Raw genomic sequence first — 72,089 nt, forward strand, 5'->3', positions numbered from 1 at the left:
ATAGTGGCATTACACATCGGTGGGGTCAAGGGTTATCACTCTATGATACGAGGGTGATTAAATTATCTACTGCTACATGAAAAATTACCTCAAAATACAGTGGCTGAAAACAATGACCACTTTCTTTCCTCACAGTTCTGTGGGTCAGGAAGTTAAGCTCATCTGGGTAGATTTTAATCCACATGGTGTTGTTTGGTGTCATTCATGCAATCAGGTGGGGGAAGGTGGGCCTGGAAATTCTAAGAAGGCTTCATTCACAAGTCTGGTGCTTCAGTGCTCTCCGCATGGCCTCTCTGTCCACATGGCTAGTAGAGCTTACTCACAGAATGGTGTCATGTTCTTGCCAGGACAGCTGACTTTCAAGAGAAAGTATATGAATTAGTCAACATTGAAGCTACAGATCTCTTAAGTTCCAGCTTTGGAAATCACACCATATCACTCTATCACATTCTCTTGGGCCAAACAAATTACAGCTCAGACTGAAGGGGCGGAAAAACAGACTCCAACTCTCAATGGGAGAAGTGGCAAAGAATCTGTGGCCATCTTACCTGCACTATAGGGCGTGATTAATTAACTCTGAAAAAATACTTTCCTTTGTGGGTAGTATTTTCTTTTGAAATTCCATAATCAATTTTTTAAAGTAGCTATTGAGCTATTCAGGTTTTCTTTTTTTATCTTGTCAGTTTGGGCAGGTTGTGTGCTCTAAATAGTTTGTCTATTTTATCTAAGTTGTCAAATGTATTTGCATAAAGCTGTTTATAATACTGCCAAATCATCATTCTAATGTTGTTAGGCTCTGTAATGATATCCTCTTTTCCAAACATGTTATTGTTCATTTGTGCTTTCTTTTTTAAATCTCTTTTCTTTTCTCTTCTTCTTCTTCTTCTTTTTTTTTAATCAGTTAGCTGGGAGTTTGTCAATTTTATTACTCTCAAAGAATCAACTTTTGGCTCATATTTTATGGATTTGCTTTTTCTACACATCAATATGCTCTGGAGGGCTTTCCATATTAGTACATGTAGATTTACCTCATTTTTTTAAATTGCTGCCACAGTATTTCATGTTATGGGCATGCCAGAATTTATTTGTTCATGGGCATTCTTATTGATTTCCTTTCTTCTTTTTTCTTTTTGCTATTAGAATACTGAAGGAGACATTCTTTTATGTGTCTCTTTGTGCACACGAGAAAGACCAGACTCCCAGAAGTTAAATTGCTGGACCAGAGAGTACATTAATTTTACATTTTTAAATAGGTAACTCCCCAGCTGTTTCCAAATGGCTGTATCACTTGGCATTCCTATCCACTGGGGAGAAACAGTCCTCATTGATTCAGGTTCTTGCCAATTTTTACTGCCATGAATTTTCTCATTTATGTCATCATAATTTGAATTTGCATTCCCTTGATCACAGATAAGTGTGAGCATCTGTGGCTGTTTATGGCGTGAGACTTTTCTCCTCCGAGAAGGATTTTTTTATATCTATTTTCTATTTTTTTATTCAAGTTTTCTTTATATGTTGAAGATATTAAACCTTGGTTTGTTTCATATTTTTGTATTGTGTTTTTTTTTGTCTTGTTTCCACAGGGATGTTGTCAATTTGGACCTGGTTAAATTAATTTCTTTTCCTTTATGGCCTGGAATTTGTATCTTGCTGAAGAAGGCCTTTTATCTGATTTTGAGAGTTTAATTGACACTCATCGGCTACTCGGAGTCTCCTGTCTCCAGAGGGCAGCTCTACCACTGAGTTCTAAAATCCAGCCCCTTAGTGGACCATGCTCTTCTTCCCCATCTGTGGGGACAAAACCCCAAAAAAACAGTTTCCAGGCTCTCGGCCTCACACAGAAAGGTGCTGGCTCGGGTAGTAAATGGCCATCAACTGTGATCAGATGCCAGCAGCTGTGGCTAGTTGGCCGTCAGCTGTAACCCGTAGGCCATTGGCCACTAATATAACGGCTGTGGCTACGCTAGCAGAAAAAAGGAATGGGGGCTAGCAAGAAGATGGTGGCTGGCAAGCGCGGACTGCTGTTAGGCAGATTATGTAGATCCTGCTTCCTGTGTCTCCAGCCAAGCCTCCAGCGAGAATATATTGGTTTGACTCCCCTACTTATGGCTCCGTGGGTATTCCTGTTTGGCCTTACCGTGTCCTGCGTTCTTGGGCGGGGAGTGGGAGCTGAGACCCTGCACGACAAATGGCGCAGCGAGCAGGGTCCTCCGCCCGACACATGGCGTAGTCGGCAGGATATGGTGCTGGCCAAAGCTTTCCGAAGGGCAGTGGAGCAGTTTGTGCGTATGAAAGCTCAGTCTGAGGAAGACCAGGAGGAGCAGCTGCCGGAGAGCTCGATTCCCGTGGAGGGGTGGAAAGATGTGGATGGTTCCCCAACCAGCAGAGGCCGGAGAAAGCGGAGAAAGCAAAGGTTGTTGCCGCCCTGTGGGCTGGGAACTGCTTGCTGAGGCAGCCCGGATGCAGGACTTTTAGTCCCAGGAGGAAACGCTTGCTGAGTCCTCCATGGGAGATGAGGGTGAGGTCAAGGTCTTCCCTCACCCCCAGGACAGCCCTGGCGAATGACTATGGACTATGGGGAATTGCCTTCCATCCCTAATTTAATGGACGCTTGACTGTTTGGGAACATACCACCATGTAGTGGGACTGGTTTGATGTTTGCTTTTGTGTCTTGACTGGCCGCCATTGATAATATGTAAGCACCTTGATGTGAGCCACTGTTGTTCCAGCACAGTACCCCGAGAGGCCCAGAGAGAGAGTGGCAGTGCCCTGAGAGCCCTGGCTGTGTCCAGGAAGTCTGGCTGTGCCCAGAGAGAGTGGCAGTGCCCTGAGAGCCCTGGCTGTGTCCAGGAAGTCTGGCTGTGTCCAGAGAGAGTGGCTGTGTCCAGAGAGAGTGGCAGTGCCCTGAGGCCCTGGCTGTGTCCAGGAAGTCTGGCTGTGTCCAGAGAGAGTGGCAATGCCCTGAGAGGCCCTGGCTGAGTCCAGGAAGTCTGGCTGTGTCCAGAGAGAGTGGCAGTGCCCTGAGAAACTCTGGCTGTGCCCGGGGAGACAGGTGGTACCCTAAGAAGCCCAGGAAGTCTGGCTGTGACCAGAAGTACTGTGGTGGTGCCCTGAGAAAAGCTGGCTGTGCCCGGGGAAACAGGTGGTACCCTAAGAAGCCCAGGATGTCTGGCTGTGCCCAGAAGTACTGGTGGTGCCCTGAGAAACCCTGGCTGTGCCCAGAGAGCCTGGCTGTGTTCAGGATAGTGCATTCACCTCCAGGCTCCTTGCACAGGGCCCCTCGCAGAAGATGCTTGTCGCGTAGATTGTGAGGCGAGACCCTGTAGGGGTGGAGTGTGGGGACAAAACCCCAAAAAAACAGTTTCCAGGCTCTCGGCCTCACACAGAAAGGTGCTGGCTCGGGTAGTAAATGGCCATCAACTGTGATCAGATGCCAGCAGCTGTGGCTAGTTGGCCGTCAGCTGTAACCCGTAGGCCATTGGCCACTAATATAACGGCTGTGGCTACGCTAGCAGAAAAAAGGAATGGGGGCTAGCAAGAAGATGGTGGCTGGCAAGCGCGGACTGCTGTTAGGCAGATTATGTAGATCCTGCTTCCTGTGTCTCCAGCCAAGCCTCCAGCGAGAATATATTGGTTTGACTCCCCTACTTATGGCTCCGTGGGTGTTCCTGTTTGGCCTTACCGTGTCCTGCGTTCTTGGGCGGGGAGTGGGAGCTGAGACCCTGCACGACACCATCCCCACCATGGTGAAGTGTTCAACCCCTCATGCTTTTTACTCCAGACTTTAACAATCTATTTCCATGTTAATCCCCTACCCTCACCCCGCCTTCACACCTTGAAAACAACTTGGAACCACAGAATGCCAGAAAGAATGTTGGGAATCATCTAGTTTCACACTCTCATTTTCATAGATAAGGAGGATAAGCCCTAGACCTTCCTGTCCAACATGGGTAGCCATTAGCCACATGTGGGTTTGTGGGGACAGAGCCCCAGAAAGCAGTTTCCAGGCTCTCGGCCTCACATAGAAAGGTGCTGGCTCAGGTAGTAAATGGCCATCAACTGTAATCAGATGGCCATCAGCTGTGGCTAGTTGGCCGTCAGCTGTAACCCGTAAGCCAATGGCCACTAATATAACTGCTGTGGTTACGCTAGCAAAGAAAAAGAATGGGGACTAGCAAGAAGATGGTGGCTGAGCTAGCAAGAGCGGATTGCAGCTAGCATGGTGGAGTGCGGGTCACAGATTGCAGAGAAGTGGACAGCAGGTTGCAGATAGTGTGGCTCCTGCTTCCTGTTCCTCCAACCCAGCCGCCAGTGAGAATAGTGTAATATGACTCCCCTACTTATGGCTCCCTGGGTGTTCCTGCGTGGGTGTTCCTGCGTTCTTATGTGGGGAGCGGGAGCTGAGACCCCGCTGGACACCCCACATGACAAATGGCACAGCGAGCAGGGTCCCCCGCATGACAGGGTTTTTAAATTTAAGTTAATTAAAATTAAAAATTCAGTCACATTAGCCAAATTTCCAATGCTCCTTAGCTACATGGTTCATGGCTACTATATTTAGAATATTTCCATCACTTCAGGAAGTTCTAGTGGACAAGGCTGCTCTAGAGCTTTCTTACTTAAAGGGTGGTCTGCTGACTGGGAACTGGTTAGAAAGAGAGAATCTCTATTAATGAACAGAGCACCAGGTCCAACCTCAGAACTACAGAGTTGGAATCTGCACTTTAACAAGCTCCCCAGAAGTTTGCATGCACATTAGAGTCTGAGAAGCCCTAATCGTGTGATTTCCTCCCTCCACACCCCCCGACCCGAGGTTGTATAGGTCATTGATGTCTGTTATGCAGGGTCTCACCTCCCGCTCCCCGCACCAGAATGCACGAAATAGTGAGGCCAAAAAGGAACTCCAATGGAGCCATGGATGGGGGGTTAATACCACTGTAGTCTCGCTGACGGCTGGTGGAGACACAAAAGCAAACGTCCGCCATTACCTCAACAGGGGGTCTTCCTGCACCCAAGTCTCACTGGCACAGCCAGGCAAGACGCAGGAAGTAGGATCTACACAATTCACAATCTGCCATCCGCTTCTCTGCCAACCACCCACCAACGAACCCCCTAGCATAGCCATGACAGTTATATTAGTAGCTAATGGCTAACTGGTAACAGCTGATGGTCACCCAGCCACACCGGATGGCCATGTGACTACAGCTGATGGCCATCTAATAACTGAGCCAGCACCTTTCCACGTGAGGCCGAGAGCCTGGAAACTGCTCTCTGGGACTCTTTCCCCACGGTGTCCATCCAGGCCCTTCCCTTGACCTAGCTACTACCATGTCCTTCGTATTACCTCCCTGCCACACTTGCTTTTTCACTTTAATTACAGCACTTTATAATCATTTAGAGGGCAGCCAAGCCACCGAAACCCTCAGAAAACCCTCCGTGCCCTTCCCCTCAATCTGGTTTGCAAATTCTTCCTTGGCAGATTGGTGATAAAGGCCCAGACCTCTGTGACGTCTGTGGTGTTGTTCAGCAGTTTCCCTGGGAAATCACCATTGCGGGACTAGAAATTAAAGCCAACCTTGAAACCAATGGAGCACCAGTCATCAACCTATGGTACACTTGATCTTGATGAGATAATGGCAGAACATTCAGTTCTCTGGACTGCACAACCGTGGGGTAGAGCAGGCAGAGCACGTAATATATTTGCTTTGTTGAGTATCACACTTGACTATCTTATTGGAGAGTTCAGAGTAGGCTCTGGTGACCTGCCAACCTAAGCACTGTTCCTTCAAGGTAATTGGTTACTAGGTCACCAAAAGGAAGTGGATTTGGAAATGGGGCACCGATCTCTCTCTCTCTCTCTCCCCTTACCTCCCTCACACTCACTCTTCCTTCTCTCTCTCTCTCTCTCTCTCTCTCTCTCTCTCACCGTGCAGTTGCCATGGGCATCTCTAAGAGCAAGCTCCAGTTCCACAAAGATCTCTGAGGGTGCACGCATGCCAGCCCAACTTTCTGAAGGGGCTGAAGGAGTTGCCACCACATCCTTGGGTTTCGTTTCAGTATCACTGAGTTTGGACTGTACCCCAAACAGTAGAGTCCCCAACAACGGCCTGAAGGAGGTGCCCTCAATATAGATATGATCTGAGAGGTGGAGATTGTAGAGGGTCAGTTTCTGCAGACACACTACAAGTCTCTGGCAACACCACGAATTTCTTGAAGAGTGTTTTTATATGCCCCAGTCTTCCCTGAAATATTTATACGTTGGATCAAATACCATAAAAATATTTATTAGGTATTACTACGCTTAAGGGATTACATGAGTGGCTTTTTTCCCTAAATCACAGATCACCATCCTATCCCCAAGGAACTTCCGGTGTAGTTGGAAGAATATTCAATAATGTCCATTAAAAAAGCCGTAACATGGAAATGTAATGGCTCTGTGCGATTTCAGAGGGATGGGGGGAGGGGGGTTCACACAGTGTGAGGGATATAAATGATAAACGTCTAAGTATTACTTTGTCTTGTGCACCTGAAACTAATAAAAAAATAAACAAAACAAAAAAAGCCATAACAACAACAACAACAACAACAAGAAAGCCATAACAATTATACAAGCCTGAGAAGCTGAGGGCCAGATGGGTGATAAAGATAAGTCTGAATTACTCAGGCTCAGAGGAGACAGAGGGTGTAGTGTGGGAGGAGAGTTAGGGGAGGAGAGCCATGAACTGCGTTTAAAATAAAGAGTAATGCATAACACGAAAAATCACGAGTCCTATTTCAGTCCTTTGTTTCTCAGCGCCTGGAGCAGAGTGGGCAAATAGGAGGCATACAGTAAATAGATGGATGAATGGTAGGGAGTGGAATAATTACAAAAGCAGGCGGTACCTGATGGCTAAAAGATTTCAAAATAGGTCACGAAACGTTGACATTCACATTAGTGATGTCCCCCAAGAACTCCTAAGCGCCTACACACTGACTCTTCGCCCCTCTCCCGCGTACCCAGAGCGCGGGGTGGATGGAAGTTGCGGGTGTTGACCACTACTGTAACCCCAGCGTCTAGAGCGGTGCAGATCGATTGAACGACGGTGCCTGTGAGTCGCCCTCTCACTTGGCTACCCGGGGGGCGGACGGCCACATATCACCTCCATCACGGCATTTCCATTCGCCTTTGCAGCACCTATATTATGTTGGCTCTTCCAGGGCAAGGTGGCGCCCCAGTCCCAGGCAGGTACCTGCCCCGTGCCCAGCACCTGACAGTCCATCCCAGCGGATGATGCATTAATGCAGTCATTACTGAAACCAGTCACTACAGAACTCTGCCGGCTGAGTCTCACCAGCTCCTCCAGGGCGACAGCCCCGCCCAGCGCCCGCAGCAGAGCGGCCGGGCGGATGACGCATGCGTGGCTGGGGTTGGGGGGGGGGGTGGTGTGTGTGTCTGACTGGCCGGGCACGCGCAGGCGCGCGGCCGTGCTGCGGGGTCGTGCGAGTGGGCGGGTGACGCATGCGCGGGCGGCCGCGGCCTTAAGGGCGGCGGCGGCCCAGACGGCCCAGTCGGCCTGTCCGCCGGCTACGAGGCACAGCCCGGCGCTTGCGCAGCACGGCGGCCATGGCGGCGGAGGAGGAGGACACCGGCGAAAGGTGAGTGCGGCCGGGACTGCGTTGGGCGCGGGCACGCGCCTTCCACGCGGGCAGGGTCCAGGTGTGGGGCCGGGCGGGCCGCGCCGGGGACTCGTACTCCCCTGGCCGCGACCTCGCCCGGCCCCGCCGCAGGTTCGCGCGGCGCCCCGAGCAGCCCCGGCCCGCTCCGTCCGGGGAGGACGCGTCGGCGCCCGGGCGCGGGAGGTGTCCGCGTCTGACCCCGGCCGCCCCGGGAGGCCGCTGGAGCCCCGCGCGGAGGGGTCGCCGCACGGTGGTGCGAGCGGCTCCGCGGGGAGGCGGCGCGGGTGGCCCGGCCCGCAGAGCCGGGCTCGTCGTCCGCCGAGTGTCTCTGTCGGGGCAGCGGCGGCCCCGGACGCTGTCCCCGCGCTCGTGCGGCGGGGACGCGGTGACCGCCGCCCTTGCACCTGACTCGAGTCGCGGGCAACGGCCACTGGGTCCGCCTCCGAGCGTGGCTGCGGTCTGCAGCTCCGCGCTGCCCTCCGCCCCGCCGGGGACCGGGACCAAAGCGCCGCCGGGGCCGAGCCGCGCAGCGCCCGGAGGAAGGGGCGGCGCTGGCTTCGGGCGCCGGCGGACGGAGGCTCGCGCTGGAGGCCGGGGAAGGGGCGGCCGGTCGGGGAGGAACGGGGTCGGACGGCGGCTCTGCGGCCTGGGGTGTCAGATCGTTTCTAACCTGCAGTCTTTAGAGGCCGAGGGTCCACACGCGGTGGATGACACGTGCAGAATTAACAGCCTTTCAAATGGAGATCGCCCTTTGCCTTCAGCTGTCCTGGGTTACTGGGACACGCTGTGTACGAGTTTGAGCCTCAAGAGACACACACATGTGTAGAAAAGTTGATGGAAGTTGGAGGACAGATATCTAAGGTGAAGCTTTTTGATGTACAAATAGACTACGTTCCAATTATTCCTTTCTACCCGTAAGTTCATGCCCTTGTCAGTAGACAACTAATAGTGAATCAGTGGAAAACTTAAGTTGCCGTGAACATTGTTCCCGCATTTCTCAAGGCTAGTTGTTTATGTTGGAGAGTAAATAAACGTTTGCCTTCATCTATGGGTGTTTGGTATTTCGATAACAATTCTACTGCAAATGTCTGGATAAATTTGCATGTGAAACATGCTCGAAAGGATCTTACGGGGTACCAGGAAGACAGGGGGACTTGGAAAGATGGGGGGAGGATTGTGAAATCTTACAAAACAAGATCATCCCTAGAGTTTTGTTGATAGGATGAATGGGTCCATTGTTTTGGTTTGTTTTTAAACTTCCTTGTGGAGGTGAGATGCTGGATGTCACGTGGGCACAAGTGGGAACCTAACTGGTAGCTTGTTACTGTGAAGCTTGTCACAACGTTTTGGGCTCTTTCTGAGACTGCTTTTAGATGGACTCTGGTCTCCCTATTGTTGTGGGGCTGTAGAGTCCAGGTATAACTGAAGCATTTGTGACTTTGGTTGATGGCTGGAGGTCACGGGACAGACTATAAACAATTCTTAGCAGCTGGCTAGCCATGGCCCCATGACACAGGTGGGCCTTCTTGGTCCTCTTGGCAGTACACTTGAGCAGGGTCCTGTGTTCAAACTCGTATGTCCCCTGAACTGTATCAAGCAGGACAGCAAATACCTGCTCCTGCTGGGTGTTCTCTAAGCATTCTCATATTAAACCTACGGTTGACCGAATGTGCTGTTCGCATTTTTCAGTTGGACCTGCAACTGGAAGGCGACTAGCACCCCACTAGTTAGTAGCAGGGCTAAATTGGAGCCCCCAAGTGTCTGGATTTAGTCTAAGGCGCTTTCCCCATATCTCTGCTGTGTCTCACTAGGACTGGAACTCATTTGGGACGTTTGGTCCTTGTTTCTTTAGCTTCCTCTACTGACACTTTCTTATTTAATCCTTGCATTGACACAGAGCTCTCTTTTAAGAAAATTGTTTTCGGTTAATCAACAGTTGAACTCTCCCAACAGCCAAGTGGATTGTGGGAAAACAGAACTCTTGAATCAAGTTCCCTATCCTTAAGACATGCGGGCTTTAAATGGAGAGATGACATTAACAAAGGAAACAATTATGAAAAGTCTGAGGAAGGTTTTTTGGAGCGTATGATTCTTCTCTTTTCCTTTGTGATTCTCTCAGTGAAGACATGCATGCCTGGGAGCCATTGGCTTTCAACATCTGACCCTTTTCAGTTGCAATACAGTTGAGAAAGCTAAGTGTAACAAGAGTAGGGTAGACTTCTGTGAATTGCTGCAAGGTTGTCCCAGAGAATAATTAAGTATCAGTTGAATATAGAGGAAAGCTGTCCCAGAGCTGCTCAGTTGCAGAGTATACCATAAAATAGGTGTTTTGCTGTGGTGTGCTGGAGTTAGCTTGCACTGGCAGCCATTACTAAATTTTCAGGAATTTTGCCACCCATTGGCAGCTGGAAATCAGCCATGATGGTAGTATTTACACCATGGAAATCATCAAATGCTATAACTAAGAGATTTTTTTCTCCTCTTCCCCTCCAGTGGGTTTATCAGCCCCCTACTGGATTTACATTAGAGTTTGACTATAGTTCTCGTGTGCCAAATGTTTGCACCTGATTCCGCAAATGTAGCATGTCCAGACCAGGATCTTATTTGTACCCTTCTCCTGAACCAAACAATACGAAAAGCGCGATTCTTCCCTTTGACTTCCCTGTTTTTATTAGGGTATTTTCAGTAGGGTTGTTCTGGTCATCCAGATTCAGAACTGTGGCATGATCTATTGACCCCCCCCCCCTTCATTTCCCTGAATACAGTATCTGTTACCAAGTCCGAAAGATTCTAAGAACAATGTCACCTTTCCATTTCTACTGTCACCTGGGATCCACCCACCTGCTTCAGACCCTCCTTATTCTCTTTTCTGGATTATTTCAGGTTTTAGTAACACTGTTCTCAACATAGCTTATTTCATTAGTTATTTTTATGTCCCCAAGAGGCACAATCTTGTTTTCAGCACAACTACACACAGTGGCTTTGTGATATATTCTCAACCTGACTTCAAAGCCCTTTGCAGGCCCTGTGGCTTCCATCTATCCTTGGAGTCCTATTTCCTCTCTGGGCACCGGGCGCCAAATTGCATCTTTCATTGTTTCCTCAACATTCCTTGCTCACCTCCATTTCCTTATGGCTTGGTTCACATTCTTTTCTCTGACCCAAAACAGTGATCTCCCTTTTTTAAAGGTCCTTGGTATTTTTGTAAACTTTCTTTATGGCACTTCTACCATGTTTTGTAGTATAGTTATTTGTATATTTGTTTTGTCAGCTCATTGAGGACAAAGCTTTCGTTTTACTCAAATGTCTGGTAGAACCTAAAGAAACTTTGTAAGTAGTAAGCTACTTACTACTTACAGTGAATTTTTATTGAATTAAATACTTCAGTATTGTAAATTTATGTTGGCACAAACATTAAGATCAGAAACCTAGTAGTTGATTATGTATTTTGCAGTTGTGTGACTTACATTTTTTCATGATAAGATATTCAAAGAACATCAAAAGTTAATATTTATGAAAATTCAAAGTTTGAGTTTGACTAGGACAGCAGTTAGGGCATGAACTTAAATTATATTGGGGAGGTTGAGAATATGATTCTGTTTGTTGACCTTGGATGAGCCAACTCATGCTTCACTGTTTTATTACCTGTTCTCCAAAATGCCAATCACAGACCAGCAAATACAGATTTCAGTCCTGTGACAAAGAACTTAACAAAAAATTGTAAAGTTCCAGGGATGGTTCATGGTCCATTTAAGAAAAACAACACCAGATAATACATATCAAAATTATAAACATCTCTGAATGAGACCTTAAATATTTGACTTACATTATGTATAATAGTGGTTCAGAAACATATTGTTAGGTTTTTAGTCTAATCAAAACAAAATTGTGTGGAAAGATGATTTTATTAAAAAATATTCAGTTTGAGAACTGGGATTTTTAGTTTTTATTTTCTTTAGTAGATGAACTTGAGAACTAACAGGAAATGTCATTTGGATTGGTTAAGCAATTTAAATTACAATGTAAATCTAAAATTACACACGTAGCTTTCTTTAAGTATGTTTGATGCTTTGATTACTGTATGAGAGAAGGTAGGAAACAATTGGGGGAAAAAATATTACCAGCACATGGCTATGTCTAAAACATTGATTCTCCAACTCTGGGTCTTTAAAAGTTAGTTACAGGTTAGAAATGAAAAATAGTTAAAAGAATGTTAATTAACATGTTAAAATATAGTAGAGAGCTTGTGTTGTCATTGATCTAATGATTAGTGATAATTTGAATCATTTAAGTATCATTTATTTAAAATGGGATCTTAATCGTTTAAATTATGGTCATATGAGACTTTTTTTTTCTTTTCCAAGAGTAGGATTTAGAAAGTCAGTTCCAAAAAAAGAAGGCTTTTATCTTCCCAAGTATTATAATATCCAATTAGGAAGTTTTCAATCATTCATTGGTTGAGCAATTATTTAAAAGAAAAATACCTCTAATTAATTTGGATATTTATAATAAAAATAAAAATCTTATAGTTTCTCTGAGAGATTACTGTACTTAGAGTAGCTTATAGAGAGCAGTAATAACCGCATTTTTTCTCCCTTGACAGTACCAGTATAGGGATGGAGGTCATTTTAAACAAAATTGTAATTTAATGAAATCCTCTTTACTTATAACCTAATTAGAAACGTTAAGTGGCCAAGAGTGTGTGGAAATTGGCCAGATTTCTGTATATTTTGTTCAGAATACTTTGAAACCTCTTTCACTGTTTCACAATATTTATAGATTGTGCAATTCAGGTTTAGTAATACTATAGATAGTCAAATGTCTTAGGGAGAAAACAAGGATTACCAGGAAACTTAAATGTTGATGGCACAGGACATAGGACATAAGTATGATGTTATTGATACTTTTTTTTTTTTTTTTTAATGATTAGGTAGAAAGTTTAGGGAAATTTTTTGGTGTTTTGTCTCTCAAACTCAGGATACTAAAAAATCATATTCTTAAGTTAATAAACTATATTAATATGCATCTTATTTGACTTTCCCTAGAATTGCCATATCTAGAAAAGCTTTTAAAGCTTTTCTTGCTCAGAAGTCTGCTCATTAGAAAGGTCCTTTCTTTGTATTTATTATAGAAATTATAAAGCAAGATTCCTTTTATTTGGATGTTTGATTAGGTGCTTTAGGGCTTGGATCCTCAACTGTTCTAATAAGACGAGTGCTCAACTGATGGGATTGTGTAGAAAAGCTTTTGGTGCACATTGGTAAGCCTTTCTGTTGTAGACAGGTAGAGTCCCTGTGGAGAGTGGCTTTTCTTTCTCTTTCTTTTTTTTGAAGTACAATTGACATGCAACATAATATTAGTTTCAGGTGTACAGCATATTGATTTGACATTTGTATACATGTAAAATGGTCACCACTAAGTCTATTTACCATCTGTCACCATACATAGTTACAAAAAATTATTTTCTTGTAATGAGGACTTTTAAGATTTACTTTCTTAGCAACTTTCGTATTTGAACTACGTTATAGAAAATAATTTATATATCTGAAACAATACATTCATACCATTTGATTGGTTAATAAGACACAAGGAGAAGATATGATTATCGTAACATAATTTATGACAATGAAAACAGTCTGATTTTCAGCACCAAAGGGCTGTTTGAAACTACACTAAGGTACTTGCAAATGATGGAAAACCATGCAGCCATTAAAAGTTATGTTTTATAAATTTATAATGCAATGACATGTAAAAAATAAATTAAAGATTTTGTATAAATAATATATTTTAACTATGATGGTGAAATACATTCCTAGATAGCAAATTGTTAAGAAATTACCCAAATTCTAACAGTTGTTATGTCCAGATGTTACGTTTTAGATTTTTCATTACAGTAAATTTTTTTCATGTTGTAAAAAAAAAAATTGCAATACAATATTATTTACTGTAGTCACTGTATTGTACATTACATTCTCATGACTTACTTTTTTTATAACTGGAAGTTTGTACCTCTTGATCCCGTCACCCATTTCTCCCAACTCTCCTCCCCTTTGGCAACCACCAATCTATTCTCTGTGACTACCGTGTTTCCCCGAAAATAAGACCTAGCAGGACCATCAGCTCTAATGTGTCTTTTGGAGCAAACATTAATACACGAATCGGTCTTATTTTAATATAAGACAGGGTCTCATATAACATAATATAATATAATTATATAATATAATGTAATATAATACCGGGTGTTGTATTAATTTTTGCTCCAAAAGACACATTACAGCTGATGGTCTGGCTAGGTCTTATTTTCAGGGAAACATGGTATAAGATTGGTTTTGTTTGTTTTGTTTTTTATACTTCACATATAAGTGAAATCATACAGTATTTTTCTTTCTATTTCTAACTTATTTCACTTAGAGTAATACCCTCAAGGTTCTACCACATTGTTGTGAATGGCAAGATTTCATCCTTTGTTTATTATGGCTGAGTGTAGTTATTTCATTGGATATATCTGCCACATCTTTTTTATCTATCTGTCGTTGGACACGTAGATTGTTTCCGTGCCTTGGCTATTGTAAATAATTCTGCAGTTAACATCTTTCACATGCTTGTTGGCCATCTTTATGTCTTCTTTGGAAAAATGGCTGTGCAGATCCTCTCCCCATTTTGTAATTGGAAATTTTGTTACCAAGGTGTATGAGTTCTTTATGTATTTTACATATTAACCCCTTATTGGGTATATGATTTGCAGATATCTTCTCCTAGTGAATGGCTTTTCTTTACACTGTGACCGACACTGAGATCACTTCTGAAGTTAGGGCCTCAGCACTGGATGATGGTGTTTATTGATTATCTGCTTAAATAAAATAGGGAAATTAAGTTTTGCTTTTTACTTTCTAAAGCTAGGAGGAGGCATCCTTGTATCTTGTTTGCTGTTTTCTAGATGAGCCACATGAATTTAATTTTCACTTTGGATTTTGTGACCTCAGAAGAATGGCTGAAGAAAGCTTCAGTCTTGTGTCCTTAGTTCTAGTCTTCCACATACTGAGCCTAGAAATGCAGAACAACACTGAATGACATGGCAGATCATGTGGGAAGGGCAGAGCACCTTTTTGAAGATGAGGTTAATTTACCCGAAAGACAGGAGGTGAGTTTGGATGGGTGTTTTAGGGGGTTGAAGCAATACAGATGGCAAGCTAGGGTGTGGGAACTTGTGACCAAAGGGAATCCGCTAAAGGATGGAAAACATAGACCCCTGCTTTTTACTCTTTACAGATGTCCCAGTGAGCCCATTATGTGCATAGTGCTCAACCCTGTAGATTATCTCTAAGAAAGAAGTAGAAGATGCATTTCTATAAAATACTTTTATCATCTGCCTAAAGGCAAAACTGAAACATCAGGACTTAGGGGAAGAGATACATCTTTACAGTTCCATTAAGAGTGAAGATAAAATATTTTACTATGTTTTGTTAAATACAGATGTTTCAGTTTAAATATACTTTAGAAAAATTCCACTTAAAAAAAATTGTCTGCTTTGAAGAAAAGGTTGTTGTGAAAATCTGAAGAGTGTTACGTAGTGACTCTTGTGGTTGAAAAGCCCTAATTTTTAATGTGATGTCTAGACTTGCAAATGTACAAACATTATTTTGCCTCTTCTCTTTGAGTTATGTCCATCACTAGGAGGAAGAATGCATGGACAAGACATCCTATCTTTTGAAAGTTGGTTTTGTCATGAGTTGTAGACATAATTCCTATTTTACAGGCCGGTATATAACATTTTAAACTCTAGTGCCTTGTACATTGTAGGTGTTCAGAGAATGTAATTTTTTTTCAGACTGGACAAAGATTGCGTTTGTGTTTTCCCCAACATGTCTATGATGTCAATTGGAGCAATAGTAGATTATAGTTCATTTCACTCTACTTTTCTTTTTTTTTTTTTGTACTGACCTCTGATTCCCTCTGGCAAAGAACTGTGCTATGATTTGAGGCTTATTTAAGAAAATTGATGAGATTGAGTTGTAACTAACTTTTTGGTACTAGTTCTTATTTTTGTGACCAAACGTAGAACTTGATGACCATCTCTGGTCAAGGACAAAAGAGCCCAGCTTAATAATGGTAACTTTTAAAATTTTAAGCTCTAAGGACCATGAAATTCTTTTAATTGTTTGTTAATGGCTTTTTCCCAACTATTGAAAACTTGTTGAATAAATTGAAAAATTCATTGCTGAAGCTTTGAATTGATTTTCCTTGATAATTTGTAAATAGTTTTATATATTTACAAATAGGCTAATATTGATAATGTTTTATATTATGTTTATATTATACTTTGATAATAAATTATATAATATTTTAGGGGATGCCTAAAGGTCTTATCCTGTTAAAGCAGAAGGTTTGAAACTGGCAGCAGCAAGTGCTAGAGTAGAGCCTCATTGTAATGTAGGCTGCTATGTATCTTCTCTTCTGTGCAGGTCTAAGGAATGTGATTTTATCCTGCAGGGATGACAGCTCCTCATACATTTCTAGGAAGGTCGTCACCTGAGAAAAAAGGGCTTTGATCTCTATTTGTGTCACTTAATTTACTAGCTGTATACTCTGGAACCTGGTGCTTAACATTCCTGAACCTCAGTTTTCACATCTGTAAAATGGGGATAACTTGAACTGAGGATACCCTGGATTGTGTGTGACTTAACCATTCAGCAAGCATTTATTGAGTGCCTGTTATACATAATGCTTAGAGAAATTCTACAGGGAAGGGAAGTAGGATGAGCCTACAAAGCTTAGAAAAAGCTGGATGCTGGATCAGCCCATCTAAAACTTAGCATATTTCTCTACTCACACCTATTATTCATGCTTTCTCTGTTATTAGTGACACCTAAGACAGAAACCTAGGAATCCTCTACTACACCTTCTTTATATTAAACTGATTATCAAATTTAGCCTGTTTTACTTTTTTTGCTATAGAATTTTATGAAATGCTTAAAGTGCTCGTGTTGAATTTTGACATGCATACATCTGTGTCATCCAATCACTTCTTAAGATAACTTCATTATCATTCCAGAAAATTCTCTCATTACTCATGTGAGCCACTTGTAGTTCATTGCAACCAATACATTCCAGATGAAGCAATAACTTTTTTCATTCATATCATCAATGTATATTAATATGCCAGGTATTGGGATGGGAACTGAGAAGGCATAAGCACAAAGCCCTTCCCCTCAAGTTCTTACAGTTGGATAAGGATACTGATGAATAGAAAAGAAATTGGTAACACAACTTGAGAAGAAAAGAGAGCTTGAGTATAGGGTGCCATCCCGCCATCTTGATGAAATGAAAGGGAAAGTGAAATCTAATTAGAGGTTGGTGAGAGATGTAATGAATCATGAAAAGAAGGGGAGATACATATTCCAAGGATATTCAAAGCTAAGAATCAAGAGAACAGGGAATATTGTATGGCTTGAACAAAAAGTAAATGAGAACCGACCAAAATGATACCAGTGTCAAAAGTGAAAGGCGGAGAAAAGCTGAGTGTTCCATGGTAGGTCATCTAGACGTCACCTTTTTGAGGCAAGGAGCGATGCAAAGTGACGGACAATTCTTGTCAGTTCCTGTTTTTGAATTCCCTCTGAACCTTAGTTAAAACTCTCATTTTTACAAATTACTTCCTAGTTGATTCCACATCATTTTAGTGAATTATTGTCGTCATCAGTGTAATGTCAACTACCATTTCTTGAATGTTTTTACATACATTATTTTGGAATGCGCTCCATGTTATGTATTTATTTGTGGTAGTGGTCCCCAAAGATAATGGTCTCCAAAGATAATGTCCGTGTTGTAATCCTTGGAACCTGTGACTGTTACTTCATATGGCAAAGGCTTTGCGGACTTTTAACTGATGGAGTTAAAACTTGTGAGATGGTCCTGGCTTATCTAAGTGGGCCCTACACGCATTCTCTAGTGTTCTTACAAGTGAAAGGCAGAGGGAGGTCACAGACAGAAGAGGAGAAGACACATGCAGAGAGAAGGCAGTGTGGTGACTGACGCGGATAACGGCAGTGGCCCTGCTGCAGGATCAGGAGGACCAGCAGCCACCGGCACCCCCAGAAGCGAGGAATGGATTGTCCCCTAGAGCCTCGACTGGGAGCAGGGCCCTGCCGGCTCCTTAATGTCAGCCTTCTGGTCTCTGGAACTGTGACAGAATAAGTTTCGGTTGTTTTAAGCCACCAAGTTTGTGGTAATTTGTTACAGCAGCCACTGAACCAGTGCACTTCTTCTCTCAGAGCACACATTGTACGCTTCCTATGTCCATGGACTCAATGCCTTTTCCTTCACTGGAAGTGTTTGAACTACCGCTCCCTTTGAAATAATCCTATTCATCTATGAAGAGCAAGCTCAAAAGCAACTTCCTGATCCCCTCAAACAGAAGTCATCACTCTTTCTCTGTTTGGTCGCTGAGATGTCCCAAGTGATTCGAGTAGTTCCTCATAGTAAGTGCTCAATAAATACTTGTGGAGAGAATTATTTCTGACATGTATTACCGTTGTTGAGTCACCTGTTTCCTCTATTAGACTTTTTTCTTTTCTTATTTTTCAGCCGAGATACAATTGCATACAACACTGTAAGTCTAAGGTGTGCAACGTGTTCCTTTGATCCACTTACGTATTGCAGTATGGTTACCACACATGACTAACTGACACCTCTCATATCACATATAGTGTCTTTTGTGCGACGAGAACATTTAAGATCTCGTGTCAATGACTTCGAAGTGTAAAATATGGAATTAGATGGTAGTTCAGTGCTTCCAGGGAAGGAAAGGGCATGTGTCCATGCACGTGGAAGGTGCACACATCGTGCTCTGAGGTTAACAATTGCATTGTTTCAGTGGGTGCTGTAACAAATGGCCACAAACTTGGTGACTTAAAAGAAGAGAAGTTTGTTGACTGTGATCACTGTGCTGCGCATTAGCTCTCCAGAACTTATTCATCTTCTAGTTTTAAGTTTGTACCCTTCAGCCTGTTTTATTTTAAATAGTCCTCGGCCTCCTCTCGTCTCCATTTCTATTGCCAAAGCCTTGGTTCAGGCCCATACCTCTCATCTGGAAGCGGCAGGAGTTGGTCTCTCTTCTACATTTTCTTTCATCTGAGAGTTCTCACTTTAAATAATACTGGTCATGTGCTGAGCCCTTGCTCACAGTCAGATGGCTGCCACAGGTCTGCTTTGTCCTGATTGTCACAGTAAGTCTGTGGTGCTAATGCCAGGCCACGAGGCGAAGGCCCGTCCTCGCCTTGGTTAGCTACTAGCAAAGCGTGTCAGTTCCAGCCTCTGCACACCTTTCCTCACTTGTCCTCCGCCTGCTTCCTCTTTCTCTTTGTTCAGCTGTCTTCTGCCAGGTATCTGGGTCATTCTTTTTATCTACTGTTTGCTAGAACCCAAAGCTTTTCCATTAACTGTTAACCAGTTCACCCTAGGCAAACAGTACGTGGGCCACTCCCCTGCATTTGTATTAGGGGTATGTCCTGCTCATAACCATGAGACTTGAAGTCTTTTGATAAGTATTGATCTCATATTTCAATAAGACTTCAACCCTCATAGTGGGCCCGTTTTATACCTGCTATGAACCTAGTCATGGTCTTAACTTTTTGGCACTGCTGCCCTGATGAGAAGCTGTCTGGCAGTGGGCTGGGGAATGCCTATTTTGTCTGTTCTTGTTCTGCCCATTTGTAATCTCCGCTTGATTATTTGGAATCTGCCTATCCCTGAAGATAAGATGGGCTTTGCTATCTACTTGCAGGTACACTGGCTGGAGCCGAATACCCCAGTGCTTGACCACAATGTTTCGTACCTATTAGGTGAATGCTGTCACTCACTGCTCCCCCATCACAGTGTGTTTCCTTGTCTGCCTTTCTTCTCTCTATGTAACCGGTGGGAGTTGAGAAGAGCATTGCCTTACCTGTTTGTGTTTTGTTTTTGATGCCCTAGGTCAGGATGGCTAACGGGTTGGCTTCCCACGTGGTGCCCCACGTCCACGTCACTCCTTAAAGAAGCTGAAGAGAACATTTTAAAATGTAAGGCTTTCTTCTTATAAGTTAACTGAGCTGTTGCTAAACTAGGTCCAATATTCGCATTGTCCTGAAACTGAAGATAAGATTCTGTGTCGCTCTTAGTCGGTCTTGTTAGTCGTTAGCAAAAGAACTTCTTTTCTATGTCATCTGCCAGTGCATAAATGTGGGTAGGCAGGCAGGGCCCTCAAACTTTTTGGTCTTGGTTCCCTCTTCTATGTGTAAATTAGTAACAACCCTAAAGAGCTTTGTTTATAGGTTATAGCTGTCAGTATTTACCACGTTCCAAATTAAAACTGAATCACTTAAAATATGTTAATTTATTTTAAAATAATAATAATAAACCCATTACAGGTTTAAATACATGTCATGTTTTCTAAAAGTAACTAGTTTCCAAACAGAAATGTAGTGAGAAGAGTAGCTTTGTTTACATGTTTGCAAATCTCTTTAATGTGTTGCTTAATATAAAGCAGCTGGATTCTCATACCTGCTTCCGCATTTAGACTGTTGGTAATCAGTCACCTATTATGTAATCCCTGGAAGATTCTGCTGTATACTCATTAAAGAATGAGAGTGAAAAGGCAAATAAAGTCTTAGTATTATAAAAATAGTTTTGACCTGGTAGTACTCCTAAAAGGGTTCAGGGGTTCCCAGAGGTCCCTAGACTACTCTTTGAGAACAGGTTCTAGGTGTTCCAGGGCAGGTAGCCTTTGTAGAGTGGAACAGATACTGGACCAGAACAAGGTAACCTGGTCTAGGCCCAGATCTGCCGTCAGGTGGGTACAGGATCTTGGGCAAGGTACTTCTCTCAGCTTCCTGTATTTTACCTGTGAAGCGTGGGGGTAGGGTGATGAATTCCTTCTGGTTCTAGTATTCTTGGATTCTCTAATTCTGCATTTGTAGTGCTGTGGAAACCTTGTCTCTTGTTTGTTTGTAATGGGCACTGAAATTTAGGCAAACTAGTAGTGTCAGGGTGTTCCCGGTGTCTGTGGGTATACTTCTAAGCCATAGTGTTTGTTGTGCGGTTCGAGGCTGCTGAAACAGTTCAGAGGAGAGGGTTAAGCGGTGCAGCTGGCATAGCTGGTTATCGTGTGTCTGTGCAGGTGTTGGTTTTCATCCCCTCTACCACGCATGAGCTTTCTGGTTTGTGATTTGAATGATCTGGGAGTAAGTGATCAGAACTGGAGGTATCCATAGGAAGGGACAGTCAGCCATCGTACGTGGATTCAGGATGAAAATGAAGTTCTACTCGCTGTATATACTTGGGTAATCTTGTTCTTCACAGAGCTGGGAAAGCTGTCATTGTGCTTTACTAAAACACGATTCTGACAAGCTGCTGAGCTGAATGTGTGGAGGGGGGAGGGCACGGTGCCTCCCTGTGCCTCCAGGCCAGCGGGGCCTGCATCAGCGCGTGGACTTGAACCCCAACTTCGTGTTAAAGGCGCGTGTTATCCCCTCGGTGGAGTGGATGGCACCGGAAGGGGCTAATACCCTGCATCTGAAGTGCCTAAAGGGCAGCTCAACCTTGAGCGTGATGAGAACCTGCTGAGGAAGGTGGAGGGCACCGCTCAGAGTCTGGATGTCTGTTTCCCATCAGCAGAGGCCCAGCGTGCTGCCGGCTCTGAGGAAAGTGAGACTTCACTTGTTTTCATTCTGTGACCATGTGTACCTTTGTTTATGGATGTCCTGTTTGCTAGTGCTGTCACCTGTATCCCCAGGTAAATACACAGTGTGCTTGAGCTTGGTATTTGTTTCTCATTAAAAGTTCAGTAACAACCAGGTTCTTGTCAGGAGATGAAAAGGGGCTAGGTGCTCAGTGCACGCATTGAGCACACATTGATTCCCTGCTGCTGCTTCAGGAGAGGATTGGCCCCTGGGTCAGTGTCAGATTGGAAGCAAGTGACTGATACGGTGGGCGAGCGCTCTAAGGGCGGTCGCAGGTGATTCTGTGGGAATATGCAGACATCTTGTCCAGGATGCTGACGTGGTTTGGTTCGGCTTTAGTGCTGGATTGTCTCCTGTTCTAAACTGGTGGCATTTCCCTCCACTTGGTGGCATGAGCTCTGTTAATAGTCCTCATGAATGCTGGGTTTTGTCCTTGCTGCCACTATGTGGGTACAAAACCTGAGATTATTTCTTCTGTTCAAAGGCAGAAACTCCCAGTTCGCCAGGGTTTGTCCACTGCAGGTGACTGTGTACAAATAACGAAGGGGTACATCTAACGTGTAGCTTTTGGTTAATCATCTGATGTGAATGAATTTCAAATTAGTTTCATCTTCAGTGTATTTGGGGGGGAGATTTAAAGTCTTTAGTCCCACGGCATTGAAGGCAAGTAAGAGTTTTTGTCTACAAACTTGTGATTATTTGCATTTTCTAGGGAGCTTATTGGACTTGAGCTCACACTACCTGTGTCTCATCCATACTCTGCCTCCTTTCTTCTAGTAAACTCGGAAGTGATGTAAGATTGCAGTTATGTGTTCAATACAGATACTGTTCATCCTTCCCTAGATCCATGATTTACTTTTTAGAGAAAAATCTTTCTTTAATTCTGAACTTCAGTCTTCAATGCTTTAATCTTCAAGGGTTAGACAAAGTCAAGGTGGCATTCTTTTTTGTCTGCAAAGCCAGAGACCTACACATAACGGATTCAGTGAACACTGAGTTCCCCTCCAGTCCCAGGAGTGTAATACCCTCCTTTGATAGATGTGGAAAGACGTCCAAAGAGCTTACATGACTTGACAGAACACCTTGGCCGCAGGTACCTGAGACTTGTCTGAGATGGATCTTCCCGCTTAAGTGTAAAATATGGTAATTAGGAATTGCTTCAATGAAATATATCCTTTTTTGTTTTAGGGATGACAAAGGCTAAAATTATATGAACAGACACCAGATGATTTCTAGATTCTTAAGTTTTGATTGCTCTGAGAATTTCTGATTGTTCAGAAGTAGTGAAGCTAAGCAGAATTTACCTTTTTTGTTTTTATTAGGTGTCCCCTGTGCATACAAAAAAGAACCTGTTCGTATATCTAATGGAAATAAAATATGGACACTGAAGTTCTCTCACGATATTCCCCATAAGACTCCACTTGTCCTCCTCCACGGTTTTGGAGGAGGTCTTGGACTCTGGGCACTGAATTTTGGAGACCTTTGCACCGATAGACCCGTCTATGCTTTTGACCTGCTGGGCTTTGGGCGAAGTAGCAGGCCCAGGTTTGAGAGTGAGGCCGAGGAAGTGGAGAATCAGTTCGTGGAATCCATTGAAGAGTGGAGGTGTGCCCTCGGCCTGGAGAAAGTGATCCTGCTTGGACACAACCTGGGTGGCTTTTTGGCTGCTGCTTACTCACTGAAGTACCCGTCAAGGTGAGTGCTCGGGACAGAACACAGGCACCCACGTGCTACTCTCTAGCTGCCCATCTGAGCCTTACGAGCAGGATTCTCCTAAAGGACCCTGTTGACCAAATAGTCACAACTGAGGGCCAGTTTAGTAGTGGAAAGAATGCAGTCCGATTTTCCTAGTATTACACATTTTCCTATTATACATGGATAGAAAGCCTGAAAAAGGACTTTCTAGTCTGTTAAACTTAGAATGCATACAATTTAAGCCACGAGTGAAAACTGTTGTGGTGGTATTGCTTACTATTATTATCATTAGATCTATGGATTCAGCAGGTTTTTCCTAACCTTTTCTAGGTTATAGTAAGCTGTGATAGGAAACCGGAGGTTGGAAATGAGAAGACCTAAATGCTAGTGCTATCTTTTGGCTTATCCTCCAAGCTTTAGTTTCTTCATCTCTAAACCACAGAAAATGCATCTGCATAGTGTATCTCACAGGATTTTTGATTCTGCTGTGCCCTAACCTGCATTGTTACAGAATTCTTTTTCAGAGTCATTGAACTGATAGTTGTTTGCTTCAGAATCTTGGTAGGATCTACCCCTTTCTTTACCTTTTCTTGTGCTATTTCTTATTATTATGTTGCTACTCTGAGAGGAGGTCACATTACAGTGCTAAGAAAATAGAAAACCTCATTTTTGTTTTGTTCATCTTTTGGAAAAAAAACAAAAAAGATGAGCACATTTGTGCTGCCAATGTATTTTTCTATTGGACTAATTTCTAAATCCACAATTACAACTACCTGTGACACTGAAGTCTGTGGCCGAGACCTGGGAGGGTGGTCGTTTTCAGAGAGCGTCACATACCATGAGGTGGCCCTTTGCGTAACTCTAGGTGGGCCGTTGGGACAGAATTTGACATGTGGAGCAGCAGGCCTGTGTCCCTGAGGTTTCCTTCCTCTGGAACAGCCCACTTTTTCCTTATAGATTCTTTACCTAAACTTCAGCATTTACACGTGATTTTTCTGAAGAGTTCATACTCCTGTCTATGCTAGAGGGTAATACTCTTGTCAACTGGCAGACCTGGTCTTTCAAAAGAAATCCAAATTTTCTTCTCCTTGTTGGCTTTTTGGGACTCCTGGCTTTAATTGTGTCCTCCTCTCAATGACCAATACCTACCAAGTACGAGAATGAAGTGGAGACTTTTCTGGTATAAGACAACAGGGAGGTTGGGCCGCCTTTGTTTCTTATCAGCTGTTTGGTATGTCTATCGTGTGGTATTTACCCTTTGAGATGTCACAGTTGTGAAATAGTTAAAGAAATAAAGGGTTTAGTTGATTCAGAAGGGAATGAACACTTCAAAATCATCTATGAAAGAGAATAGCAACATATTTTGAATGATACGGGAGGCAGAACAGGTACCACGTTTCCCCGAAAATAAGGCCTAGCCGGACCATCAGCCGTGATGCGTCTTTTGGACCAAAAATTAATATAAGACCCAGTCTTATTTTAATATACTATAAGACCTGGTATAATGTAATACAATACCGGGTCTTATATTAATTTTTGCTCCAAAAGACGCATCAGAGCTGATGGTCCGGCTAGGCCTTGTTTTTGGGGAAACACAGTATCTAAAACAAAGCCAGTGATCCCTGCCTTTGACTGACTACATTTATAGAAAGTGGTTTATAAATGTTTGTGCCTAATGCTAGAAATTAAAGTACTGTGTCAGGACCAAGAACTACTAAGTATTAGCAATCAATGGATATGCAAATGCTTGAAATAATTTGCATGTTTAAATTGGCCGATTGCTACCAAATACTGAGTGGAAATCTACAGAGCTTGTTGGATGGTCAAGCTTATATTCTTAACTGCATTACTGAAATTATTAAACAAAAGTTAATTTTGAAATAAAGAGGTTCTCTGGACTCTTAGATATCCCAAATCATGAATGAAGTTCGGTTGGAACACTGCTTGACACATGGTGGGTGCCCAGTGCTAAATGAATGAAACCAGGAGGCCACTAGCCTGCTGTGGCTCTCCTGCATAAGAAAACCCCAGTCGAAGCCTGTGAATGCCTCATGGTTATGAAATCCAAACCCAAGGACAGCCAATCACATGCAGCCAGTCTTTCCCAGCTCCTGTGTGCAGAGCACTCCTAACCACTTCTGGTTTGGTTCTGCCTGCTTCCAATCGACTTGTGCTCAAACTCGTAAAACTTTAAATATGCTTCAGTTGATGTTTTACTGGTATCAACTAAGCAAGTATGGAACTACCACTCTAAATGTCTCTTATCCAACTTTCACTTGATCCCAGTACCCCTTTTTTAAAAAAGATTTTTATTTTTTAGGGTAGTTTTGGGTTTACAACAAAATTGAGAGGAGGGTATAGACATTTCCCCATAATCCCTTCCCCTACCATAGCCTACCCCACAAGTACCATTTTTATTATTCTGTCATGAGATTAACATAAATCATTGCATTTCAGCAAGATTTTGCAGGGAGGCGCGGGCGAGAGGATAGACAAAAGGGTCTAATAGATTCCAAATGAGATTCAGTTAATTTCCTTTACTCACCGTGTATCTTCTCTGCTTTTCTCTCCTCCCTCCCCTCCTTCCCCTCCTTCTCCTTCTCTCTTTCCCTCTCTTAATGGACTTTGAGAATATTATTTTTTTCTTTGCCTCCTCAGGTATAACAAACATTTCTTAAGTAAAACAACAGCTCCTTAATTTCTGTAGTTTCTATGCATGGAGGGAAACATTTTACTTGTTGAGACTTAATGTCCCAATCCATACCTATTTCTGTCTTTATCTGTCTTAATCTGCCTCTCCATTCTTCTGTTCTTTGTTTTCAAGACATGTGAATTATTTTATTTTTGAGGAGAAGAGTGAAAGTGCCTTGTTTAATGTATTTGTTTTGGAAGGATTCTTCTGCTAGAGAACAAATAAAAAGTGATCAATTTTTCTCTAAGTTTTGATATATTAGGTCAGCCTGGGTGCTTTATCTCTACAAGCAGCAGAGTGCCTCTGTCCATGAAAGTTGTTCTATAGCCTAACTTGTGGCAGTGACCCCATATTTTCCCCAGATTCTTGATACTGATTAAAAACTGAGTATTTAGCAATTGTGATACTTTATGTGAAAATATCTAGATGATTCTTTTATTGAAATATTGGTGATGATGAAATGCTCTCACATTAAATTTCAGCAGATTGGTTGTGTTTAAATAATGTTGAGTGACAGTGTGCCAGTAGGCTCACAGTGCATTGGGGGAAGAGACACCAATTAAACAGCCCCATGAGTAGCATGACGGCGGTGACAAGGGCTGTGAAGGGGAGGTGGGCAGTACTGTGAGAACTCTTGATGAGGACCTGACCCAGTCTTGGGGTCCAGTATGGTAAGTAAAGAAGTGCAATGTGAGTTGAGGTTGAGTCTCAAGGGGAGTAGCAGGAGAGCATTCTGGGCAGTGGGGACAGGAACTGCAAAGGCCCTCTACTGGCTGGTTTCCCGGCTGTTCTGGAAAAGCCATTGGCTGGTGGGCAGAGACATTAGGAGCTGGTTAATAGATTACTCCACCGGGGGCACAACCCCTGCCTGTGTTCCTTCCCCCCAAATGACCATAGTTCACTCAGTTCTCTTAGCACATGTGTAATAGTTAGAGATGCCATCTGTAATTTCACTTGCAGATTAGCACACTGTGTCACAAACAGTAGGGCCACTCACTGTGTGAGGTGTCTTGGGCTGCCATTCTGTAAAACCTTTTCCGTCAAGCAGTGTCTGATCACCTTAAGGTGGGAATGGAGGGAGAGCAGAGTAAGCCAGCAATAATAGCCAAAGATGCCCTCTCCTTTTTTTTTTTATCTATGTGCTCAGTTTTTTCTTTTAGTGTTCCTTTCCTTCTGGCCTTGGCTGCTCAGGTCCCCACACAAAGACTCTGTGTTTTATAGGTATTTGTTACAAACTCAGGAAAAGGACCCTAAGAAACTTGTATTAACTTAGAAAGTGTTTAGCAAAGAGAACCCATTCCAAGTTACAGTAAACTAGGTGACACTTGTCTTCTCCACTGAAAGGTTTTCAGATCATCTGACCTTTGAACTTGCCTGCCTCTGTGCCCTGACTATGCAGAGCTGGGCTGAGCATTTCTTGTTAGCCCCTCCTGAGAAGAAAGGCTGTTGTACTGATCTGAAGTTGGAGGTATTTAGTTTGTTCTCTGGACCTGCCCCATTCTCCCCGAGTGGCTTGGAACCAACGGGAAATACCTGGTGTTCACTTCATCTTGAGAATAGCTCATTTGTGCACATGTAAAGTTCTTTCTGGTCCTTTGTTGTTCCTTTCCTTGTTCCATGATGGGTCCTGTAATTCCTTTGTGCATTTTGGTTCTGGGTCTGATCACTCTTGTTTTATTATACCTGGCTGGTGGCTGAACTTAAAACTCATGAAAATCAGGTGTACATGTCCTCGTTAGCATTTAGATTCCGCTGTCTCAGTGTGTTAGAGCTGTTGTGTCGTCCACCGCTTTGCCCTTTGCGCCTCAGGCTGCTCCCATCTCAAGACCTACGCTAATGGCTGATCGGGACAAGACTGCCTCTTTGTGTGTCACAACTGATGTGCTGTTCTCTTGTTCCGGCTCTACTTGTTCTTTGTTTTTCCTGTAGTTTGAATCAGTCTCTGATTCTTGACAAAGATGTCTAATAGGATGACTCACATAGGCTGTCTGACTAGGCCTATTCCTTAATCCTAGATGTGAGCAATCCCATCAGGCCATCCTCTGTGGAATGGTAGAGGGTAGGGTCTGAGTTACTGTAATAGTTTAGATGTACATTAAAAGCAAATAACTTTTATCAAATGAGGAGATGTTCTTTTCACTAGAAAAGGAGGTGGGACGATAGGGAGCTTGGTCTGGTGCAAAATTATAACTAAATAACTAAAACCTGTGATCAGGCTTTCCTAAAGAATAAACATTAAATAACTCACTGCTCACATGGTTCCAGCCGCTGTCTTTCGTAGGCTCCCTGGAATAAATTCTTCTCTAGTAGTCTTCTTATTTTTATTACTATAACTAGCTAACATTTACTTGATGTTTATTATTTAATAGCCACCAACCTAAGTGCTTTGCATGGTCTATCTCGTTTAAAATCCTTACAACCAAACTAACACGTTATTTTCTGAGGTCTTTCACATGTAGTAAAAGCAGGTGATACATAACTACACTTTAGACGTTGTTGCAGAGCTTTTAAAAAATTGTTTTCAAAAGTTTTTAATCCTAACCCTCAGTAAGAATTGTGTGTGTTCGTGTGGGTGAGCGTGTGTGACAGAGAGAGAAACAGATTTGTAGAATGATACTCATGCTTGTTAACATATTTTTCTATTCCAAATTATAGTTTTATTTTTCAAAAATCAGACTGACTCTGGCTCTGAATGGATTTTACTACCACTAATGAGTAATGACCTCCAAGATTAATATCAGAAATAAGTGTGGTGTCCTAATGCCATTTTGGGGACCTGAAAATCCAGACTGGACTGACTCCTTTGCTTACCCTATGATTATACCGTAGAAAATTTCACATCCTTATAGACAAGGGCCAAGTGGAAAAACATAGCACTCCAAATGTTTACTGAACACTCCATGCTAGGATGAGGATACAGGATTGAACAGTTGGGGCAATTTACTCTCTTTGGAAAAAAAAAAAAAAAGGTCATCTGCTCTAGTGCATATATTTTGTATAATTTGTTAAATTGGCATTTTTACCTAGGGACAATATTTTGAAGATCCATATTAAACAAGGCAAGCCAAAACTAAGGCAAAAACAAAATAATCACACAACTAGAGATACAGGAGAATTTTCCTCCCTCTCAAGTCGTCCTTTGTCCTTCCCCTTCGTGGGTTAGCAGGTCAATAAGAGCCGAGAGCAGACCGGGCAAGATCCCATAACAAATATATAACAAAAATGTAATCGTCTTTTATGGTAGAGTATGTTGTAATAAGGAATTCATTTTTCTCTTTAGAAAGTAAGTCAATAGTGAATAACACTAGCTGTTTCCTGACGTGAGTCTTTGCTGTTTTCAACTAGGTGGCTATTTCATAAATTCTACTCATACCTCTGACACGCCTCTCCCCTCCCCCTTCCTCACATCTCAATGTATGCTGTAATAAGAGCAACTCAGGAGGAAATCAAAATATTAGAGCGTCTCCGCCATTCCAGACAAAACAAACTCATTTTCCGTCCTCCTTCCCATCCATACACTATTAGAAAACAGTCTCATAGTGGTTACCAGAGGGTAAGGGTGGGGTGGTGTGATAGATGAGGGTAAAAGGGATCAAATATATGGTGATGGAAGGAGAACTGACTCTGGGTGGTGAACACACGATGGGATTTATAGATGATGTATTAGAGAATTGTACACCTGAAACCTATAACTTTACTAACCATTGTCACCCCAGTAAACTTTAATTGAAAAACAAAAAGCTTTTAAGCAGTGAAGTCACTCTAAGTCTATGGAAATCTCCTGTATCACGTATCTCCACACAGATTCATAGTTACATTCTACAAACCTCCTCAGTGCCATGAAATCTAGAGTATAGTCTTAGGACTGGCCTAGAGTTGACAAGTTAAACTTTACTGATGTGCTTATTTTCTGTTGCTTGGCCTGTTTTTAGGAGAGAGAGCCTTCTGCCGAATGGCTTGGCATCGGTTACTATGGTGGACTGGAATCAGGAAATACGGGTTTTCGCCCAGTCTCCATCAACTAGCTTTATGTCCTGGAGCCGGTCACCTAGGGCAGCTCAGCTTCCTTCTCATCTGGGAGGGGAAAGAGTGGACTGAACCCTCTCCAAGGGCCTTTGGAGCTCTGTTTGAGGAAATGCAGGCAAAGCAAAGGGCTCGTTGCTAACTCAGCCGTACGGTTGCTGGCAAAAATAAAGCAACATTTTATATCCGGAATAATAGCCACTTATGTCCATGTTCTGGTTTCTTTACCTTTCTGTTTCAATTATGACTTAGGAAAAGGACTTGAGAATCATTGTCAGATAGATCCCCCTTCGGAGACTTTTGCTGGTATTTGTTGGCTGTTTGGGTTGAAGATCGTCTTGTGTCAGCAGGACCTTTCTGCCCTGTTTAGGATCTGTGTGATGTATTAGACGGTGCTGCAGCCCCCTGGAAGCACTCTGATGGGTCTGGCTTTCCCTTATCAGGAAGTGGCTTTGTAAGATGGAAAAATTAAAACTATGAGTGATAGGAAACAGTTTTATATGAGGTGGGACTGAAGCTTTTCTATCTCTTCGCTCAGTCAGGAAGACAATCAGGAAGCGTCTAAGGCGGTTTAACATGCTGTCGAGGGCAGAGTAGATGTGTTCCTTTTCCACGCTCCAATCAAACTCGGGCAGGTTTCAGCCCGTATTACTACACTATCCTTACGTTTCTACAAAGTTCATTTAAAGTCCTTTTGAACCCATCTAAAGTCCTAACATCTCTTAAATTTTTAGAATGATTGGTTCATAGAAGATAACTATTGTTGGTGTCTGAAGCTGTTTTACGAGTGTAGTATTAATCTTCAGTCGCTTCTGCAGTGTCAGCCTTGAGATAGATGGAGCCATTCGATTTTTCTGGTGGTCAGTGATCTATGTCATCTGCCGGAGTGCAGCTTGAACAATGACAGCAAGCGCCGTTTCTCAAGAATGGTCACACAGTTACAGGTACCCTTAGGTATCATAAAAATGAAGCCCTTTTTCCACCATACACCTCTGAAATCCTACCGGATCTCAAAAGTTTACCTGTGATACGAGCATGATGTGACCTGTTCAGCCATTAATCTGCTCTTTAATGTGAAGGTTTTGGAAGGTGGTTCATTCAGCCTTTACTTTATAAATCGTGTTAATTCTTGAGAGTCCTAGGGTGAATCTGCCAAATGAACTTAAATCTGTTCTTTCCCCGATAGGGTTAATCATCTCATTTTAGTGGAGCCTTGGGGTTTTCCTGAGCGACCAGACCTTGCTGATCAAGACAGACCAATTCCAGTTTGGATCAGAGCCTTGGGAGCAGTACTGACTCCCTTCAACCCGTTAGCTGGCCTCAGGATTGCAGGGCCCTTTGGTGAGTGCTTACATCTGTGTCCTTGGAAAGCAAAACGTTTCTAGAGTAACAGTTGAGGCGTGTTGACTGATCACCATTGTTTGTCAAAATCTTCAACCAACAAAAAACTGAACCTTACTTTTTCTCCTCCTCTAAAAAGTACCAGTCCGTGCATAAGATGAATGAAACCAGGCTCTTCTCCTCAGTAGAGGAGTCTTCTTGTTGTAAACATGACAGGTAGTTAGCAAAGCTGAGAAGGCGGGAAATGCTGAGGATGAGATCAGTCAGCCAGGGCCTGGGCAGAAGTGCCACGCTGACCTGTCGGTGAGCATTAGAGGGCGTTTGTCCAGTGGATGGCATCCAGCTGCAGGTCCCAGGGCCCGACTTGGCCGGCGGCGGGGGCAGCACGCGCCATCACACTCACAGATTTCCTTTCTTGCCCCATAATGTCAGAGTGTTAAGAAGATAAAGTCGTCCTGTTCCACAGTGATTCTGGGGACCCCTGATTTGTCTTTCTAGTCAGATTTTCAGAGACCAGTGTTTGGTCTCTGATTTAAGTTTACTTAACTCTCCACTCCTCTGTTTCAGGCCCAAAGCCACGGGAATTCCCTTCCGTCATTGTCACAGATGGGGATGGTCTGGACCTCTGCCTTGTCCTCTTATAACCTCATCAGTTAGCAGTGCTTTTAGCTGCAAGTAACTGAAAACCGAAGGGCTTTAAACCATAGGGCATGTTATTATTTCCTTCACCAGCAGTCTGGAGGCGGGCGGTTTCAGCGTTTGTCCCAGTAGCTAGTTCATTGGTGTTAGGGTTTGGGCCTGGAACTGCGATTCTCTTGACCTTTTTCCTCACAGTTGTTTCATGGCTGCTATAACATGAAGCATCATCTCCCAAAGCAGCACTCTGAGCATCAAGAAGGACAAGTACAGAGAATGGTCTTCTCTTCACAATGCTCTTTGTCAGGGAAGGAAGTGTTCTCCGAAGGTCCCAGAGGCCTCCCCTTATCTCTCCGCCCACCCCTAGTTCTTCCACCAGCAAAAGTATAAGTTTCTGTGACTGCTAATCCTGGTTTGTTTCCAGTGGCTGGAGTGAGGGGACTGCTTTCCTGGGCACACTGCCGCCTAATTGATACACCAGAGTCAGGTTCTGTTAGCAAGAGAAGAAGAGAGGCTTGGAGGGTGGGTGAGCGGCTGGCAATGACGGCTGCATACGTGACCGTGATTTCGCTCCCCTCTGCCCGGGCCTGGCCTTTCCTTGCCCTAATGCCCTCCTTTGGGATGGAGACAGTGGGACGGGAGGAATCAGAAGAGGGCACAGGGCTTGAACTGGTGACACAGTACACTCCCTCCACGCTCTCATAGATAGCCCTCTCCTACCCCAGTCTGTTCACCCCGCCAGAGTAGAGCCATTCTTTTTAGGTGTCTGGACTTCCTTTGAACTATTTAAGAGCTTCATTTAGTCTGTATAGTCCTGAAATACAAATAGATTTTACTTGACCACAGTTACACAAGTACCAATTATGGGGAAAAGGAAGTATGAAAAGGAATTAGGAGACGATGGTGGTGGAGGGGGGGATACCTGCCATTGTTGCTGGCACGTGGTGGTGGTGGGGAGTAACGTAGAATATCAGCTTCATCACAGAAAGTCTTGATGGAGCTATATAGACCCTTCAGAAACAGGAAGGAAGGCCACTATTGAGATAAGACCTTGCTAGAACAGGAGGCAGTGATAGCAGACAGGGAAACTGGCCAGGCCTGGGGCCCCAGGAAGGAAAAGAGTGACCAGACCGTGGCTCCTGCTCTTGACCCTCTTTCCTTTGGGGGCCTCGCGCCTGCCTCTCGCCCCTGTGACCGTAGGAGCCACGGAGGATTGCCCAGCAGGGAGTACTGCCAGTGGCCCACGCAGAAATTCTGCACTAAGTTTTCACAGAAATATGCACATCTCAATCCTTTCCTTAGATGCTGATGTCTTTTAATTATGGGAGAAATACAAGTTAATAAGTTAATTTTATGTTCGTGCTGCTCTCTGTACCTGCCATGTTTAAAAGAATTTATTTTCTTAGAAAAGGAACTTACATGTTTTTGAACTGACGCACATCTGTAAGTCAGTGTGAGACTCCCTTTAGTTCTTATTTTAAGCTTTCCTCGGGGAACTTGAGAAGAGCAGCGTCTAGGCTATGTGCTGTTGTCCACCTACAATACCTATGTGTTTGAATACATGTGTGTATGTATGCACACAATACTCATATAAGCAAACACTAAAACTCTGTAGTGGTCTATAAGTTCATTATTTAAAACATGCGTGTAATTTTAAACGTTCACTCTCTGTTAAATAGGTTTAAGTCTAGTACAGCGTTTAAGGCCTGATTTCAAGCGGAAGTATTCTTCAATGTTTGAAGACGATACTGTGACAGAATACATTTACCACTGTAACGTGCAGACTCCAAGGTAAGGTTATCCTTCTGAATTGACTGTGTTTTTATTTTAGACTTTTCTTTTCTGAAAATACGTGAAATAGATTTTTCTCAGTAGTTAAATGACTAAATTTAAAAGGACAAGTAGGTAATTAACTAATACTTCTTAATTTACGCATCTATTCATGGAGTACCTACTGTGTAAAACATTGTACTGGATGATGATGGGAGATTAAAAAACACGACGTATTTTCTTCCCCTAAAGTGCTGATGGATGAGTTGAGGAAGTCTTGGCCTTGGGCATCTCTAGGAGGTAGGGAGAGTTGAGAGATAAGTCTTTCCTTCTTCCTTCCTTCCTTCCTTCCTTCCTTCCTTCCTTCCTTCCTTCCTTCCTTCCTTCCTTCTTTCCTTCTTTCCTTCCTTCCTTTTCTTCCCTTCTTTCTTTCCTTTCTTTTTTCTAAATATGACTTATGGATGTTGTGTGTAAGGAACCAGTGGAGAAAACAGAGCCTGGAGACGGTGGGGAGCTAGGAGGAACCTGAAAGGCAAGCCCCTCGAGTTGCTAGGGAGAGGATCAAGAAGGGAGTATGAAGGTTAGAACACCAGTTCTCATGCTTCTTTCTGTACCAGAATTACTGGGGGAGCTTGTCAAAACTGTGGTTCTTGAGCCCTGTTTCTAAGACTTGATTTCACAGTTCTGGGCTGCATCTATACCAAATTCTTCAGATGATTCTAATATAGGGGGACCATGGCCCACACTTTAAAACATACAAGTGGTACCTCATCCTTTCTAAGACCCAAACTTGGGTGAAAGGCTGAGAGGCTAGGTACAGAGACAGCCGCCCTAACTTTCTTCCCCTGCCCTCCCACTTTCGGCAGAGAATATGTACACCTGCTTTATGAAAGACTGAGGCCGTGGAAGCTATGGAGGAGGAGCTGTAGCCTCAGTCTTTTGCATAAAGCATGTTAGAGGCTCTCTGCCCAGGGTGAGGGAGGCTGGAGAGCTCCGGGATCCTCAGGAGACTGATGTTTTGTGACTCATGGGCAGTTGGGTCTGGTGGATCAGGTCTACACACTTTATTGACTTGTTCCAGCAGTTGTTACTTGTCTGTCCCAGGTACCACATGGTCGTATTCTTCACTTACATTTCGTGATGACGTGCCCGGGTAGCCTTTCTTGTGTTGGAACTTGAATTTTTCATAAAAGGCAATTCAGAATTATGCCCAGGGCTGCAAGGGAAGAAGAAACGAAGCACAGTGGACCCATCTTGGGAGCTTGCACAGTGTTCTCTGTTCTTTTATGTGATGGTCAGTCAGTGTGGCCACAAGAGAAGACACGGGATAGGCTCAAAACAACAGTTTATTATAGTCACAGGTCCTAGAGAGGGGTGGTCACTGAATGCCGAGGGGTCACACGGGAAGTACCAGATTTGGGCAGGTGGCAGGACCCAGGGGCCAGGGCAAAGTCTAGGTCAGCGCCTTTATTGGGATCTGCAGGAAGGGCGAGGCAGGGTGAACAGTGTGGGACTGGCTAGTTGAATAATTTTGGTGGGCTCGAAGATATAGGATTGTCTCTTTCTGCCCGGTACCTGGCCCTGGGATGACCAAGGCACAGGACCGGTGCCTCCTGGGAAGTGTGGGCCAGCGTTAGAGGCTCGGGATTGGTTCCACATCAAAGGCATGCTCCTGGTTGAGTCCTTTGACATCTCTAAGAATTGGCTAGCTCCAGGAGTCAGTCTCCCTCCAGCCAGAAAGGCTTTTTTAAGATGTCAAACATCATAATATGCAGAAAATAAAAAAAATATAAACAATACACAAAGAAGTCTTAATCTGAATTTCTTCTTATCTTGGTATTGGCTTTGCCATTGGAGGTAAAAAGCTAGTGCCATGAACCTCCTGTGGAAAAGCAGTGAAAAACCATATTTTAACTATCTCCACAGGAAATTTAATCATCTAATGATAGGGAGTTAGGGTTGCATGTTTTGATTTAGAAGAGGACTTTTTTAAAAATCAGCTCGAGTTTTGAGCATCCTTGTTTATTTACCTAACAAAAGTACGTGTCTTCTGTAGGGTATTTCACAAGTATATATCTTCTGTGGGGTCTGTAAATTATTGTCTGTTTAAGCTGAGGTTTTACTTACCTGGGGGAGAAGCTAAAGATGAGTCTATTTTGATAGAGGTGGGAATGTGGTACATACTCACCCCCAGAAGTCTTACATGTGATTTCCCCCTTTTCCTTTAAGCGGTGAGACAGCGTTCAAAAATATGACTATTCCTTATGGATGGGCAAAAAGGCCAATGCTCCAGCGGATTGGTAAAATGCATCCTGACATTCCAGTTTCGGTCATCTATGGTGCCCGGTCCTGCATAGATGGCAATTCTGGCACCAGCATCCAGTCATTACGACCGCATTCATACGTGAAGACGATAGTAAGTGTGTGGCTTGTTTTGGGTTGTGATAAAGTCTGTTCTGTTACTTTGTCTTCAGTGAGATTTCATGTCACCCCTGTGCTTTCACATCCCTGACTGAGCTGTACCTGCAGCCTCAGTCAGAAACCTGATGTGACTTGTGATGGTGGTAGGGTTTGACCCACACAAATCTTCGTGTCCATACAATGAATTGCCTTCCTTAGGGGCCTTGCCTGTCCCTGGAGCCATAGCATCTTCGAGGTGGGAGAGACTGACAGAGGGGCAGGCCCAAGAGCACCTCAGCCGACTCCCACCTCACAAAGCAGCACATTCTCACTCTGTTCAGTTCATCTGCTGGCCCTCTCATTAGTGCTCAGTGTAGAATGGTTTCTTTATTTTTTGCATGTTAAAATTTTAGTCAGGTCCAATAGATAGTTTCTTTGGTCTCAGATTTTTTATTTCATGGAAATATCTAATAGCTTAGTTACTACAGAAGAGTGTTGCTTATTCTTTTGTTTTATTTCTATACAGCTGTTCTCACTTTCATTGCCAAGTGTCTTTGCTTCTGTCGTTGTGTTGTATTAAAGGCCTTCACTCACTGACCACCTGACTGCTTTTCCTTCCCCAGGCCATTCTCGGGGCAGGGCATTATGTGTACGCAGATCAACCAGAAGACTTCAACCAGAAAGTGAAGGAGATCTGTGACTCTGTGGACTGAAGGGGACGTGGGAACACCTCTGTCTGACGAATCCCTCGGCCATAAACTAATGCAGTCTGCGGTGAAGAGTAAGGGATACGAGAGAAGCCGGCAGCGTCCTTGACTGCACTTTGCACATGTTTTCTTTGTGAAGCTGCTTGCGCATTTAAACCAGTTAGTGCTTTCTAGAGCAATGCCTTTCTTTTCTCCTACACAAAGTTGAAACATGCAAGAGTCTCCAAATCTAATAGCTTTAATAAAAGGTGGTTTGTCTCTCTGCTGTACTGAAACATGGTAATTTTTCAACTGAATTTTTTTTAAATTACTATCTAACTTTGCTATGTCAGGTACTTCTGTGTTTCAGTCTATATTGCCTATTTTAAAAAGTGACTTCTGAATCTATTATTTTATATACTGTAACGGTGCACTTTATTTTCTTTGTCTGCCTGTATTTACCTTGTCTAATAACTGATACAGGGCATCAAAATTCACTGTTTTTATGTAAAAATTTGTCGCTTGTTTAGCATACTTTATTTCATTTTTGAAATGGAGCGATGAGACAGCGTTTTGGTTAAAAAGATGGGAATTGATCACTAGCATTAATTTTTCTGATTTTCTTCTGTTCTCTACTTAAGGCTGCAAAGCCATGTTCAGCATTTTAAATGTGATCCATCCTGACATATCTGCAGCAGCATAGCTCCTTGGAACCTTCTGTGTGTGATAATTCTACACTTCTAGGGAAACGTGGTATTAATACTTAAGTGATTCAAGTACTGAAAAGCCTTAACTAAAAGTCTGTCCTTCCCCTCCCCCCATTAATATATTCTTTTCTATGAGCCAGGATGCTGCAAAAGGAATAGATTTCCTCACTGAAGACTGTTACCTTCTAATAAGCCAAATCATATATTTTCATTAACATCTAACTTGTAGATGGGTGCTAAAACTGGATATTTTAACCACTAAAATATAAAAATAGCTTGTGCTATTACGTCTCATGGCACCAGAAATGAGCTAACACTTGGGTTCTTTGGCGTTTTTTTAAGAGGTTTATGTTGATTAATATACGTGGTTGAAGTCATACTACAAAAATTCTATAAGGTTGACTGAACTATTTGACAATGACTACCATCAGTGTAGTACTTTTTTGCTATTTTAAAATGAGGTAAACTTCAAAAATGTGAATAAGTTCTATGTGGTAACTGGCTGCTGAAAAGACCCTCTGAAAATTGAATGGGATTGTCACCAATAAGGCATTTTTGCCTTGTGTTTTGCTAATGTTGCTTGTCTAGGAGAAAGGTGGTTATGTAAATTAAAAAAGTGAACCTAGAGCAATAATGGTTTAATGGTTTTGACTGCTGCATTTTAAAAATGGTTAATCAGGGAATTTCTTGTGGTTAAGAGATGTAAGGTTGTATTACTGTTGACTGCCAAAAATACCGAATGTTCTATTTTCAACATCTCCCCTACAGACGAATAGGCAGATTATACAAATTACACTGAAGCATGACAGATAGCTTCCCAATGAATGTCTCACTTGTCAGATGAAGTAGGTCAGTGCAGAAGGAAACACGAGAGCCAAGGCGTTGTCAGATTTCTGTGTTGTCAGATTTCTCTACCTTAAGAACAAAAGAAGCCTTTATTTTTTAGTGTCTTGGGTGGCCAGATTCAAGCTCTATACAGATAATTTGGGTCAGATTTTTGTGTGACAGGTTGCCCAGTCTCTCTTAATTATTCTTTGCTAGACTAATGACAGTTTTCACTTGTACAGGAGGGTTTTTAAAAGTTAAATTTTACCTCGGCCTATAGAATATGTAATTTTGTGAAGATGGAGCTAGCAGAGAAAATCACAATCCTCAAATTCCTCAAAATACAGTGGGTGCTAAATGTTTTTTTTAAATCTATTACAGTATTTGATCTTTGCTAAATTATGCACAATGTACTTTGACTTGATTTTACAGAATAAATTTTACTGTGATAGTTGCAACAAGACAGCTGCTGTATATTTTCTTGAGTTTTAAGTATGGCCCGGTCTGTTAATGCTAGTTATAGGACCATGGACCCAGTGAGTGTTCAGTTACACTGGTTGGCATTCAGAGGGGCCATGACCGTCATACATGGCTTTATCTGTGTCCACATATCCCTTAGTACGATTTCTGTTTTCTTCTGAAACTTAATTTAAAAAAAAAATTTCTGTCTAGATTTGGTTTCAGAATATTATCTAGGAAACACTTTTGGACTGTTGCCATTTAAATATATATTTTTAATATATTTATGTTTATATTTGAAGGGCATGCATACTAGATGCAGTAAAACAAGATTTTTTTTTTTTCCTGTATAAAGGTATTGGAAAGAAGAAACAACAATAGCCAGAAGAACCCTAGGAAAGAACAGTGGGGAAGGAGGGATAACCCTACTAAATATTGTAACTTACTATAAACAATATCGAGGAAGTCCAGGAATTTAATATACAATAAAGGAAGCACCTCATTAATAATGGAGGAAAAGACTTAACCATGTTTGTCTCAACATCGTTTTTTAACTATATGGAAGAAAAAGTCGAATCAATTTTTTACACTGTACGCAAGGATAAAATCTGAATGGATCAGATATCTAATTGTAAAAATGAAACCTAAATAACTAGAAGAAAACAGAGGAGAATTCCTTTATGAACTCAGAGTGTGGAAAACTTTCCTGTGACTGGAAATCCAGAAGTAATAAAAGAAACGTTTATATCTTTAACTGAAAATAAGAGTTTTGGGTGACCGAGAAAAGCAAAGTTAAAAAGTAAACACAGTACATAGAAAATAAAATGCAGGTTGCCCTTAAACATATGAGGATGTACATAAAGTAAATACAGATTTAAACTCTTGAGACATCATTTCTTACCTGTCAGACTGGGAAAAATCTGCCACTTTATTGTTGGTGAGACAGTGGGTCACTAAAAAGTGCAAATTCCTATGGATGGAATTTGTTAATAATTAGCGAAATTAAATATGAGTTTATCCTTCAGCCAGGCAGTCTCGCTTGTAAAAACCTATCTGAGAAGCTCTGGCAAAAATATGAAATGGTGTATGCACAAAGATCTTCATCACAGCACTATTTACGAGTGTGACAGCTAAAGATGGGACGCCACCCAAATCTCCATTGAGAAGTGATTGATGGAAGAAACTGTGTTACATCCATACAATGGAATACTGCCTCACTATAAAAATAAATGAAGTCTTTCTGGGTACTGTTCTGGAGTTACCTCCAGAGAGAGGAAGTAAAGAATAGGCTTTATGGTGTGCTCCCTGTTGTGTAAGAAAGGAGACAAATGAATAAAACAAATATGCATTTTCTTCTATTTTTTAAAAATGGAAGGATTAGTTATACCAATAACTAATAAATCAATTCTCTTGGGAGTGGTGGTAGGGAGCTGGACAGGGATGGCAACTAGGTCTGTATCTTATACTTTATACTTCGAGACTCTGTCAGTGTTTTCTATTAAAAAAAAACCTAAAATCTCTAAAACTTAACTGCCTATCAAGTTGGGGTATAACCAAACTTAGAAGAATTATTAATACTTCAAGTGACTTTAAAGCCCAGCATTTTGTCTGACCTTTCCTAATGAACGATATCTTACAAACCAAAAAATTATAAAGAAATCTTAAATTGCACTCGATATTTTTATTTTTGGCAATGATATGAGTGTTGTCATTTTGAAACTATATATGATAAAGCAAATGTTTATTATGTTAGTGGAATTCAGAGCCAAGACTTTTGGCACAAGAGAAAAGAGATAAAAGACTAAAACCAAGTAAAAATGCTGTAATTGTGTATTTCATTTGGAAATACCAGTAATCTATATTTCTTTGTCTGAAAGACACATATTGCATAGCTTTGTCCATCGCAAAGGCCTATAAGCAGTCTCAACCGGGTGGTAAGGCGCACCCAGGTACTAAGACTGTCCCACTGGAAGGGGCAGAAAGAGGACAACATGAGGCTGGACCATCTTGTGTCTGAAAGCAAGGAAGCAATCATAATTAGGTCATGTCAGAAGGACCCAGGAGGCGTCTAGAAGGGACTCCCATCAGCCAAAGATGGAACAACTTGATCACCAAAAAGAATAGTGGATTGAAACATGAAATATATAAAAATCCATGAGGTCATGATGACACTTTAAAAGAAAACAGCTATTGGTCACTTTTGGAAGTTACTAGAGCACCAACCCATTATTTTGAAAATTTCTAACAGGAAAATTGAAGCATTTATTCTGACTACTTTGTGTATCAAGTTCACCTGATAGCTGAAAGTTCTTCACTTGAGTCATAGTGAAATGCCAGAGAAATGATAGGATTCAGAAATTACAGTTTTGTCACTTGGGGTGAAATAATGGATCTAGGCTGCTCAAATGATGGCCCTATTAGGTGAAAAGTTGATGGGAAATGTTTTATTGGATGGTTAAAGTTAACACCTAACGCTGATCAATCTCAGCGTTACTGAAAAAGGACCAACCAGAAGTTCTGTGCCTCTGACGTGTTATGGTAGCAAGACCCAACACCAGCCATGATGAATTACTGCCCCAAACAAACAAAATTGAACCCGAATTGAGTCAAGCCTCTACATCCAATGATCAGTTTGTGAAAACACGGGAAATTGAGGAACTTGTTAACATGCTAAATCCAGGATGTGGGAAATTCCATAGGACACATAAATCAGTTTCTTCAACAAATGGAAGGTGTAAAATAAGGACAGTGATGGTGGGAGTTAAAGATTAGAAACCCTTAAATGATTTGTTTGGATCCTGATTTGAACAAAACCAACTTAGACATTTTTTGAGACAATTGGAGAAAAATTTAAGACGCGTTGAGTATCAGATGATACTAAGGAATTAATAATTCTGTTGGGTGAAATAATGGTATAAGGACTACATTTGTTGTTTGTGTAAAGCTCTCATCTGTTAGCGATACATACTAAAGTATTCATGGTTGAAATTATGACTGGGATTAACCTGAAAATATTCCAGGAATAAAAAAGGCAGGGGGCAAGAAATAGGTAAAATGAACAGACTGTTGTTATGTTGAAGCTGAGTGATAGATACATAGGGGCTTATTATTTTATTTCCTCTACTTTTATGCATGCTTGAGAATTTCCATAACAGGAATTTGAAGATGAAAGAAAATGGGGAGTGACTGGAGGGTGCCGGTAGGGACAAGCTTTGGTGGGGAGTAAAGAAGAAGCAAACAAGTGGCTAATAGTAGCTGGAGGGTGATCCTTAGGAATAATCCAGCAGGGAAGGGGGAAATGGTGATGATGCAAGAGAATGGCTGGGGTGATGTATTAGCAAATAGGAAAAGGCAAATAGGAAATCTCCTATACTATTGGTGGGAATGTCAACGGTTATTATCCCTGTGATTTACAATAGATGGTAAAATGGTAAGTGCTTTGCACCATTTGACACAGCAGTTTTGTTTCCAGTTTTCAATCCCACAAACACCCACATTAATGTGCAGAGATGTGTGTAAGACGGAAATATTGAAAGTCTGGAACCCAACATACCTGATTAAATTCCAGTACATCCATACACTGGAGTATGATGCAGCTTTAAAAATGAGGTACATGTCAATACAGATGTAGATCAAATCATCACATTCTACACCTTAAACTTACTGATGTTACATGTCAATAATAATGAAGCTGGGGGAGGAGGGGCAGTTCAGAGTAAGAAGTCTGTAAGCCTCGGTAATCTACTTATCAGACTTGTGCTGTAGAGTTATAACTGGTCCGGCTGTGTTCTAACAAACACAGACCCGTAACAAAACTGCCCTCTTCATTTGTCTTCTTTTGCTTCAACTTGTTGAAAGGGGCACCTGAATTAGAATATATATTTTTCTATATCTATTAAGCTCTACCTCTGTTCTTTCTCTCCCCATCTCAAATGCACCACCATCTCTCTCCTGCTGTTTCCTCTAAAAACTCTCCTTCGGAGAAAAAAAAATTAATGTTATATTAAATTAGAGCTGGTTAAATTTGTCTGTTTTCTGGCTGTGACCTGGCCTCCTCATCCCTTAATTAAATTAGCTCCTAGCTTTAAAATGGGAAAACATTGTTAGCAAGTAGTTTTCTAAATGAATGGGTAAGAAATTTTATTGCACCAAATATTTGAATCCTTAAAAATATGTTCTCTATACTCAAGGCTTAAAAGGTTTCCATGAAGTGCCCATTAATTGTTTGAAAATTCAGACTAACCCAAGCCTACTTTCTCCTTACTGAACTTTGCATTTATTTTGAGAGCGGGGTCACTTGGCTCACAGAGGCGAAGGCTGAGGGTTCTAAATCAGGTTTGCAAAGTTGTGACTGAAGACAGGTCTGAAAGCTAAAGGACTGGGCCCATTTCCTCCTTGATAATGGGGGGACATGTGAGTCACAGTGACGAGGGTGGGGGCACAAGTCCATTACAACCTGCTGTTGGGCACGTTCAGCTGAGCTGTTTCCTAGTTTTACCTATAAGTGTTTTTATAATTAGAAGTTATAGCAATGGAAACAAATGGTGACACTAAGACACCAGACAGGAATGACTGGTATGTCACCTTCCTGTGCCCATCAGCTTGCTGTATTTCTGCGGATGGGTGAAACCCCAGCAGATCTTGAACGTGTCTCTATGTGAGGCTTGAAATGCTGCTTTCCGGGGAGTGGGAGGGATACCAGGGCTAGGGGATATGGAAAGTGACAGATGGCAGAGGAGGGACCATTGGCGGACAGCTGTCGGGTCTCCCCATGGCCTCCTGCGATGTCAAAACATTTCCTGTGATGATCCTCGGGAGTGGAGCATTCGCCTTGTGCCTCACTCTGAATGACCTCAGCTTCGTGTGGCCGCACCAAAGATGTAGGCAGCTGACACGTCTTCCTTGGCAGCCTAAGACAGACACCGTGCCCTCAGGCGTAGCCTGTTTCAGCAAACTGGGGGCCTGAGGTGTTCACTATGCCAACTGTCAGAGCAGCAGGCATCATGACCGACTAGCATGTCAGTCATCAAGGTCGCTTGTCAACAAACGCAACGCTGAAGCACTACACCGAGAGACTCTGGTTCTGCCAACCTGTGGGCGGGGCCTGGACATTTTCACACTGTCCCACCCCACTCCGGCCAACACATCTGACAGAGGACTCCATTTTTAGCTTGGGGCATCAAGCAGTTAATTTGGTTGGACTCAAGCTACAAATGCTATTTGTCAGTGGCAGCTGAAATCTCAGTTCCATTATTTTATCCTTAGCTTTTAGTCTGCTCCTTACAGCCAGCCAGAAACTTCAGCACCTTTTATCCTCAGACTTTGAGGTGCCCCTCCCTGGCTCTCTCCTTTCCAGGACTCGCCCCTCGGCATTTTGCAGTGGCTGTGCTTTCCTTAAATTCTTCCCTCTCTTGAAGCCAGAAAGACTGCTGGTTTTCTACCAGTGTCCTGGTCCCCTTTTCACCTTATGGCCGAGTCCTGGCCTTCTCTCAGGCTGTGAGCTGTGGAAACCCCATACTCCTTTTATCCCCACTGTCAAGCCCCTTCCTGACTCTGCTTTTGTTCATCCTCTAAGTGCCTTCGGGTTGTTGTTCTTGATACTGTCCAGTTTATAATTGTTATCAGTGGGTGGGGTGTCCCCCATAGGGTCTTCCACGGCTATCCTAAAAGTGGAACTCCTGGATTCGTGTTTTCCAGTGTTCTTTTTGTACAAGCTGTCGACTTGGCTGGGTGCACGCCTGTCTTGCTGAAAGACATGCTTGCATCATGTGACTGTACTTACTTTACTTACCATCAGCCTGCGGTGGCCGCATGCCGCAATCTGGATATTTCACTTTACTGTGGAAATGTCAGTGGGAATTAACCAATGCAGGAAAACCAAACACCAAAGTGGCATTTGTACTGCTTTTAGAGAATGAGGCCCCAAACTTAGCTGAGATGAAAACCAAATATAGGTTGTAGTCAATATCCTGCCTGGAAACCATTGCTGCTCACCTCTCTAAAGCTGCTTCCTTTTAAACCCTTCTATCTTTAGCTTTTGCTGGCCTCAGAGGCCTTACTTACCCTGTGCACCAGTGGCTCCAGAAGCTGCCAACATTTTGTTGGTCCATTATTTCTGAGGCCTCTGCCCTCTCTGGAATTGTATTTTTCATACTTACAGTTGGAGCCGTGCTGGTTCAATGTAATCTAATAGCCCTAGTGCTGTAAATTTTTACTAAGCCAACAAAAGCAAAATGGTTCAATTTTTGAGAAATGCCAAGCTCTCATAAATCAGGAAGGTCCCAACAACTCCAGATAGTAAAGTATTCCAATAATCTGCATTACTCAGAACCCCATGGCACCAACTATAGGGTGAGATTAGTGAACGCTTATTAGTCTAGAAATCAGCAAAAATTTTGAGGGGTGAATACATAAACGTGTGTGTTACTGATGGAAACTATTCATGACTCCCTAAAACGAACCCACAAAAACCCTAAAAGATGATAATCTCTGATACATTTCCTCCATGTCGATCCTCTCCAATGACGATAACGAAGGAATTTGAACAGTCAGCTGATACGAATGAGGGGTTTATTTACTACACTGAGACTGAGGAAGTAGGATCTGGAATTCTGAGAATCACAGTCCTGTGACCTGTGACTGGGTCCTCTGATATCCTCATCTTTCATTAGTCTTTGGCCTGTGGGCCCAGGAAGTAGCCATTAAGTAGGTCAGGTGCCACACACACACACACTCACCTACTGAGCAACCTCCACGGTGGGAGACACCGCTGAGAACCAAGGCAGGAATGCAGCCTGAGCACTCCAGCTGGACACCTCTGAGCCTTGCACATAAACCCTGGAGGCAGGAAGACACAGAGACCCTCTGTCAGCATTCAGGCAGCTGGCAGTCTCAACGCACTCCCAAAGTGCTCTTTTTAATCTGCTGGGTGGCTTAGAGCGGTATGCAATAGCAAGGGTTTCCTGTTTCCTAACCTGGAGAGAGACCAGGCAGCGAGGGGCAGCAAAGAATTAGCTGAGCTGGTTCAATGAAAAATAGGAGCTTTTTAAGTTTTCATGGCAACTCTTAACGTTTGTTAATGGCCTTGGACAGAACTCCCAAGACATCCTCTCTGGTGGAAGAGCAGGAGGTCCCTCCCTGATGGTGATGAGTTAAAAGCATGCACAACTGCAGTGACCTCATGATGAGTTTGGCAGAGAATATCCGATTGGGAACCTGGTGTGTTTGAGGACTGGAAGGTCATCTCAAGATGCTTGGAAGAAGATCCAGTCGCTTCTGTATCCTGTGGATGCAGACAGAGAAAGCACAGCACTCGTGCGAAAGATGCCACAAATACATTATTTCATCTTTACTACCTGTTCTGTGTACCGCCTAAGATTTTGGATTTCATCTTAAGGGAAATATGCAAATGTGAAAGTGTGTATAGGGAAGGAGGGGGGAATGGGACCTGGCCCATTTGAAAGGTATGTGCAAAAACCATCTCCATTTTACAAAGGAGGAAAAATGAAGATGAGAGAGGTTAAGTGACTTGCCCAAGATCACACAGCAATAAATGGTCAGCCAGGACGTTGGACCCAAAGTAGTCTCATTCCTTTTAGAGTTCTTTTTATTCGGTCTCCTTTCTGCATAGTTGTGTGCGAAATATTATAAATAATAGTGTAGGATTGGCCTGTCATATGGCAGAAAAGGGTGATGTGGGGTCCCTGGTCATATCCTTATGCAGGGTGCAATGGGAAGCTAGGGAGTGGGAAAGAAGAGAGTAAGGAGATAAAGGAAATTCAGACAACTAGCATCACGTGAGTAACAGCTGCATGCCACGTGTGTTTTCATGACCCATCTCATTTGTACCTCTCAACTTCGGTGAGAAATCACCGCTCAGATCTCAGTTTCTTCACATGTAAAATGTGCTTAATAACCGGCTGCAGGTCTCATAGGTCATTTCACTGATCCTCCCAACACCCGTGAGGTGGGAACTGTCACCATCCCCATGAGGAAGCAGAGCCCTGAGGTTAAATGACTGGCAAAATGAGATGAGATCAGAGCATATGGACAAATCTAAGTGTCTGACCTTCCTGGTGATTTGGGAGCACTGGGGAGGCCCAGCAACGGAGGCGCTCAGCCAGCTGCGATAGCTGGGGGCTTTGGACAACTGGGGGAAAAAGCAAAGACCCTGATGACCTGCCGTTGAAAGCAGTGGCTCTCGCACACATTTTCTGCAAAGGGCCAGATAGTAATTTCTTTGTAACTTTGTGGGCCAAACGGTCTCTGCTGGAATTATTCAACTCTGCCCTTTTCGTGCAAAAGTAACCATAGACAATATGTAAATGATGGCTGTGACTGCCACACAACTTTACAAAACCAGGCGGTCTGTCTGTGGGCCCTAGTTTGCCAAACCCCGATTTGGTCACATGACGTAGATGGTGGTTACGGAGGGGTCAGGGAGAGACAAGCAGTGTGAAGGATTAGGGTGAGCAGGGCATAGAGAGCCTCATTCACGTCAGTCTGTGTAAATGTCATCCGTGGACGTGTGCAGTGCACGGACTGCACAACCATACGTGATAGTCCTGAGGGTAAGAGAAAAAGAAAGTGAGCCTTGCAATCTAGACTATCCTGCCCTAGCAATGGCTAAGTGCTGGGCCCTGGACAGCACTTTGTTCCTTGCTTAGGTGGGAGTGACAGATTATAAAAGGACCTTGGAGAGGAGAGTAGAAGGGCCACTTACCAGCCCAAAGGTAATGCAATCCCAAAAGAATCAGCTTCTCAGTCATTGTCAGGATGCTGCAGGATCATGCAATGTCCTATTTCTCAGAGGCTGAGGAAGGCAGACCGACCCACCTGGCGACCTGGTCTTACGGAATTTAGCCACCCTGCTTCGTGGGGCTTGTCCAGCTCTGTCCATGTGGAAGCAGGGTGTGGCTGGGTCAGCACTACAGAAGGAAAACCCTTGTGCAGCAGAACCACACATCTAAGAATAGATTAGGAAGGTCATAGGTCTGACTTCCGTGGAACTCCATTCTTGGGTTCTCAGGGCAGCTGGCACGCAGCTGTGCAGTAAAGCTGAGTTCACCTTTGGCTTCTCTCGGCACTTGCTACTCCAGCCGATCAAAAGTGGGACAAAGTACAGGACAGACATCGAAGCTGTTGCTTCTTTGAGCAAATCTGCCCAGGACTGGATAAGGAAGATGGAAAAGCCAGCTACCTGACAAGCTCCAGGCCTTTGGCAAAGACCAGCATGAGACGTTCTGCTCTGGGCAGTGGAGTTCGCCCAGTTAATGCAGGAACAGGAGCTGCGCTCAGGAATTGGGGGCTAACGAGACAAGGATGGGGAAGTGGACTTGGAGCCAGAAAGGCAGGTGTCAGCGAGAGCAAGGCAGGTCCTGGTGGGAGATGGAGAAGGCCACTGCTTTGTGCGCGTGTGGCCGGCTCAGCAGGGCTGCAAGCATCACCTCCCAGAGCAGGTACACAGGACTGGTTCTGGTCCACTCAGCAGCGTCTCCACCTGCTGCTTTTCCATTCCCGACCTTGGCTGTGGAGCTGGGGACCCATGATGCAACAATAGCATTCACACTGCTCGCCCAGAAATGACACTCAAGCCAACTTCTCATCACTTGCGTTGACTCCAGGCCCCGTGGGTTTCCTGCTCAGGAGCTGGCTGTGTGCTCAGGAGTTGAATGAGTGGCTCAGGACAGTTTATGAATTGAATACCACCAGAAGGGGTAACGAACAAAACAGTTTTCTGAAAAAAGATCCCCCATGGAAAACATTCTCTCCCAGGGTCTGAGACCTGTATAGGTGGGCTGCTTCCTCGAGGCAAAGGGAAGCTCTGGACTGAAGGTTTCCCAAACTGGTCATGTGGCAGAATGACCCTGGGGCCCTGCCTGCCGACTTGGACCTCAGCCTGGAGGCCAGGAATCTCTATTTGACAAGTCTCCCAGGCTCTTTGGATGGACAGCCTGGTTTAGGGATCCCAGCCTAGGGACCCTCCCGAGATTCAGCCGGTCCTAGAGCAGAGATGAAGTGACTGCCTCAAACGGTGCCCACGCTGTCCCGCTGCGCCTGGCCTTTGTGCCCGACTGTGCTACAGTCCAGAAAAGGGAGATAAGGTGCTTCCTCCAAGAGCCCCCAGTGCATTGTTTAAATTATGGCACCGGTTACATGTCCCTCTGCAGCCACAGACAAAGTTAGGGAAACCGACTTTTACATATAAGTATATATAATAGAGTATATATGGCAAAGCAGGGAAGTGATTAAGAGTTGTCCTGTGACCCCCACTTTTAAAAGTGATGCTGGTGAAAGTCCAAAGGGGCCACGTCATGCCACTCCTTCATTCCTATCTGCACATGTTTAAAATTCTAAAAGCAGAGTCATAAAATAGAGAGAGAAAGAGAAAGGGAATTAAAGCTTCAATTGAAAGAATAAGAAAACAGGGGCGGCTGGATGGCTCAGTTGGTTAGAGCGCGAGCTCTGAACAACAGGGTTGCAGGTTCGATTCCCACATGGGCCAGTGAGCTGCACACACAGATTGAAGACAACTAGATTGAAGACAACGAGCTGCCGCTGAGCTGTCGGAAGCGTGGCCCGATGGTTCAGTTGGTTAAAGCGCAGGTTCTCAACAACAAGGTTGCTGTTTCACCTGGGATGGTGGGCTGCGCCCCCTGCAACTACAGATTGAAAACAGCGACTGGACTTGGAGCTGAGCTGCGCCCTCCACAACTAGATTGAAGGACAACTGCCTGAAGAAACACACTGTCCCGCAATATTTCCCAATAAAATTTTAAAAAAAAGAATAAGAAAATATGCTAAAATATGAAGTGAATATGGTGATTGACTAAGAAGTGTACAAGGCTAGAATACTGAGGCCATAAAGAAATACATGAGTAGACATACACTAGAAATACATTTTAGGTTAAAATGAAAATTTGTGGTAATGGAAAGAGGATTAGATCTAGAAAATCATTCAGGCAGAGCATTAAAAACAAGTCGTAGAACTATTCAATGTTTGGTAGACTTCTCCAGTGAAACCATCTGGGCCTGGAGATTTCTTTTTGGGAGATTTTTAATTACAAATTCAACTTCTTTAATGGTTGAATAGTCCTATAACCATTAGAGAAATTGAGTTCAGAATTTAAAAGCTCCTGAGAAAAAATAAGTCTCTCCTGGTTTCAGCTCTGACATGTAAAGAACTTGCAAGTCATTACTCCCATCCTTAACCAAGAAAAAGCAGGGGGAAAACCTGAAAATCAATGACTCCTGTTGGATCCTTCACAGAACTGAGGTCACAGGGCAAACTGCTACTCCCAAAATCTGAAGAGACAAGCAAATCCAACAAATCACCACCAAGATCTGTTTATCTGGAGCAGAAGCAAATGGTAAACTGGGGCCAAATAGTTTTCAAAGATGAAATAGATAAAGGGATGTGGTCCTTAGTAAACAACGGGCTTACCCCTGTGGCTTGGGACCATGCGCAGACTCCAGGGGGACGTGGGCCAAGACGATGAACAGGCAAAAGTAAACATAAAAATGTTCAAGACCGTTGGGAAAAAACGCTCAAGTTTACTAATAATCAAAGAAAAGCAAATTCAACCGATGAGGTAGGTTTCCGAAATTCTTGCCAAGCTGACTGGCACACAGACAGTCTCTGGAGGCCACATTACACTGTTACATTCTTTCTAGAAGGCAATTTGACAGCTGGTATGAAAAACGGTTAGCCCTTGAATACCCTTTTGCCTGGTAACTCCAATTCTAGGAAACTGCCCTGGAAAAATAAACACAGTTGGGGTCAAAGATTCACATACAAAGATGTTTGCCTCAGAACTCTATTTAATAGGGAAATACCAAAATATGTGAAATACTGGTGAAGGGCAGGTGTATAAACAATTTGTGATGCCTATATTAAAATGAATATTGAGTATCCATTAAATTTATACTTAGGAAGAGTTCTTAATGATATGACATTATGCTTATGGTGCAATGCTAAAAGGAAAAAAGAATACAAAGTTGTATAAATCACATATTTTTCACCTCCACTTAAAAGCAATACAAAGGAAAGATACAAAATGTGAAGAGTTTATATCTGGCAGTGGCTGGTAGGGTGATTAGAAAAATACAGATAAATACTTTTTAAACTAGATTTTCAATAATAAACATGGCTTTTTATGTTGTTGACTTCTAAAAATCTTTTTTGTTGGGCTTAAAAACTGTTTTCTGACTGTAAAAATAAATCAACTTAAGGAAAGTTAATTAACTCGAACAATGTGTTGAAATAATTAAATTGATAAGAAAACTCATTGAATTTTTAAAAAGCACTAAGACTACTAACTGTAATTATATAAATCCTATGAACAGAGAAAATTATTTAATAATGGGAGGAAAAGGAGACAGGGATGGGCAGTTAGCCTCTGTAGAAACCAGTGCTTGTGTGATATGAATTAGAATACATACCTGAGAGCAGTACTTTCTCCATTTTCTCTTCTTTTAAAAATGTTTTAAACACAGAAAAAGTGAGAAAATGATATAACCCACTGCTAGTTTCAACACACGTTAGCATTTTGCCACATTCAGATCCTTTTTATTTTTAAGGAAATAAACACTGTGGACACACATTTGAATTCCCCCCGTAATGCGCACCCACCCCCAGTTCATTTTCTCCATCCACCTCCTCTTGCCACAGTCAAGCCCCCTGGGTCAGTTCTCTGCTTTTCTAACATGAGAGAAGGAGCTCCATTCATTTGCGTTTCTAGTACAACAGGGTGGGGGGAATGCAGGGGTGCCCCCACACAGCCTCAGCCTGGCCAGGTGCCTCCCTGTGACCAAGTCCCTCAAAGGGCATGGAAGCTCTCCCTGCTCTGCCTCCATGACTGTATGACCTGGAAAAGTCTTTGCCCCCAGGACAGCCTCTTCCTTGGCATGAGGCATTTGGGCTGCCAGCTGTGGTCTCTTCAGCCTTGAGAGGAGTAGGATAGGTGGTATCTCCCTGTCCCTGCCAACACTGCAGCCTGTTTTCCTAACCTTCCTTTGTCTGTCTTTTATATGCTGACTCTGAGAAGGGCTTTTCCTCTGGGCATTGGACACGTCTTCCTTTGGGCACTGGAAGTATCCTGGAAGCCTACACATGAAAGGCAGTGAGAAGCTGGAAGCTGTCGCAGCCTGAGTGCTGGGTGTTTTACTCACGAGCACATGCCAGGTTCACTCATTCATTCACCAAAGATGGACCGAGCTTCTACTATACAGGAAGCACTGTCCTGGGGTGCGGTGATGCTGTTTGAGCAGACACAGACTCAGCTCCCATCAGGATTAGTTGCCTATTCCTGCTGTAATAAACCACCACCTACTTGTGGCTTAAAACAATACACACTTACTGTCTGATAGTTCTGGCGGTCAGAAGTTCAAAATCCAGGGCCAGCAGGGCTGGTTCCTTCTGAAGGCCTCAGGGGAGAGTCCGTTTCCTGCCTGCTCCAGCTTCCAGGAGCTGCCTGTATTCTTTGGGGTGGGGCCCCTTCCTCCACCTTCAAAGTGTATCATGTCAACCTCTGGTTCTGTCCTCACATCTTTTTCTGATCTCCGACTTTCCTGCTTCCCTCTTACAAGGACACTTGTGATGACACGGGACCCACCTGGATAAGCCAGGCTCATCTCCCCATCTCGAGTCTTAACTTGATCATACCTGTAGAGCCTTTTTGGCATTACGGTCACATAATCACAGGTTCTGGGGATTTGCATGTAACATCTTTATGGGGGTGGGGGTGAATCACTCTGCCTCCCACCCTGTCCCCATGGCAGTTTTCCCTTGTGATCAGTAGTTAAATGAATGGTGACAAATGCATGGGCGGTCAGGGCGTTTCCCAAGGAAGTGACACTTGGGCCAAAACCTGGAGGCCAAGGAAGAGTCAGCAGGTGGAGACGGAAAAGAAGGGCACGCGTTGCAGAGGAAATAGCCCTTGTGAAGGCCAGGTGGCAAGGCGGAGCCAGGTGAGGATGAGGGATTATGTGGAGCTAGGAGATCAGGAGGAGGGATAGGACGGGGAAGGGGCCCGAGATCAGGCCACGGGGCGAGGCGGGTCAGAAAGTCAAGGCCAAGGGCATTTGGCTAAAGATCTTTTCTTAATATCAGTGGAGGAATGTAACTAGGGGATGACTGACTTGTCTTGAAAGTTCCCTCTGGCTGCACTGTGTGGAGAAGCCCCTGGGCCTGTGTGATAGGCAGAATAACAGTCTTAACTCCTGAAACCTGGGAATATACTGTGTTCCATGGCAAGGGGGGATTAAGGTGGCAGATGGAATTAGGTTGCCAATCAGCGGACCTTAAAATAGGGAGAGTAGCCTGGATTATCCAGGCCTTTTTGAATGTGGAAGGAAGGAGGAAGTTCAGAAGTCACTGTCGCAGTGATGGGATGAAAGACTCAACCAGCCACTGCCGGCTTTGAGGATGGAAGGGGCCATGAGCCAAGGAGAGCAGGCAGGTGCTACAAACTGGAAAAGGCATGGAAATGCGTTCTCCCCTTGAGCCGCCAGAAAGGCACGTCACCTTGTGGACACCTTGATCTTACTTAGTTCAGACAGATCCATTTTGGGCTTTCGAACTCAGGAACTAGAAGAGAATGATTTTGTGTTATTTTAACCATTGACTTTGTGGTCATTTGTGATGTCACTGAGGCGTTAAGTGGGGGTGTGGGGACAGAGCCCCAGAAAGCAGTTTCCAGGCTCTCGGCCTCATGTGGAGAGGTGCTGGCTCAGACAGTGGATGGCCGTCAGCTGTGGCTGGTTGGCCATCACCTGTAGCCATTAAGCCATTGGTCACTGATATAACTGTCTTGGCTACGGAGGGGAGCCGAGGAGAGTGAAGGAGGAGACTGAAGGAGAGTAAGGAGAGTCGAGGAGAGTTGGTCGGTTGGCAGCAGAGCGGACAGCAGGTCGCACGTCGTGTAAACCCAGCCTCCAGTGAGACCATAGTGGTATGACTTCCCTACCTATGGCTCCGTGGGTGTTCCTTTTTGGCCTCACCATGTCCTGCGTTCTTATGTGGGGAGCGGGAGCAGAGACCCCGCAGGCCGCCCCGCCGGACACCCCGCACGCCAGGGGGAGTGGGGAGTAGCAACGTTACAGGACTTGGTCAACTGTTCTCTTGAAGATCTTGACTCTGGGATTCGTGGAGCTGCACAGATGCTCTGAAAAGATGTCCCTCGGCCTGCGGCCCTTCTAGGTACCTGGACCCTGAAGAAGTAAGAGAAATGCGGGTGGAGAATGTGTGTTTGTAGAGAACTAAGGAGAGGGGATTCTTAGCCACCTCCTGGAGGGTGGGGACGAGAGGCAGGAAGAGGGAGGAGAAAGGTACACATGTCTACCCGGGGCCCCCAGTGTCATGAGCTCATGGAGTCTTCACACCTCATTGTATAAAAAAGGAATCAGGGTTAGAGTCAGAAATAAAGTAACAGCTGGAAATGGTGAAGTGCGTATTCAAACCCTTGTCAGTTGAGAGAGGTAAATAAAGCCCTGCTGAGAACTTTGGCCCCACACATGCCATCAGAGTGTTTGGGTTGGGTGGTGGTCACGAGGTGTCCCCCTTTGAGCAAGGACTTGACAATCAGCGGCATGTGTGCGGTCAGCCGCCTCTGGCTGTGAGCTCCTTCACATCTGTCTCACCTCCTGTACCCCAGTGCAGCTCACATTGGCACCTGAGCCAGCCAGGATGTAAAGTCCAGGCCATTTGGGACACATGTGCATGCTACCAGGCTATCCCTGCTGCAGAGCCCTTTGCAGAAGCAGAACAAGTCTCTGGACAAATAATATAGTCTTCGGAGAGAAGGAGGGTGCAACTGGGGGCTGAGGGAGCTCAGCTTTGCGTTTTTATTTAAGGTGCTTTTGCTTTTAGCACAGGAAAATGGGGCAGGGGCCTCCTGGTTTGTAATGTTTGTTTTGGTTTTTGTTTCCTCTTTTTGGAAGTGAGCTGTGGGTGCTTGCACATATGTCTGTCTTGATAAGGGAGAAGCTCTTGGGCCTGATGGCGATGGATTGACAAATGTTGCTTTGACTCACAACTTACTGGCTAGAATTGATCACATCCTCAAGCAACCACAGAGCCCAAGAATGCAGTCCCATCATGCTCGTGGAGGGGGTGAACCTGATGTATTTGGGAAACAGCAAACAAATTACTCAGTGGCAAGACCAGGGTGTGTCTGGTCGAAGTTTCCTTGTGTTGTCCTGGGTGCAAACCTCCACCAGTGAAGTATGTCTGTGGTGGTAACTGCTCTTGAGGGAAGCCATTGTCCCTCTGAATGGTGGTTGCTTCTGAGTTGGCACGAGCAACCTAAAACCTGGCTTTAGCTCTGCAAAGTAGAATTTCCCCCAAATAAAATAAGGAATGTTCCAAATTGTTCTCTTACTGTAGCCAGTCCCTGATGTCCTCTTCACTTACTCTCTAAATCATCTCCCTCAGGAGCGGCCTTGAAATCCTTTCCATAAAAGTTCTCCGGCTTGTGTGGGAGGTGTGGTGGGGCGGGGTGAGGCACGGGCTGAGGGAAAGTTGGAGGGCCGGGGAAGGGTTAAGGGAGGGCTGTTCCTGAGACTGATGGGCTTCAGCATTTCCAGGGGAGACGAGATGGATGACATTTCAGGTACCGCACAACACTCAAGGGTCTTGTTCCTTTTCTTTCTACGAGAGGTTATAGTAACAAGGATGCTATTTTGTTTCCCTATTCTAGGATAATTTCCCCAAATGGTGAGACAGGGGCAAAAGCTCTCTTCCCAGCTCTGGCCTCTACCCCTAACTCAAAGCATTTTGCTTCAGTGACACTTTGGTGTAAAAACGTGTGAACTGCAAGTACCATGGCGGGGATCTTACCCTTCTCTCAGTGAGTGGGAGAAGCTGTGGAAGATGTTAATTCACACATCAAAGACGCACACTTTCATTTGGCTGCAGAAAAGAGAACAACCAAATGCGTAGAGCTTTAGACTGATCAATTAATTTACAGTCTTTGCAGAGAGCTTTGAAAGAAAAAGAATTACCAGGCTAAGGAAAGCCTTTCTAGCTTCCAAAACTCTAATGACTTTCTCCACCATAATTATGCCGGGCATGTTGTCAGGGGACACACCCCAGACTGCAGGACTCCTGGGACAAGAGTGCTACAGCTCCAGGTGGCCTGTAGGCGGAGGCCTCACAGCCCAGCATAGAGTTCTAGTGCAGCTCTTCTGTCTGATTGTGTGGGGGCTTGCTCTTATGTTGTTGTCGTTGATTCTGATGCGTGGTTCTCTTTTTGAGTCAGTTTACACAGGGAAGAGTTGAATCTGAATTTGATTTTAAGGCCCTGACACTTAAAGCCAAGTGGGTCTGTTTCTTCAGAGGCAAACCCCCAGGTAAGTCTTTGCATGCGAGTGTTTTATTGGGAAATACTCCCAGGAAAAGCCAGTAAAGACTGAGGAAGTGGGATCAGGCCGGAAAGGAGCCAGGTCGGGGTGCAATGTGGTGCATCAAACAATGTCCCACAGAGTGAGGACTCCCACTTGGTTCAGCTCCAGCGGGGTTCTGGGGTTAGTGTAGGTCACGCCCTCAGAGTGTCCCTATGAAGGGCGATGGAGCTAGAACATGTATACTTCTTCACCCAACAGTCCCAGGGGAAGAGTGTCCCCACGACACCTAAATTCCAGGCAACCCAGGCGCTCCTGTAGGGAGGCAAGGTGGACTCGGGCAGTCCGAGGGCAGTGGTACCACAAAGAACACAGTGGCTGGCTGTTGGAGTGAAGACACATGGGAGCTGGTGTTGACACAGTAAACGGGCACTGACCGTGTCTGCAACAAGTGACCTCAAGTAATCACCTTAGGTCTGTGAGACCCATCTGGAAAAGAGAGATAATAACGTGCCTTCTTCATGGGATTGGCATAAGATTAAATGAGATGATACGTAAACATCAATCATCGAGACTATTGCTTAGACATAGTGAACATTCACTAAATGATACTATGATTATGCTGAACAATGGCACAAACTTCAGTTCTGGGTCTGTAGTCTATTAGGTTGACCCTAGAACAGGGATGGTAGATGTGCGCTCCTTTCCTTCTCCTGCCCCCATGGAAGACATGGTTACTCAATCATGGCATCCCTCCACTGAGCCAGCATGTGGCCTCTGCATGCTTGCCAGGGCTAAAATCCTGGCTGCCTTTATCAACCTACCTGTGGTAGACGGGAGAGGAAACCATTTTCTGGCTCTGAAATGGAAGGGTGCCTATCCCGAAGGAGATTGATATAGGGAGGAGAACAAAACTTCAATGCTTCTGCCTTGCATGGCCCCTGGGAAATCTCAACGTGGGTATCAACTCTCCAACCCATGCCAGCCTACTTCCTTGGCAATGAATTGGTTCAGGCATCTGTCCTCTGCCCTACAGCATCCAACTCATATCTCAGCCTTTGTCCTTTCCTCTTCTCTTCATCCTGAACACCAAGCATTGAGATTCTGCACTTTCTCAACCTTTTGCCAAAGATATTTTCACACTGTACCAGAGCCCGCGTGGGCAGGGACCATGTCTTAATGAGCACTGTAAGGAATATAAAGATGACGAGGATTCGGTCGCTGCCCACCTGGGAGCCAGGTTTGCTCCCCAGAGAACTGCCCGCTGTGCCACAGAGACCAGTCAACAAGTGATGCTCGTGGTAATCCCTGGTCCTATCACATTCCTGGTTATTCACAAGAATCCTCCCTTTCAGGGGCAGCTGGGCAAGGAGGACCGTGCTGCTGTGTGACAGTGTATGAAATTATGAAATTTGCTGTGAACTAAAGACCACGGGGAGGTGCTGTCCTGGAGGTTTGTCTGCCTCACTCCTTTCCAAATGGGAAGTGTTTTTGAACTTGCCCTGTTTGTATTTCATTATTGTATTTTGGGTGTACAGTTGACCCTTGAACAGCGCTGGGAGTTTGGGGCACCCACCCGCGTAGTCGAAAATCCACATATTAATTTTTGATCATCGTTGGCCCTTCACATCCATGGAATGTGTGGTTGGGAATGCGAAAATATTGTTCTGGAGGCTGGTTGAACCTGTGGGTGCGAAACCCGCGCCTCTAGGCTTATATAGGAAGGGCCGACTGACAGTAAGTGGGTCCTCGCAGTTGAAACCTGTGTTGTCTGAACGGGTTTCAAACAGGGTCAACTGTATGGGTGAAGGTTAAATTTCCTTCTATGGTCCTTAGCTTGCACAACTGTGAGGCGGTAGCACGCTGCTTGACTCTTTTGGAGCCAAGAGAGCAACAGAATTACTGAAGATGGTGAACTCTGAGAAGCGTGGTGGTGATCAGAATCATCCCTGGCTGGTCCCCTGGGTGTCTCTCACTGGCTGATGGCAACCACGTGCGTGCACATTCGTGCGGTTAGGTCTTGCTTTACAAGTGTCATCCGGAGAGGGGTGGAAGGCAGTGGACAGGTGTCTGTGCCCCTACTGCCTCCGTCACTTCTAAAGAAGCCACCCCGCCCGCTGGACAGAACAGTCCGTCCTCTTTTCCTTGGACCAAGAGACACAGACTTTGTGGTTGGTGGCGCGGGGTGGACGGGCTGGTGCGTGGCCCAGTGGAGGGGCCTGGGCAAAGGGAGCCAGCCTCGCAAGGGGTGGGGAAGGAGGAGGAAGTGACAGCGCCCTCTGGCTGGACAGCGCCCCTTCCTCCGTCTGGTGGGGACACTTCTGCTGTTGGTGTGGAGGTTTGCTCTGGACAGCACCTTCCCTTCCATGAGCTTCCCCTCCACCCCGCGCTGGGTGAGAGGGTTCAGAGGGTTTACCATCCTGGTGACTCCTCCACAAAAGGCATTTCTACAAACGTTGGAAGCTCCTGCCCATGGGCGCGTTCATCCTGGTCTTTTCTGTTTCGACTGAGGGTCTGGCTCACAGTAGGAGCGCCCGTGGCTGATGACCAAACTATGTGCCTCTCTCAAGCCACATCACTCCTCCCGTACATCAGCTGCCACCTGATCAAGACCCAGGATTCTCGTGGCCCATGTCACCCTGAGGAGTCTTGTACTAAAACCACACCGCCTCCACAGGAATCTAATCTGTTGCTTCGTGTGTTAAGCTCTGGCCTCTGTCGAGTGTCAGATGACACGCACCATGTTTTAAAGTTTGTCTCTGTTGTCCCTAAGTACAAATGCAAATCATTATGATTACTGGACATGATAAGACAAGCCGTCTGGGCGTGTAATCAGTGGTTTAGTGATTATTAGGAGCAGATCTCCACAGCAAAGTACGAGGGCCAGTAGCTTCACTGGCCTGGGAGCTTGGTAGCAATACACTTGCTCCCCCATACCTGCAGGATTAGAATATGCATTTTAACAGGACCTGCCCCCAGCTCACCTCTTTTATTCATTTGCCCATTAAAGTCTGAGAAGCCCTAATTCAGAAACACATTCATCCTCATAAACAAAATTCCTAGAGTTCCAGATACTTTTCATATTAAGAAAGGGTAGGCTGAGGAACTGGACTTAACAAGTCTACAGGTTTACAACAGAAAAGGGGTGTCCTGTGGTGGTTCAGGGTGTGAGCCTGGCTTCACATCCCACTGCATGACCTGGATGGCCGCCCAACCTCCCCAAGATTCAAATTCTTTATCTGTGAAATGGGAATAATAACAGCACCTACCAAAAAAACTGCTATGGGGATTAAATGAGAATGTAACATATATAAAAAACTTAGGACCAGGTTTTTACTCCATGTGGATAGCTATTATTTTGCATCATCACAATAGCTAACGTTTTTTGGATGTTGATTGTGCTCAGCACGTTAAAGCATACTTGGAGGTATTACCATCCTACCAAAGAAGAGCCAGATGGTCAGAATGGGTCAAGATCTTGGGTAGAGATATTGGCTCCTTAAGGCAAGCGTTGCTCTTTCTCACTAAGTTCTGTTATCTCCCGAGATCTAGGGAAGAATTATGAGATGTCAAGCAAGGAGGAAACAAACTTTTAGTATGTTGTACTATTAGGACATAGTGTGACATAGAGTAACCCACGAGTTGCTGGTGCATATCTTCTGCCAATTTATATCTTCCTATTGCTTTGTAATTAATCCAATCCACATGAAGTGCCTAAGTCCTTTGTATAAGAAATATTTAACAAATATTAGCTATTATTTGGGGTTCTCCAAATAATACCAGTAAATGATACCAAGAAATAAATAATACCCACCCATTTTCTTTTTTAAAATGTATTTAAAAGACTTTTTAAAAATTTTTTCAATTACAGTTGACTTTCAGTATTACTTTATATTAGTTTCTGTTGTAGGGCATAGTGGTTAGACAGTTCTATAACTTACGTTGATCCTCCTGATAAATTTAATAACAGATACCTGGCACCATACATAGTTATTACAATATTATTGACTATATTCTCTGTGCTGAATTTTACGTCCCCTGACTAATTTGTAACTACTAGTTTGTACTTCTTAATCTCTTCACCTTTTTCACCCAGTCCTCCCAACCCCCTTCCCATGTAGCAACCATGAATTTGTTCTCTGTATCTATGAGTCTATTTCTGATTTGTTTGTTCGTTTATTTTGTTGCTTAGATTCCACATATAAGAGAGGTCATGTGACTAGCAATCCGTTTTCAATTTCATGCATTTTAAGCATCTTCTCCCCGGCTGTGGCTTATCTTTTCATTCTTGACATGGCATTTACTGTACAAAAGGTTTTAAATTCTAATGTTGCCAGGTTTAATCAGTCTTTTCCTTTAAGGTTTGTGCTTTTCATGTCTTAGGTAGGAAATCTTTCCCTACTCCATGGTCATAAAGATATTCTCCTGTGTTTTCATTTTGTGTTCTAAAATTTTGCTCTTCTCATTTGTCATTTTGAAACTTCTTGATACTTACTCTGCATCCCATGCCACCCTCAGCCACCCTTTCAGATGTTTGGGATATGTCCTTACACGTGTATATAGCCTTGTAAAATATGCAAGACTGTCTTGGGCCAGTTTTTAATTTACATAATGGAGTTTTGCTCTACATCTCATCTTGGTTCCCTCTTTTTTCACTTTGCATGTCGATCTATAGATGTCTGCTTCGCTCCTGCGTGCTGTGTATAATTCTAAAGTAGGCATTGTCACAATTTACTTATCCATTTCCCTAGTGAAATACACCAGCCTGCTTCTAATGCCCCAGCATGTAAACACTACAATGATCCACCTGGCACTTTGTGAGAATTCCCATGGATTTATATGCCATGGGTGGGATTGCTGGCGGATGGAGCCAGTAGATTCTGAATTTTGCTAAATGCGGCCCAAAAGCTGTCCAGAGAGGTGGATCCAGCAACCCCTCCAGCAGGTAGGGTTCCCATTTCCCTACATTGCTACCTTGCCCTCTTGGTGGTTGTACAAGGACATCTTGTTTGAACTTGAATTCCTCTGATCACTGCTGATCTGGAACTTATCTTCACAGACTTGTCGGCCATTTGGCCACCTCTCCTGTGTGTTGCCTGATGACAACTTTCTAGTTATTTCTCCTTGAAATTGTTGCTGATTTGGAGTCGACTTTGTATGTTTGAGATTCTGGATAGGTAGCCTTGAATTTTCGACACTGCAGATATCTCCTCACAGTTTCTCATTAGCCTGGTAATTGTCTCTTGTGTCCTTCAGTAATCAGACTTACAATTTAGAAAATGTAGTCAAAGACATTAGCTGAGCACATACTATGTGCCAACACTGCGTGAGCTCCTTGTCTTAGTTTGATTCTTCCAGCAGGATGTAGGTGTAAGTCGTGTATTTGGGCAGTGAAGGCAATGCCTGCTGGGGTGTGGGAGTGTGACCATGGAGAGGGGAGACAGCCAATAATGGTGTGCTCGCCAGCTAGGTACCACCGAGGTGAGTGGAACTTAATTCTGTCGGAGACTTCTGGGAGCAGTGTAGAACATGACGCTCTGAGTTGTCCTACCCAAGGGACAAGGGACCCGGGGTGTTTATACACAAGTTCCTGTCCGCCATTGGCCGTGGGGGTGGACAGCAAAATGAGCTGAGTAAGAAAAAGGTCTCAGGCAAAGGAGGGCAGGTGCTCACAGCCCCCCCCACCCCCGCCTCCCACCAGGCATGCACTGAAATGGTGGGGGGACATGAGCAGGGCACCGAGAGGGCCGCCTGCTGTCCTGTACGTGTGTCATCCCTAACCCAAAGACCAAACAGAAAACAACACACAAAATAAACAAAAACTCCCATCAGCAGACATGATTATGTCCATTTTTTAAGTGTGGAACCAAGAATAAGAGAGAAAATTGTCTGATGTTAATGGCCTAGTAGTGATTCCCACAAAGAACGTGTGTCAGACTTTTGCGGGGAGTTTGTAAAAGGCCAATTCTAGGTCTGGGGTGAGGCCCAGAGAGCTGTATTTTCAACCAGGGCCTGATTATTAGTCTAGGTATCTGTTATTAGTCTATTTCTGTATAACAAGTTACTTCAATACTTAGCAGCTTAAATCAGCAAAACATTATGGACACAATTTCTGAGGGTCAGGAGCCCGGCGTGGCTTAGCTGAGGGTTCTGGCTTTAGGTGTCTCACAAAATTGCAGTTGATGTGTCATTCAGCTTCAAGTTGCTCGTGTGTTCCCCCCTGGCTTTTGGTGATGAAACTGTTCAGGGTCTAACTGGTGGTTGTGGATCTGTGAACTTGCACGTGTGATAAAAATGTGTAGGACACAACACCACACACACACACACACACACACACACACACACACACACACACACACCACGATTGAGTACAAGTAACACTGGGGACATTGGAACACAATCCGTGGCGGGTTGTATCAGTGTCAGTACCCTGGTGGTGATACTGGACTACAGTTTTGAAAGATAATTGTGGGGACCTGGGTCAGAGGCACCCCAGGTCTCTATTATTTCATATGACTGTACGTGGATTTACAATGATCTCAAAATAAAAAGTTTACATAAAAACACTTAGGCAAGAATATTATTCATGGCAACTTGTTTCATAAGCACCTTGAACTTCAAACTACCTCAAAGCCCATGAAACTGAAGCATGGGTAAATAAATCAAGGTATATTTACACAATGGAACAGCGTAAAATAATGGACGAAGTCCAACTATGTGCCATGTGAATGAAAGGCACAGACTAGTGTTGACTGAAAGAAGCCAGACACAAAAGAGTACACGCAGTATGAGTCCACTTATATAAACACAAAACCAGACAAAAGCAGTCTATGCTGTTAGAAGTCAGGAGAGTAGCTGCCTTTGTGGGGAGAGTAGTGATAGAAGGGACAGAAGGGGCCTCCTGGGCTCTGGTGATGTTTTCTGTGATCTGGGTGCTGGTTACATGGGTGTGTTCTGTCTGGGGAAATTCAGGAAGCCGTCCAATTACAGTATGTGCACTTTTCTGTCTGGTGCATCAATAAAAGTTTTACGAATAGTTAACATATATTAATACTTAGTATGAATTGAGTGCTACATGCCAGGCCCTTTCCTGGCTGTTTTACATGCATTGCATCATTTTAAGTTTTTCAGGAAGATTCTATTTTCCCTACTGCACAAATGAGAAGATTGAAGTTAAGGGGAATAGTTTTCAAGGGTCACCCAGCTGCCCTGTGAGGGGCCTGGATGTTCTTAACCACCTTGGGGTTCACAGACAAGGCCAAGTTGTTAGCCACATTGTTGAAAATGGACCTGTTCACTCAGCCACGAATGATTGTTGCCCAGGTAACACTAAACGTGGCTGTCTGCCCACGTAAGGCGGGGACCCCTGCAAAGAACACTTGTGAAAATCAAACACTTTATCTTTTATTGAAAGCCAGGGCAGACCCAGGGTAGGGGATCAACTGTTAATTGAGAAACACTGTCATTAAATAGGGACGCCTTGGTTTCAACCACCAGCGTTGTCGTTGCTCATGGAAGTGTGAAAATGACCATGATTAATGAACTTGCTAATAGTGATTTTCCTATTAATGACATTCTTTCATATTTTAGTAGGAGCACATGTGGTGATTGCAAATCAGCGAGTAGGCGAACTGAAGTAACTTTTTCTTTAACTGTTTTCCATATCTGTCCTGGAGTCCTGTTCCACCTGGTGCCGGAAAAGTTAATGTTAGTTAATTCAGGGCTTTTCCTCTTTCCCCTTGTCCCTGGGTAGAGTGCCAGCAGTGATGGTATGTTGTGTCCAGGCCCTGATGGTGGTAAGGGGGCCATCTGGTTCCTGATGTCATCTGTCCACACTGGTATCCCCGGGATGACACCACCCCCCCCTCCGCTGAATATTGACATTCTGCATCTGCCACGATGGCCTTGTACCTCCACGGCCTACAGCTCTTCTTTGATCTACTGCTTTGTTCTCTTTGTCTTGGCCACAAGTTTGTCTTGGCCACAAGTTTGTCTTGCCACTTCCTTTTCAGAGTCAGGGATATCTGACCGTGCCGACTAGACTGGAAGCCAGGACCGGTGTACTTTCTCTGGGCCAGTGCACTCATTCCCCAGGTGTTTGAGCGATGAAAGCTGAACGTTCACAGCTGCCCTCCTTAAGAATTGCCTTTGGCCAGTGGGAGACACCTCACCTGGGTTAGGTCTTCCTCCCCAAGGCAGCCCACAGCCACGACTGACTGAAGAGAGAGTGTGTACAAAAGGCCTCGCTTTAAGGTGGTGTGAGGTGCTTTCCCCTGACACCAAATGCTCTCTGTTATTTCCAACACCAGCTCTGCAATTCTCCAACACCACCTGGGTGACCAACAATTCAATTCAGTTCTGACACTATAACTACTCAGAGTTAACATCAGACTCCATAAGACTTAAGGGTTCAGGTCCATAAGACTGTCCTTACTTGAGATGCCAATTGCAAATGGAGTGTCCGGGCCACGCACACTTCTGCCTGGTCTGCTACAAAGTTAGGGGTTCCCACAACCCCCCCACCTCATGTTCAATAATTCACTAGAACAACTCACAGAACTCAGGAGAGTGCTTTACTTACCATTAATGGCTGATTACAAAGGATACAATTCAGGAATAGTCAAATGGAAGAAATACTCTGGGCAAGGAATTGGTGGGAAGGGGGTTAAGGGGCATGGAACTTCCATGTCCCTTCCAGGCCACCACCCTCCCAGGACTTTGATGTGTTCTCTAGCCTGGAAGCTCTCCACCCCATCATTCAGGCGGTTTTATAAAGGTCTCATTACATAGGCAAGATTTCTTAAATCATTGGCCATTGGTGATCAAACTTATCTCTAGCTGCTCTCCCCTCCCCAGAGATCCGGGGGTGGGGCTGAAAGTTCCAACCCATTCATTGTGGTTCGGTCTTTCTGGCCACCAGCTCCCCCATCCTGAAGCTATCTAGAGGCCCCCAGTCATCTCACTAATATACCAAAGATACTCTTATCACTCTGGAGATTCCAAGAGTGTTAGGAGCTCTGTGCCAGGAATCAGGAACAGAGATGGAATATTTATTTCTTATGATACTACAGGTGGGACCAACTTTGTGGTACAATTCATGCTTCAGAGCTCCCTGTGGGATCAGAAGGAAGCCAGACTCCACCTGGGACTACATCCTGGCTTGGCTCTTTCCTCTGCCCCATTTGGCTTCCTTCGCTTTCTTATGGGTTTCTGCTAGGGCACACCCTGGATAAATGCTTCCACAAGACTCCCCCTCTGAATCTGCTTCTAGGTAACTGACCTGAGATGCTGCTCTGTCCCGTGAGGGTGGGGGATGCGAGGGGCTCTCAGGCATAGATATGCCCAAAGCCATTTCTCCTCTGCATCTCCCTTATCAGGCTGGCGTGTGTGTGTGTGTGTGTGTGTGTGTGTGTGTGTGTGTGTGTGTAGGGAGAGGGAGGTGCTTCTCTGAGGCTTCCTACCTACCAACTGCCACTTAGAAATAAGGTAAAGATTCTCTCACCTCTTAAATCCTTGCAGCTCTCAACCAGTTTCTATCCATTAGGAGGCCTTGAGCTGCAAGTAAGAAAATCAAACACAAACCAGCTTGAATAATTTCTGGATGTCTCAACCCAGAGGATGGGCAGACTTCAGTGGTAGCCTAGTCTAAGCTCTGATTCCTGGGGTTCTTTTCACTGTACCTTCTTCCAGGTATTGACATCATCTTCTGTCCACTCAGTCATAAGGCCCAGAATGCTACACCCATCCCATCTACAGCTCATGTCCAAGGTAAGAGACGCAGAACCAATCGTGGATGCTCTTTCAGCAGAGTAAGGAAACACTTCCCCCAAGTCTGTTGACAAACCTTGCTTTGACTCTCAATGGCCTGATCGGGCCATGTGCCCATTTGTCAGGCAACCTGGCCCAGGCCTGGAGCTGCTTCCCTCCCCAACATGTAGTTTGTGAACAGCACAGCAGGTTCTCCTAGAAATGAGGGAGGGGACAGCTTCATGCAGGGTGGACAGCCATCAATGTCCACATATGGTATTGCTGTCCAGTTGGCTGGGGGGGGGGGGTCCCGGCACAGGTGGCTTTCCCAGGAATTCTTTCTCAGTTTCAATATCTGCAGTTTCAAGTTGCTGAATCAAGTACAGCCAGAATGGGTATATGACTGGACATTCTAACCCGATAGCCTGAGGGTTCTGGTTTTTTCCCATCTTCACCAGCATGTGGTATTACCTACCATTCTAATCTCCATATTGTTTTAATTTGTACTCTTTTGAGTTCCCGCAAGGATTCTCATTTTATTGTGTGTGGTTAGCCAGTCCATTTCCTCTCCAGCGAATTATCTGTTCATAGGCTTTGCATTTGGGGATGTATTTCCTGCCCATTCCCTATATAATCTAGATGATGGGTCAACAAATGTTTTCTGTAAAGAGCGAGGTGTTAAACACGCCAGGTTTTGAGGATGGTATGGTGGGTCACAGGTACTCAAAGGGATTCTGTAGCACAAAGGCAGCAGTCAGCCATATACCACACATCAACTAATGGGTGTGGCTGTGTTTCCAATACAACTTTTTGTATGAAAACAGGCAACGAGTTAGCTTTGGCTCTGTGGGCTGTAGTTTGCCAACCCTTATTCTAAATACTAATCCCCTCATTTTAGACAGTGCAAAATCTTCTCCAAGTTTTCACCCGGCTGTTAGCTTTGTCTAATGTGGTTTGCTGTCAGTGTGGTGGTGGTTGTGGTTGAACAAAATCCTTCACTTTGATGTAGTCAAGTTCATCCAATTACCATCTGAAAGTTGTGTTTTTTGGATTGTGTTAAGACTCCCTTTCTCACCTCAACAACACCAAGATATTCCCCTTGTTTTCTTCCTATTAAGTCCTTATTTCTGCGGACCTTCACACTGAGGGAGACCTCGGATCAGTCAGGTGTTCCCATTTCTGTGCGACGAGGGAGACAGCTTTATGTTTCTCTCCATAGTAAGCGACATCCCGCACACCAGCAGCCAAACCAACCATCCTTTCCCCGCGGATCTGTAGCAGTCAGAATCTTTCATTGGAAAACAGAAAGGACTAGGTGGAAGGTTTATGTCTCAGCACTCAACCCGTCCAGCTCCACTGGCCCCCTTTCTGCCTCCCTACCACACTCCCCCCCCCCCCAGGACCTCTTGCCTCAGGGACATTGCACAGTCTGTTCCCTCCTTGAAAGGCAGGTCCTTCCTTCAGGCTTCAGGTCTCGCCTCAAACAACTCACAAATGACTTACCCGAACTGGCTCTCATTTACCTGTTACTTAACCCAACTGGAAATTACTGCCTTCATTTGCTTACCTGCTTATTGTCCATCCCTCCCTATTAGAGTGTGGCTGCAGGGGTCAGAGATCTGAACTGCATTATTCGTCAGTCACTGCCTCCCTCTGTGCTTGACACACAGCAGGCCCGAATTAGAGTTCCCGGAGAAACAGAACAAATGAGCAAGTTTTATGGATTTTTCAGAGGCAATGGGTCATTAAATTGCCTGGGCACTGTCCAATAAATTCTCTTACCCTCTTTGACAATGTACAGAATTAGAATTAAGGTTCGTCCTTCAACCTCACCCCACGCTCCATCATTATCATTGGATAAAACACCTCAGTAGCTTGAGTGTATTTGTCACACCTGCATTTTTTTCACCGTCTGATCTGAGAGCCCTTGTTAACGCCCTTAAAATATCTGATTGAATTTCATGTGGAAACGAATGCCACGGATTAAATATATGTTGTGTTAAGAAGCTTCCCATTTTATCACAGCCTGTGCACTGCCAGAAAAGCGTTCTGCATGTTAATTAAGATAGCTGGTGGGTTCTTAAAAGACTCCTTTTTCTGCCTTTAACTTTGTAATGCATTCAGAGGAAGGGAACTAAGGCAACTCTTTGCAAAGCTGTAAAAATCAGTGTCAAGTCAGACGGCTTGTGAGGCCCCAGTGAGCTTCAGTGATGGGCCAGGGCACTGTCTCAGCGTGTCAGCCGCAGGCAGGTTCTGTGAGCAGGCTGCCGAGGAGCTGGGTGAGACGGCAGGGAGGAGGTCCTGACTTCTGGCTTCAGTAGGAACAGTGCCCTTTTGACGAAGACTGGAATTTCGCCCAGGGAACAGTTAAGCAAGAGACGTGATCAAATCCGAGAATCAACGTGGACAAGATGAATTGGGATACTGAGAACATGGAAAACTCTGACCTTCCTCCCAATTAGAATGTCAGCACAGCCAGGGACAGTGTGGCAAGACCAAGATGGCACTGCAGACGCTTGCTTTGGCTGCAGTAAAATACTAGCTTGTCAGTCTCCCTAATGGGCCCAAACTCAGAGGTTGCATAGTAATGTGAATAAAGCATGGGCTTTGGACTTCTTCAGACCTGGGGGAAATTCCTGACCCAGCCAGTTGCTTGGACAAGTCACTTCCTGGGCCTCAACTTCCTCATCTGTGAAATGAGTACAGAATCAGTGCTGGATTCAGAGAGCAGCTGGCACAAGGCAGGCCTGCGGCATAGGGCACTTAGTGCTGTTTATGTAAGAACCTGTGCCCACCTCTTGCTGGCAGGGACTAGCACACCGCTGAGCTGTTTGATCCCCCTTTCACCTCCCTACATCTCTGCTCCAGCCTCCTCTCACCTTTGAAACGCACCCAGCCCCCTTTAGAGTACAAAAAAGATGTCGGGGTAATTTAGGGAGTAGTCCCAGCCATTTATTTGCACAATCCCAGTAAGCTCTGGTTAGGAAAACACCCTCAGACAAGTAGTCCAGAATACTGCTGTTTAGGAATCACTGAACCGTGGCCTAGAAGTCACACATTATCAAACTAAACATCTCATAGCTGGAGTGTGTTTGATCACTTCCTACCCGGCCTCTTGCTTTACTGTTTCCTGCTGTGGCCAGCAGGGGGAGGCACCTCTCTCTCAAGTCCATTTCCACAGTTCTAGGTTCACGCCCTCCCAGCGATCCGGCCTCCCCCCAGTCTCCTCCTCCCAGGCCCCCGGGGAGGCAGCCCTGGCTCCTTCCTCCTTCTGGTGGTAGACACTTGCAGACCTGCAGGGAGGGGCCATGGCTGAGAGCAGGGCAGAGATCTCCTCCCAGTCTTGGGGGACAGATGTTCTGGTGGCCTTGGCACTGCGTTGGCTGGTTTCTCTCCTTCTTGGTTCCAGGCAAAGCAGGAGAGACCAGGCTGGTCCTGCCTCCAGCTGTGACAGAAAGGCATCAAGGGACTCTCAGTCATGAGATACACCCATCAGAGATGAGACATCCCTCAGAAGATATGTCACCTACCAGGGATGACACATACTCTGAAGATGTAATATGCTCTCAGGAGTTGACATGCCTCTCACCCCACAGAGGTGACACACCCCTGAGGGGTAATATGGCCCACAGAGGTGACATGGCCAGAGAGGTGACATGCTTCACATAGGTGACACACCCCTCAGAGATGACACACCCCTCAGCAGACATGGCCCAGAGGTGACAGGCACCTTAGAGGTGACACACCCATTGTAGCTCAGCCCTACCCACCACTTCAGGTGGCAGAACCATGCCTATGGCACAGCGGGCCCTGCAGTGCCCACCCTATAAGCCCTGCTACTTGGTTCCAAAATCTTGCAGCCCAGAGAGCAGCCCTCAGCCAATAGAGGTTGGGGCCAGCGTGGCTCTTGTGCCCCAGCATGAAGCTGGCCACCACCCCTGGGGTCCCCATTCATGAAGAATGGGGCCTTCCGAACCCCTGTCCTCCTTCCGGGAGGAGGCTGTCACTGCTTCAAGTCCAGCAGACAGAGATAGAGATAAGCATCAGGGAGAGGAAGTCATTTATGATTTATGAATAATGAACTAATTTAATCCTGGGTTTCTCTTGTGCCTCCCATTTAGTAATTTGTTCCATTTCTTAATGGCTCAAGTTCTTTATCAGGCAGTGACAGAGGGGGGCAGTGAGTCATCACACCAGGGATTGGAAGGGTGACCTAGATACCGGGACTGGGAATGCGGGTCCTCAGGGCCAGGCTCCGCTCCACCGTCCACGCCCTCCCTGCTGGGGGCAGCTCTGAGTTGCCACAGCTCCTTCTCTGCACCAAAGGGGGAAGGAAGCAGACTTGGGTGGCCATTCAGTGTGGGTGTGCATGCAGGATTTGTCCCAAACTGTGTGTCACAGCAAGCCCTCTGCTTTCACTTTGATTGGATGTCGGGAAAAAGGGGGGCCTAGCCCCCTCAACCCCCCCACAAGTCACTTTCAGCCACACTGAGATGAGACCTCCCCTTGGGTCAGGCTACCTGGGCTCAAACCCTAGCTGCCACTGCCTGTCTCTGTGGCCCTGGGCGCATGACTGCTGATAGCCGGGAAAAATGCCCCAGACGGTGCAGGCTCTCGCCTCTGTCCTTGCTCCGCTGCCTGAGTCTCTTATTTAAATCTGAATCTGTTACCTTGAATCTCATTTCTTTTGTTTTCATTTTACACACAAGGATACTGAGGCTTGGGGAGGTTCAGCCCCTTAATAAAGGGGGTGACCTGTGAACAGAGAAGGGGAGACGGAGCCTGAGAAGGCCTGGAATCGGGATACCAGGGTGGACCCTTAGGCAGGCTCTGCTATGTATGACTCTTCCGTGTCATGTTGCTCAGTGGTATTTGGCCCAGAAGGCGCCCTCACACAGGACAGGCAGGCAGGGGTGCAGCAGGGGGCTGGGCAGACGACAGCAGCCTCTGAGAGCACCAGGAAAGAACTAAAGGGGAGACCTGTGGTTATTTGGATGGGAGGGGCGAGGAGAGGAGAGGCGTGGGCATTCGTATTTGCATAGTAAGCGTACCCTGTTGGCATTTATCATGTGACCCAATTATTGTGCCCACTGCACAGGCTGATAAGTTTAGGACCAAGAAGTTTGGTAATGCCCACGCTGCGTAGCTGGAGCAGGCAGCACCTGTCTTCCTCCAGCCTCTTCTCTGCCCACTGTCCCACTGCCTCTTGCCAGCCCAGACCTGACAAGTGTGGGTGGGCAGGGCCCCCAGCTCTGCGATAGTGGTTGTCCTACTCTAACGCTTGGCGGTCTAGAAGTCCCTGGTCATTGCCACTCCCTTTGACTCTCCCTGTATTCCTGGGAGGTGGATGTGAACAAGAACTACATACATAGTTAACGTTTTATTAAAGGCAAACATACAAACAGAAAAGTGTGCCCGTTGTCATCACATGGCTCTCTGGATAGTCATGATTTTAACCTTCTTTTGCCTAAAGAAAAGTGCGGCTTAGAGAGCTTCAGTGACGTTCCCGGGTCCATTCGTGTATTGAGCCATGGAGGCAGTATTCCAGGCCAGCTGACCTCTCGTAATGGCCATGTTTGCAAATGGATTTTTATATCTAAAGTTTTGATTTTGATTTCTTTTTGAGAGCAATCCAATTTAATGGAAAACAGCAATGCTTTTATCTTATTAACTTCATTAACAGAAGTGGTTCATTGAGAAGGAAATCGGGCGCTTTATGCCATCCACTCTTCTGTAGTAAAACTCTTTATTTGGGGGATGAGAGATCTGCTGAAGGGTCTTCAGTGGCATTTGTTCCACACTTGTAGGAATAAACTTCACAGTAAATCTAAAGTTTGCGGAGTCACAAAGGCTTGAGACAGGAACAGTGTACTTGAATCATTTATGTTTACAACATTGAATTTAGCAGTCATGATTTACATCAACACGTCGGAGTACTTGGGAGAATCAGCAAAGCCTTCTTAAGAGTGAGCGACCTGATCCTCTGCTTGCGAGTCTGTTTTTCAGCTGTGAAACGGTTTTCTTAATCTCGTATTTCAAAAAGAGGAAACATTTCTGTTAGGTAAGTGAAGGGCGAGGAGAGTGCCCTGGGCAGGTGTCATGGTGTGCCAGGACAGAGGCCCCTCCCCTGAGGGAGGTGGCCCATTTGGCTCCGCAGCCCAGGTTGGAGACACCTGGGCGTATTCCCCCTTCTCTGGATGTGTTCATGGGACTCCAGGGTGAACGTGGGGGTGGGGTGCATTAGAAGGCCCCTTCCAATTCCACGAGAGCACGATTTCGGGCAGTTAGAAACCATTCTCCCTTAGTCATCTTCCCCCTTCAAAGAGATATCTGGGGACTTTCCTGACTGCCTTCGGAGCAGAAGCAGCAAAGTCCCAATCAATTAGCCAATATCCAC

At 44.6% G+C, this 72,089-nt stretch overlaps 1 protein-coding gene across 1 annotated transcript; it reads left to right on the forward strand.

Annotated features, from left to right (window-relative positions):
• The first annotated feature begins 7,464 nt into the window (after nucleotides 1-7,464).
• Nucleotides 7,465-38,609, forward strand: ABHD5 (abhydrolase domain containing 5, lysophosphatidic acid acyltransferase). The gene is made up of 7 exons (XM_081073327.1): nucleotides 7,465-7,635; nucleotides 19,627-19,712; nucleotides 22,694-23,066; nucleotides 30,968-31,122; nucleotides 33,438-33,549; nucleotides 35,758-35,944; nucleotides 36,552-38,609. Exons 1-7 carry the CDS (start codon nucleotides 7,604-7,606, stop codon nucleotides 36,639-36,641), a joined length of 1,035 nt encoding a protein of 344 aa, XP_080929453.1. The 5' UTR covers nucleotides 7,465-7,603; the 3' UTR covers nucleotides 36,642-38,609.
• Nucleotides 38,610-72,089: the final 33,480 nt, after the last annotated feature.

This window comes from Rhinolophus hipposideros (assembly GCF_964194185.1).
Source record: "Rhinolophus hipposideros genome assembly, chromosome: 14".
Lineage (NCBI taxonomy): Eukaryota > Metazoa > Chordata > Mammalia > Chiroptera > Rhinolophidae > Rhinolophus > Rhinolophus hipposideros.

Excerpts from the sequence above, each read along its gene's own strand:
- ABHD5 (XM_081073327.1), top strand. The coding sequence starts at position 7,604 with ATGGCGGCGGAGGAGGAGGACACCGGCGAAAG. Across the intron at positions 19,713-22,693 it reads TGAAGAGAACATTTTAAAAT|GTGTCCCCTGTGCATACAAA; the intron begins GTAAGGCTTTCT and ends TGTTTTTATTAG. Across the intron at positions 33,550-35,757 it reads TGTAACGTGCAGACTCCAAG|CGGTGAGACAGCGTTCAAAA; the intron begins GTAAGGTTATCC and ends TTTTCCTTTAAG.